This window comes from Vulpes vulpes, chromosome 2, assembly GCF_048418805.1.
Source record: "Vulpes vulpes isolate BD-2025 chromosome 2, VulVul3, whole genome shotgun sequence".
NCBI classification, from domain to species: domain Eukaryota; kingdom Metazoa; phylum Chordata; class Mammalia; order Carnivora; family Canidae; genus Vulpes; species Vulpes vulpes.
Genome location: NC_132781.1, coordinates 144,318,543 through 144,369,711, shown reverse-complemented (window position 1 = coordinate 144,369,711; position 51,169 = coordinate 144,318,543). Strand labels below are relative to the sequence as shown.

The following is a 51,169-nucleotide window of genomic DNA, read 5'->3' as shown; positions in this document are numbered from 1 at the left end:
TCCATGAAATAGAGATAGTAACAATACCTCACTCCTCGGGGTGAGGATGCCATTATAGTTAATGCACTGCAACCACAGGGGTGAGGGGGGCTCTGTTCAACACGCAGTCAGCACCCAGTGTCAGGTGTTGTTATTTCAGTCCCAGTTGAGGGAGCAATGCACAGAGAAGGGTTGAGCGTGGCTCCTACTTGGATGTGAATGCCTTGCCCCAGCACAGGTGGAAATTCTGTTTTAATGAAGAGAGTAGCCCCTAAGCCCAGCGCTTGCCACCAGCCGTGGCCTAACCAGCTGGAATCTAATGACAGCACTTGGCTTTCCTCACATTTACTCTAACGATGACCTTCTCTTTATGCTATGAGATACTGGTTTCCCCTCAAAAGATACTTATTTCATGTTTTTAAAAGGTGATCTGATTTAAAGAAAAATAGGCTAATGATTATTATCTATCATTATGTTAAATATGTAATTATTAATAATATCAGTGATTGGTGGTATCAACTATTGTGTTGAAGGGACACATAGATGGCTAGTTCTGGATGACATGGAATTCATCTGGGTTAGTTCCTTCTCAGGATTAGGGACCGTGACTCACACATCTCTGATTGCCAGTACTTCACACAATGCCCAGTGCAAAATCTTGCTTTTTGAAGCCTGTCTCTGTTAGAACTCTGTGGGTCCAAGGGCGTTGGGCCCATGTCACAGTGGGGAAGGCTGAGGCTCCACCGACTCGCCCAGGGTTGGGAGGGAGGTGGTGCAAGGCACACCATCCCCGCCTGATCTTACCACAAACTTGGAGACTTTTCTCTCCTCGATGCGGGCGGATGCGACCTCGAAGAGCAGCTTGACGCGCCTCCAGCAGCGCTTCTCCTTTCGCCAATACTCCTGCAGCTCCCCGGTGGTCATGCTGGAGTTGGGGCTGGGGCTGCTGTGGGCATCTGCAGAGGACAGCACCCTTTAGGCACTTGCACCAGGTCAGTGCATTTTGGGGACTGGGATGGGGGTGTCCAAATCTGGAAGAGCCATCCTACCCCCTCCCCCACCCCGTCCCTGCCTGCCCAGACTACTGCGCCCACCCAGCTGCAGCACAACCTGATAGCCCATCCTCTCCCCCCCCCTGGATTCTCCATTGAGAGATGCGGTACGTTTCTTTTGCACCATCCACTTCCGGCCTGCAGATTGGCCCCCCGTGAGACCCACGCTCCGACACCCAACACCCAAGGATGGAGGTTTGTTGCTTTCCGTCGGCTCTGCTCCCTATGACACTGACACGGTGTGGCCAGTGTGGCCGCTGGACTCCTGAGCACACATCAGCGACCAGTGGAGGGAGCTAGTGAGGATGATGGGCTCCAGTCCCACCCCCCCACCCCACCCCCAACTCCCAACTCCCAGTGGGATCCTCCCTACTCTCCTTACCTTCTCGCCACCCCATGCTGTGCTCTTGCTTGCACCTGCTACTCCTTCTGCCTTTAATGCAACCTTCCTATTTGCTGACCTGGAAAACTGTGTTCCTTAGACCTCACTTGGCCATGTGCCACTCTGATCATCTTGGGAAAGATTAGAGTCCTTCCCCAGCGAAATGCACAGATCATTGTGCATTTTATTTTCAGGGAAATGGGGCCCAGGGGCCCTTCTCCACTGTGTCCTTCAAAACACAGCCCTATGTCACTTTAACCCCTCGCTTCAGAGTCAGGGCCTCCCACCTTGTCCCTACAACCGGTTTTGTGACATCTCTAATCATTTCTCACAGAGCTGTTTCCCCACCACACCGAAGGGCAGCAGCATTGGATTTGTTTCCGTTTCCCCAGGGCCAAGGACAGAGCAGGTGTTCCGCAGGCACCTACTGAAGGGCTGCATGAATGAGTACATCAATCTGCTCCAGGAGATGACGCTACTGTGGACACTGTCAGCGCTGGGCCATGCTGCTTGGCACTCACTGCTCTGAAATGTCCCACTGGCTTCCTTCCATAACTCTCACTCAGAGGGCCTTCTCCAGCCAAAGCAGCCTGTTCTGGAGCTTCCCTTGGAGGATGAAGGATGGGACTGGTGGGTAGTAGTAGTCTGGCCTCCTTGCCTCTTGGATGGGACACCCTGAGATATGTTTCACACGTCTTGCAAAGGACCCCTGTGGGGACTGAGTCCAGTCACCCCACAGCAGTAATCAACACCTTGTCCTGGCCTCCTCCCCTTCTTTTCCTCAATTTACCACTCCCCTGCTATGATGCCTGGGACCATCTCCCAGAAAAATAATTGGCACCGAATTCTCGTGTCGTTAAGAAAGCTGCTCCCTCACCTGTGGCACCTCTCAAAATGCCCACATTTGTATTTCAAACATCTTCAAACCTCTATCTCTGACCAAGCCCCGAGCCTCAAGCCCACCTAAGTGCCCTTCAGGTCCTGGACACGGGAGGTCTTGGCCAGTGGCTGATGCTTCCTGCTTGGCCCCCACAGTGCACTTGGCTATGGGTCCTGTCCGTTCAGGGCTCCCGGGGTGCTCAGGACTTGCCATGCTCCAAGGCTGCCAGGGGGACAAGAGACAACAGTGAGTTCCCAGTCACGTTGGGGTTCCTGGGGGGCCCTGGGGTGCTAGGGTCTGTATCATAGTCCCTACTACCAAGCCCTCCACTGCCACACTTAGCAGTCCACTCAGCTGCCACACACGAGGCCTGGGTCTGCCCCTATGCTGGACTGATTAGCCCAAGGCATTCTCTTCTTGTTACGATGCTTCTATCATCAAGTTTTCTGAATCTTAAATGTGGTGATTTCAAGCAAAGGTAGTGGCTTTAGGGATTACTCGGGAGAAAGCTGCCAGCTTGTCCTGAAGAGCATCCCAACACTCCATTTTATGTTCAGGTGTAGATAAAATCTCAGTGCCCATAGCAATGGTACCAGGATGTATCCTTCTCATCTCCCTCTCCCTCTCTAAGCACACCCTTTCTGACGGCTTGTTGCACACACTTCATATTTGCACCCAGGTTCTTCATATCCACTTATTTCACACCCACAAAAATCTGTCGTGACTCCTAATCACAGAAGAGGAAACTGAGGTTTAGTTGGCCCCAGGTGACACTGCTGATGAGCGTGTCCCACAAGCAGAGCCGAATGTCTGTGATGTGTCAGCTCATGCGCTCAGCACTCAACACCCACTCTCTCACTTAACTGACTCTGTGTGCAGAAGGACTTTTATCTCCATCTTATGATAAAGTAACGGAGACTTGGAGCCACCCACGATCCGACAGCTAGGAGGTGGTGGGCAGGACGCAGAGGGAACCGTCCTCGGGGTCAGGGGGAGGGCAGCCAGCAGGAGTGCTGGGGCTAGTTTATGCAGGAGCTCTGTCTGTGACCCAGATCCGTGAACGGGATGACCTGGTGCTTGCACTTGAGTGTGCCTCAGTTTTCTATTAAGGTGGGTACAAGAACGGAACCTGCCTTCACGGGGCTGGCATGAGGGCTAAGTCGGGGAGACCACGCAAAGTAGCAGCAGCTCAGCGCTCCGCACGTCCCAGGCGTGGTACAGTAGCCCCTGCTATTCATGCCTGACACAGGACAGTACTTTGAGAAATATTGGAAAAGGCAATGACTCCTCATGAGGGTGTGAGTTGGAATAGAATTTACACGTCTGAGACAAATTGGAAACCGGGATGCTGGGAGCGCCCGGGTGGCTCAGGCGGTTGGTTCACCTGCCTTTCAGCTCAGGTTGTGATCCTGAAATCCTGGGATCGAGGCCCACATGGGGGGTTCCCTGCTTAGTGGGGAGTCTGCTTCTCCCTCTGCCCCTTGCTCCTCTCTCGCTCACTCTCAAATAAATCTTAAACATACACACACACACAACAGGACGATGGAAATACTAGCTCAGGTGGAGTGAAGAGCTGGGGCACTGCTTTGGGACAGAAGTTCAAGATTAGAAGGGTGCATGTGACCTTAACCCCCCTTTTTCACGAGATCCGAGGGAGCCGCACAGGGCACATGGGGCTGAGCTGGGACTTGAACCCTGGTCACCTCTGTCTGCTGCATTCCCACCCCTGTCTGAATCCGTCTGCTGACTGTGGCCTAGAGGGGCAGGACTACTGCTGCTGTAAGAGAGCCCCAGCCCTGTTCCTGAGCTGAGGGCCTCCTGGATAGGCCTGGCCTGGGGAGAGCTGAGGTCATCTGGGAGCTCGGGTGAAGGGAACCCAGGGCCATTCTCTAGGTGGCTCTGTGCAGCTGCCCAGTGCATGTCTCTCCTCCATCAAACCTTACTTTATACAGATGGGAAACTGAGGCACAGAGTAGAGGCATGGCCGGCCCCGGGCTGCACACACTTGAGTCTGCTAGAGCCTACACACCTCATTTGCTGCTTCTCCCCTTAAAGAGCCAGGCCTTCCATCCTGACCAGTGGTGAGTCTGTCTGCAAGTTATTTAGTATCTCCAGGCCTCAGGGTCCCTACCTGGGAAGTAGGGCCATAAGCCCAGTCATGCCAACAAGACTATGGATGATGGGGGACGGTTTCTCTATATCCTGGTAGGTAGGTGCCCAGGAAAGGTGGTGAGCGGTCTACATGCTCTCTTCCCTAATGCGTGCTGGGTGGCCAGGGTTTGTGGAAGCCCAGTGTTTCCTGTGGGCACTCCCATGTACCTGCCTCAGTTAGCTCATCTGTAGAATGGGTGATGGCGAGCCTCAATTGTCCCAGCCCTTCCAGCTCTGCTATCCTGATCAGGCCACACTAGTGCCAGGTCAGTAGCAGGGCACAGTTTACCCAGAGACCCAGTGAGAGCCCAGGAATCATGGTCTTGGCTGGGTGCAACAGCAAAGCTCTAGCAATGCTGAGTATGAACCCAGGGCTTTGGATAAAAATCAAATTCAGCAACCAAAGCCAGTTCCCTTATGTTTTCTCTTCCAGGGTTGGCTGGGAGTCACCATGAGGGCGGGGGTGTGTGTGTGTGTGAAAAGAAGAATGTTAAGCATTGGTGCACGCGTGGAGTCTTGGGCATCTCTAGGCCTCAGTCTCCTCATCTCTGAAATGGGGAAAACAGTCTGTCACTCCAAAAGCTCTTTGGGGACAGCCTGGGTGGCTCAGCGGTTTAGCACCGCCTTCAGCCCAGGGTGTGATCCTGGATACAAGGGATCGAGTCCCACATTGGGCTCCCTGCATGGAGCCTGCTTCTCCCTCTGCCTGTGTCTCTGCCTCTCTCTCTCTCTCTCTCTCTCTCTCATGAATAAATAAAATCTTAAAAAAACAAAAAACAAAAGCTCTGGAACAACCAGACATGAGGTTCTAAGGTTACTTCTCTCCCCTCTCCATACCCTGTATAGCAAAGGTTTCTAGATTTTATAAGAAAATCCTACACATGTTGGTGCTCTGGGGCGGGGGTCCCGTGCATGGCCCGGGAGACAGAGTGGCTTCCCAGCCCCCTCTCAGTCCAGCTGTGTGCAGACATTCTGCCCCTTCCCTCTCAGGCCCTGAGCACCACTCCTCCCTCCGAGACCTGCCTGCAATGGCCAGCCCGCCTTCTGATGGCAACACTGAGCTGCCTTCAGAGCCCATGCTTCCTTCCTGGGAGGGCTCCACAGGACTTTCCATCAGAGTGAGACAGAAGATCCTGGACACTGTGGGTGGGCACACATTTGGGAATCTCCCAGGGGGGTTGGGGTGCCAGGAGCTTGTAACAAGCAGGTATCCTGGCTCTTGACCTCATAGACTCCCCTCTGGCTGGTCTGGGGATGGGTCCTGGATTCCGCATTTTGCACAGGTTCCCCCAGGCTATGCTGACACAGGGGTTCCCTGGCACCACTTTTTGGTGCTGTGATTCATTCCCCAGCCTCAAAAGGAGTTGTAGAAATACCCCAAAAGAACTGAGGTGATGAAGGGTCAGGGAGCTGCTTTCTGCTCTACCCCAATGAGCTAAGGAGAGCTCCACACATCGAGGCTGTCACCTACCCTTCTCTGCCCTGCCCTGCTCCCAACAGGTACTAGGGAGGGCCACAGGAGGAGGGTGCTCAGGCCTCAAAGGGCCGGGGCCCCACCGAGGTTAGGATCAAACACTGACCTGAAGTCTGTGGTCCTGTGTGGGTCCAGGGATCTGAGAGGAGTATCACATGGCTGCCTTCAGCTCCCCTCTCTTCTAGGCTCCGGCAAGGCTACCGCTTCTAAGTTCCCCGTTTGAAAACAGGAAATAGGCTGTGTGACCTGCTCCTGGTGGCCCCAGCCCATTGGCTGGTGACAGATAGTATACTGAGCCCACAGACAGGCGGGCCCCACGGGGCAGGGACAGGGTAGGATGGGGCAAGGCAGGGCCACCCCGAGGGATCCGGTTCTGAGGGATCCCGTTGGGCCTCACACAGCCTTGCAGCTAGCTTGGCTGTCCCTCAGAGTCCCAGATAATCTCTGGCATTCAAACAGCGTCTCCCACTCCTCTTTAACATTCATTATTCTACCCTATGAGCTAGGCCTGATGGGGGCCCTCATGCCCCATGAACAGATGGGGAGACTGAGCTTTGGAAAACAGAGCTGGTGGGATGCAGAGCCAGCATGTGATGTGGAAGAAAAATAGGGTAAACTCACAATTCCATTTGGTGCCTTTCTCTGGGCAAAGCTGCATTCAACACTCCCAACAGAAAGTACCAGGGAAGGACGCCAGGGTGGCTCAATGGTTGAGTGTCTGCCTTTGGCTCAGATCGTGATCCTGGGGTCCTGGGATCGAGTCCCAAATCAGGTTCCCTCTGCCTGTGTCTCTGCCTCTTTCTTGGTGTTTTTCATGAATAAATAAATCTTAAAGAAAAAGAAAAAGAAAGTACCAGGGAAGTCAGCCCAGAGGTCTGTGATGTGATTCACAGCCACTAGGTGTGTATGGCGTGAGGGCAGGAGACTGGGACAAAAAAAAAAAAAAAAAAAAAATAGAGCCTTTCCAGCCCCCAAGAAGGCCATCATGTGTTTCTTCTGATCTATGACCCCTTCTTCCCCATTAGAGACAGTCACACTCCTAATTCTGATGGGGGTCACTTCTTTGCTTTTCCTTGTAAATTTATGACCTATGAACAGGACAACAGAAACAACAGAACTTAATTTTAATGATTTTGGAATTTTAGGTAAATTGAGCCTTGCATAGTGTTTGTATGCTTTGGTGTCTTGCTTCCTTCATTCAACATTTCTGTGTATAAGATTCATCAATTTGTGTGTGTGTGTGTGTGTGTGTGTGTGTGGGTGTGTAGCTGGAGGTTTTTTTTTTTTTCGTTGTTGTGTTGCTACATTATTTGAATACATCATTATTTCTCCTTTTTTGGGGTGTATGTGGGGGTCTGTGAATACACATTCGGGTTGTTTCTAGCTAGAGCCATTGTGATTGAGGCTGCTGGGAACATTCTTACACATTTATCCAAGTGCACATGTTCATGGAAGGTGAAATCCCTAGGTTTTAGAGTATGATGAACTGAAGAGCTTTCAAGTATGCTGGATTATAAAAAATGTTTCCCCCAGTGACCGTGTCTCTTCGTGCTTCCACCCACCGCAGCGCCTGGGTGTTCTAGGCACTCTATGTCCCCACCTACACTTGATGAGGTCAGTATATTTTTTTTATTATTGTAGCAATTCCAGTGGGTGTGTAAGTGGTGTCTCATCATGATTTTAAGTTGCATTTCCCTAATAAGAAATGATGTAGAGCATCTTTCCATAGTCTTATTTTCTGTTCTTATATCCTCTGTTCAAGTCCATTGCTTATTTTTTTAAAAACAGATTTAATTAATTAATTTAGTAGAGGAGGGGCAGAGGGAGAGGGAGAGGGAATCTCAAGCAGATTCCACATTGAGCACAGAGCCTGATGTGGGACTCGATTTCATGACCCTGAGATCGTGATCTGAGCTGAATTCAAGAGTCGGATGCTTAACTGACTGAGCCACCCGCGTGCTCCCCATTGCTTGTTGTTTGATTGGCTGATTTTCTTCCTGGTTTGTAGGTGTTTTTCATACTTTCATTTGGGTCAATGTGGTCTCCAGTATTCTTTCCCAACCTGTGTGGCTCCCATTGTACTCTAAATAGGGTCTTTGCATGAATAGAAGTTGCCAACTTTAAAGAATTCAACTGTATCAGTCTTGGCTTTCACAGCCCATGTCCTACCTTAAAACCACGGAGATTTCTCTCCCATTGTTCTTTCTCGTTGCTTCTGCAACAACTTTGCAAGCCACTGAGAGGCTTAAGCTGAGTCACTACATGCAAAGCACTTAGAACAGTGCTGGTCCCTAGCACCACATGAGTGCTGGGAATTCCTGGTGTTCTCAACGCCTTTCCAGTTTGCCTTTCTCTAATTTTTTTTTTTTTTTATGATAGTCACACAGAGAGAGAGAGAGAGAGAGAGAGGCAGAGACACAGGCAGAGGGAGAAGCAGGCTCCATGCACCGGGAGCCTGATGTGGGATTCGATCCCGGGTCTCCAGGATCGCGCCCTGGGCCAAAGGCAGGCGCCAAACCGCTGTGCCACCCAGGGTTCCCGAGTTTGCCTTTCTCATTTGGGGTTCTCTGATGCCTTAGAGTAGATTTTCATGTATGGTGTGAGGTAGGAGGCTTAATATTTTTCCCTCCATGGTTACCCCCTGGCCTTGTTTGTTGAAATGGCCATCCAATTGCATGGCTCGGTAGTACCATCACTGTTAAAAGGGCATCCACGTATGTAAGGGTCTGGGGTGTGCCAGGGGAGTAGTCTGAGCAGTGTCCCTCTGGTCTGCTGGCCCGTGAGCTGGAGAGCAGGGGCCCTACCTCACTGACCCCTGCTCTGCCCCTCCCCGCAGATGGCCTGGCATGGCTGTGGGACGCTGCGTCTGTGTTGAGTGAGAATGGAAGTCCTTCTCCCATCTCCCCCGGCCTGGAGTCTTCAAGCCTCTCACCCAGCAGCCAGCGAATGGGGGGAGGGGTGTGTGGAAGCTACTGCTTCCTCTTCTACGGGCAGGAGGTGTTCTTTGGAAACCCCCGAACATGTTGGGGTGTCTGGCTGGCGTGGGAAGGACCTAGCTGGACCAGAGTGACCGTGGCTGGCCACTTTCCAGGTGTCAGCTCCTCTGCCCGGCGCAGAACTGTGTATGGTAGAGAACAGGCAAGGGCGAGGGGGGCCCCACTGACATGAGTGGGGGGGCACAGACTGGGCTATGCCAGAATGTAAGGAGGGGCACCACAGGGAAATGCTGGCATCTCAGGGTCTGGGTGTCTCTTCCAGAATTCAAAGGCCTTGGACTTTTCGGTGATGTCCTCCGGACTCCCTCTGGAGGCCTCCTGACCTGCCACTTGCTCGCTTCCTGACCTCTGTCTGTGCCACTCCCAGCATTGCCACACGCCAGCCAGCCCGGACTGCTCTCTCTACCTCAGCCTGCCCTGCCCTGGCCTGTCCTCGCAGTTCCTCCAGCCAGCAACACCGCTCTCCTGGTTCTTGCCACAGCTGGCTCTTTCTCATCCTGCAGCTCAGCGTGCCTCCTTGGTGCAGCCCCTGACCCCTCTGTTAAGATCTACCATTGTTTTGGCTTCTTTGTTTACTTGTTTATTGCCAGTCTCAAGTGCCATGGTGACGAGGACTTGCCTGTGTCAGCATTCTGGCCCCAGTGCCTACCGTAATACCTGCCACACAGAGGGCGCCTGGCAATTGTGCGATGCACGAGTGAGTGGCTTGTGCCAGAGAAGGGGTGATTCGACCCATGACTCACCGTGTGACCTCAGCAGGCCACCACCCCTCTCTGAATCTGGTTTTCCTAATTGCACCATGAGATGAAATTCAGCATCCTCCTAGCACCACCGGGGCAAGTATCTTTTGAAGAGTGGCAAGTACTGCTCACCACTGCACTGGGTGTCTGATAAGCTTGAGAATCCAACACCAACCTACCCCCTTGGATAAAGTCAAGAAGTGATCACTCACGGGGGTGTCGCCACAAGTGTGGCAAAGAAAACCTAGGAGGTGTTTGCTCATAGATGATGCCAAATCTGGTCATGTCAATCTTGTTTTTCCACAGCTGAGTGTACACACATAAACCCTTAAAAAACACTCAAAGGTCCTGGGGCACCTGGGTGGCTCAGTCAGTTGAGTATCTACCTCTTGGTTTTGGCTCAGGTTGTAATCTCAGGATCGTGAGATTGAGCCTCGAGTCCAGCTCTGCGCTCAGTGCAGAATCTGCTTGAGATTCTCTCCCTCCTTCTGCCCTTCCCCCCCATTTGTAGGTGTGGTCTATGAATGAATGAATGAATGAATAAATAAATAAATAAAAATCTTAAAAAAGAAAACCCAAACAACTCTCAAAGGTTCTGCTACCATACGATCCAGCAATTCCATTTCTGGGTATTTATCTGAAGACAATTAAAACACTAACTTGAGGGGATCCCTGAGTGGCTCAATGGTTTAGCGCCTGCCTTCAGCCCAGGGCATGATCCTGGAGTCCTGGGATTGGGCTCCTTGCAGGGAACCTGCTTTTCTCTCTGCCTGTGTCTCTGCCTCTCTCTCTCTCTGTCTCTCATGAATAAATAAATAAAATCTTAATAAAAATAAAAAATAAAACACTAGCTTGAAAAAAGATCTGCGTCTCCATGTTCCCTGCAGCATTATTTACAACAGCCAAGACATGGAAACAACCTAAGTATCTGTGGATGGATGAATAGATAAAGAAAATGTGGTATCTACATACAGTACAATATTATTCAGTCACAAAAAAGAATGAAATCTTGCCATTTGCAGCAACATGAGTGGATCCTTCACACGCAACGTGGAATAGCTCAGCCAAGCACTGCACGATCTCTCTTATATGTGGAATTATCGAGAAAAAAAAGCTCATAGATACAGAGAATGAACTGGTGGTCACCAGAACCAGAAATTGGGTGGGTGAAATGGGTGAAGGGGGTCAAAAGGTACTAACTTCCAGTTATAAAAGAAATATATCATGAAGATATAAAGCACAGCATGGTGACTTCTGTTGATAATACTGTATTATATATTGGAAAGTTGTTAAAAGAGTATATCTTAAAAGTTCTCATCACAAGAAAAACAAATCTTTGGCCATTTTTCATGACTAGATTTATCCCAGTGATCATTTCACAATATATATACAAACACTGAATCATTATATTGTGCACTTGAACCTAATATTGTCATAAAAATTATTTTAAAAAATCCTTGAAGGTTAATACTGTGGGATTTTAAAGTTTGTTTGTCTATTTACTTACTTATGTAATCTCTACACTCAACATGGGGCTAGAAGTCACCACCAGGAGATCAAGAGTCACATGCTCCTCTGACTGAGCCAGCTAGACACCCCAATATTGTGGGATTTTAAAATTGGGGCTACAGACAGAATGCATCAGGGAGGCACTGCTGTGGTTGTCTTGAGACATAACAGGTCATAAAGATCCACACCTATACTTTCAAGAGTTTTCTATTTTAGCTCTTACATTTAGGTCTTTGATCCACTTTGAATTAATTTTTGTATAGATGAGGTGGGGGACCAAATTCATTCTCATGCATGTGGCTGTCCAATTTTCCCAGCACCATTTGTTGAAAAGACTACTTTCCTCCCTTAACCTGTCTTGGCATTCTTGTGGAAAAGCAACTTACTTTTAAAATTTAGCCATATATTATGGTGTCTTGCCATGCTGAAAAGCATACCTCTGTAGCATCCTTTAAAAATAAATTTCTATTGAAATATAACAAGCGTAAAGGAAAATGCAAATGTCATAAGTGTTTAGCTTGATCAGTTTTCACAAGGTAGTCACATTCATGTAACTGCCACTCAGATAAAAAAAAAAAAAAAAGAACATTTACTAGCACCGCAGAAATCCCCTTTGTCCCCTTTCCTGGTCACTACCTCCAACCTCTTCCTTAGTTGTAACCTCTGTCCTGGCTCCTACCACTGTAACTTAGTTTTTCCTGCTTTTGAACTTTATATAAATGATATTCGACAGTATAATACTTCCGTATCTAGATCCTTTCACCCAACATGATGTTTATGAGGCTGCAGCTCTTGTGGTCTACAGTAGTTCAATCACTTTCCTTGGTTATTAGATTATAGCATTATTTTTGCTACATTCACTTAACAGATATTTACTGCACACCAGGTCCTATTCTAGACCCTGGGACAAGACAGGAACCAAGACAGAAAGGTTTCTGTTACCTTGCAGTTTATATTCTTTTGGGTGAGAGACTAATAGCAAAGACAATAAATAAGGAAATATATTCCATAGGTTGTATACAGATAAGTGTGCTGGAGAAAAATACAAAATAAAGCAGGGAAAAGGATTTGGGGGGAGGGGTTGCCACTGTGCATAAGACTGGCAGGGAAGGCCTCACTGAGAAAGTTACATTTAAGCAAAGGCCTGAAAGAGGTGAAGAAAGGAGCTATGTAGATTTCTAGAAGAAAAGCATTCCAGGCAGAAGGGACAGCAAACAAGAAGGCCCGGCAGTGGCAGCAGGCCTGACATGTTCCAGGAATAGCCAGGAGACAAGTGTGGCTGGAGCAGAATGAATGAGGGGGTAGTTCAATTAGGGCTCTCGGTGCAAACATCAACTGTAAGGACCTCCACTGGGCTTTTACTTTGAGATAGGTCTCATCAGACAGGTTTCAGCAGAGGAGGAGTAATACAATCTCACTTTTTTTTTTTTTTTAAACAGACCCACTGCAGCTGCTGTGTTGAAGAAAGACTGTAGCTGGAATCATGGAGAATGCCTGGAAACTCTTGCCATAACCCAGGTGAGAGATGATTGTGATTTGCACCCAGGTGGTCATGGTGGATATAGTAAGAAGTGACTGCATTCTGGATCTGTATTGAAGGTCAAGCTGGAAAATGTGCTCCCAGGTTGGATATAGGGTGTAAGAGAAGAGGAGTCAGTTCACTTCCAGGTTTAGTTACTCTGGCAATGTTCCTAAGTAATCTGCTATTAGCTGGCATTAGGCTCCCAGCTTTTCACTCTTACAGATAAGATAGTGGTGAACAGTCCTGTAGATAGATCTGTGCACCACCTGGAATGATCTCCCCGGGGTAGATACAGTTCTTTTAACTCAGCATTCCCCAACCTAGGCTACTGTGCACCATCTGTGCAGGTATTTACCTGGAGGCAAGGGGGGTAGTGGTGAGAGCCAGAACTTTGGTGCCGGATGCCTGAGGGCAAATCCTGGCTCTGCTGTCACTAGATAGATAACTTTTTCTGTGCCTCAGTTTCATCTATAAATTTTAAATAATGATAGCCAAAGCCCTGTAGCTGAGATTAATGGGGCAAATGTAGGTAAAACCTGGCACATAATAAGCATCATGTAAAAATGTCAGTTATTTTCCTTTACATGAAAAAATTTCCAAATACCAGAGTTTTAGAAGGAACATTTCTATTAATACCTTCAGTGGAAAACCGGTGTCACTTGCTCAGGAGAATTGGAAACCATAAAATAAAATAAATTTAGCTTAATGGAAACAAAACAGTGCTGTTAGATTCTGGTTAGACACTGCGGCAGAGCCAAGTAGACCCGGCAGTGTTAGAGAGAGGCTCAAGGCCCATTAGTTCCACACAGAGAGGGCTTGCTTCAACTTAAACAGAAAGCTTGCAAGAAAAAGGAAAAAAAGAGGAACTTTAAACGCCCTGTCCACTCTCACCAAATATGAAACCCATCACACTCTGGAAAACACTGTTCTGGGACTTCACAGTATTAAGGCCTTAGATGACTATGGACTTACTGCTGTCAAAGGGCCCAGGGTTAATACCTGCTCCCACAGCTTTCTTAGCTTTTCCTTCCACAGGATGTCTGGGGCGTGTGTGTCTCCAGCGGGGGTCTTGCCCTGAGAGACTCTCTGCTTCCCTCCACTAGAAAGGTGGCTCATTAAAAGTGGGACACACTTGGCCCAGGTCCTATTAGCGGGCCTCCCAGGCCTGTTCCTGCCTGTCCTAACCAGGCTCATCGGCTGCCCAGATGCGGGCGAGGGCAGGGCGCCCTGACCCGGGGCGTGAGGCCCGCTGCGCAGGGGCGGGGCGCCCGGGCCGGAGGGGCGTGGCCTGCCAGGCGGTGGGGGGGGCGGGCACAGCTCGGGGCGCCCGGGCCGAGGGTTTGGGGCCCACTGGGTGGGCAGAGCGCGGGGCTAGGGCGCCCGGACCGGAGCAGTGTGGCCCGCCGGGCAGGGTGGGTGGGCGCAGTGCGGGGGCGGGGCTGAGCCGCTGGGCGGGGTGCGGGGGCCGGAGGGGTGTGGCCCGCCGGGCAGGGTGGGTGGGCAGAGCGCGGGGGCGGGGCGCCCGGACAGGAGGGGCGGGGTCTGAGCGGATTCTGAGTGGGAGTCGGAGCCAGGATATTTGGGGCCAGACCGAGCGGAGGAATTGGGGCGCAATTGACTGTGCGGTGAGTGCCCTCCTGTACCCAGCACGGGGGCCGGGGAGGGCCTAGGCGCCGAGGGGAGCTGTCCCCACCCCCCCTCCCAGTCCCAGACACTTGGCTTTGGACCCGTCCCGGGCGCCGGGCTTGGGGGAGGGGATCCCCTGGTTTTCCCTTTGGGAGTCCCGGGGTCTAAATAGAAGGTAGTAGGAAAGGGGGGGGGGAGCCGCGAGGTAGCGGACTCCCTCCTCCCGCGGGCAGGGGCTACAGAGGAGATTGAGGGGTGTGAGCAGAACTTCCTGCCCTCTGCCCCCCAGCCTTTGAGGTTTGGAGAGAGGTGATCCCGCCGGGTTTGGAGGGAGAGCCTGAAGGATGAGAAGTCCTGAGGCACGGGGCTGGCCTGGGAATGAGAATTCAGTTCTTAGAGGAGGCTGCACTCAGTCGAGGCTCCTCCTCTCTCTGGGCCTTAGTTTCCCCGTCTTCATCATGCCTGCAAATGGGGGGGAATAGGCGAGAGAGTGCGTGGATGATCTCTAACCCTGTTAAGTCTTAGGGGAGCCTCCTGCGTCCTTCCCTCCCTTGGTGGGTATGGAGACCCCTGCTCATCCCCGTCCCTTCCCACACTGGCCAACATCAGGGCCTGCCCAGCCGCGCATCCGCTGTGCCTTCTTCCCTCTCCTTTGGTCCTCCTGCTGAGGAGCAGCCATCTGGTCCTATTTGCTTTCTAGAAAACTAAAAAGCCTGCCCGAATCTTCCTCTCCCACGGGAGGACTCCTGGGTGTATGTCTGCTCTTGCTTCTCCCTTGTGTGGCATCAGTCTCCCTCTGGGCTGTTCTTGTCTCCATGTCCCCTGTCCCCTTGGTGAAGACCAGAGTGACACTCCCATTGCCTCTGTTCTCCTGTCCCAATCTCTCTGCCTCTAAGTTTGTTCGTTGCTCAGATCCCCTTTGCCGGTCAGGGATCTGAGGCTGGAGGGGACCCTATCCAATCCACCCACCTCCCACCTGGTGCAGGATCCCTCTGCTGCATATATATGCTCAGTGATGGTGACTTACGGGGTGTACCTGTTCATTGTCCTGCAGCTCGTCACATTTGGCTAAAATCAGCAGCTTGCAGATTTCCACTGCTCTGTTTCACTGCTCTGTTCTGCCTTCTGGCAGAAATTTATTTATTCTTTTATTCTTTTATTCTTTTATTCATTCAAATGATCTTTATTGATACACTAGGTGAGAGACATCAGGCTATAGTAATAAATAATTAGACAAAACTTCCTGCCTTAATGGAGTTCATATGCTAGGCAGGAATAGGACAGCAATCAAATTGAAAGTATACACATGATCTCTCAGGCAGTGAGAAATTCTGTGGAGAAGAACAAAGCAGGAAAGGAGGGTGAGGGCTGGGGTTGGGTATTGCAGTTTTATATAGCATAGTCAGGGAGGGCCTCTTGGAGGTGGTGACAACTGAACAAAGCCTTGGAGGAGGTGAAAAGTAAGTTATGTGAATATCTGAGGGGAAGGACAGTGCATCCCTAGAGGGAAGAGCACAGAGCATGTACAAAGGCCCTCAGGCAGGGGCATGCCTGGTGGGAGCAGGTCCAGCTTGTTCTGGGAACAAGGAGGAGGTCTGTGTAGCTGGAGCAGGGTGGGTGAGGAGCCCATGGGGGGTTAGTAGGAGATGAGTGTAGAGAGGTAAGGGGTGGGAAGGTGGGGATCCATTGCATGGGGCCTTGAAGGTGGCTGTGAGGACTTGGCTTTGTACTCTGAGTGCAGTGAGAGCCACTGAGGAGTTTGAAGAGAGGAGTCACCTGCTCTGACTCAGGAGTTAGCTGACCTAAGTCACATTGTAGGGAGGTCAGGGCAGAAGGTGGCGGGGGGCAGAGATGGGGTCACTGTTGTCATTCTGAGGAGGGACCCTGGGAGCTTGCACCCATGGCATAGAGGCCATGGATTTTCCGATTTGGGGTGTAATTTGAAGGTAGGGTTGGGAGGATTTGGATATGAGAGGTGGAGTCAGGGATGACTTGAAGGTTTTTGGCCTGAGACTCCGAAAGTTTGGAGCTGGCCTCTCCTGAAATGGGAGCTGTTGGGGGAAGATCTGAACTGCTGGTTTATACTTGTTATGTTTGAGCTGCCCATTAGGTGTCCACAGGAAAATGCCTAGTAAGCAGTTGGGAAAGTTTAGTGGGGAGGTTGGAACAGGAAGTAAAATTTGGGGCTGGCATTTAGAGCCGTAAGAGCAGGTGGACTCCCTCAGGGGAGAGGGTGGTATGGAGGAGAGAGACCCAACCCGGGAGCTCTGCGGCTCCCAGCATCAGGAACCAGCCAAGGAGACAGAAGGAGAAGCCCTGGGATGGGCAGAGGAATCAGAGTTGGGGTGCCCCCTACGGCAGTGAGGGGAGTGGTTCAAGGGTGGGGGGAGCCGTTCTGAGAGAAGTTTTTGGCAGACCCAGCTAGTCCTGGGCTGAGAACCCAGCTGAGATAAGAGCAGTATGGGGGACCCCCCAGGGGGACACGCCTAGAGGGGATGGCAGGGAGGAATTGAGGAGTCCTGCCATGAAGGCAGTCAGAGAATTGGGGTTGGAGCCACCAGAGGAAGAGAGGGCTCTGCTCTCCTGATGGAGACAGTCCAGTCTGTGTGCTGGTGGGAAACGGTCTCCCAGAGAGAAGCTCAGGGAAGGAGGGGGAATGGAAGAGGCACAGGGATGGATCCAGTGCCTGGGCTCTGGAGTAAGGGAGGGCCCATGTGGGTTGCCCCCTTCCACTTGACTCTGTTTCATGCTTCATTCTTGGCATAGGCTTCACCTTCCTCAAGGAGAGAAGGCTGTGTGGACTCCAAAGTTGTAACTCAAGTAGAGAAAAAAAGACAGTAGATATGGACTGATTTAGTCAATCTGAAGAGGGAAGATCTGAACAGGTGATAAGGGGGCAGGAAGCAGGATTTTAGTGACAACATTTATGAAATAGGGGATGATTGGTCATCTGTTTTCTCTCATTCCCAATTGAAGCTATAGCAGGAGAAACTTAAGTTAGATATGATGAAGGACTTCCCAAGCTGTTTGTTTGAAGACCGCAGCGAGGCCAGGTTCTCCCCCTGGGTGTTTAGACTAAGAAAGGATAATGCCAGCTCAGAGACAGGGGTCAGACCAACTTTGTCGTTGAGGATTTTTTCCTGCTCTGAGGTTTCTGGAAGGAGGCCAGGGGAATAGCTGGGACTTTCCAGCTGCTGGTAGGGGGACAGAGCACCAACCCTTAAGGCTCCACAGATCCTTGATGTCACTTGTTGGGTGTGTGTGGCTCGAGCATGTGTTGGCTACTCTAGACTCTGTGTTTGGGAAGGGCCCCTCCTTACTCACAGCGTGGCCTCTTGTGGGTGAGCACAGCTGAGGGCATGTCTTAGGTCCAGGGCGTCTCTTGGTGCAGGTCACGGTGATGCACCAGGCTTTGCACCAGAACTGATGAAAATTTCCTAGTTCTGCACAGTAGCTTGGCCAACTCTGGCTTCCAGACCATCCTTTGGGGACTTCCCCGGAAGGTGGAGCCTGTGGGCAAACCAAACACCTGCCAGTCCCGTGCCTCTCAGCCTTTGCCTTCCTGCTCAAGGCCTGCCCACAGGTGACTTGGCTGTGCCTCCCCGACTCCAGCCTAATGATCTTTGCGGGGGAGAGGGTGGTCTAGGTTCTCCCTAGAGATGGGGCAGTGGTCCATCCTCAGGCATCCTCTGGGTGAGAGGTGTAGGTGTTGTGTAGTCTCATGCTAACTTCGGCCACACACATGCCCTCCAGGCTTTGGGTCAGAGGGAGAGCGCCCACCTCATATCTGGGCTGTTCCCAGAGGGAGGGGGTGGTGGCTCTTTTCCCCAGGTCCTGGGTGGGGGTGGCAGGGGGGCTGGGGTTTCCAGAGCCAAGAGCCATGCCAGGGCCAAGTCCAGAGCTTTCCTACCTGTTCTCTCCTCTCCCCCTCCCCATATCTACTCTCCTGACTCCTCTGCCTGACAGTGGGCACAGGGCAGAAGCCTGCTTGGCCAGAGAGAACTGCCTTAGAGCAGCCTCTGCATCGGGGATGCCCTCATAAGCTGCCTGACATTCAGGCGACCTTGCCTTGCCTTTCTTTGTCTCCTCACCTGGCCAGCCCAAGGCTTCCATCCTGAGTGCTGGCAGCAGTCTGAGTCGGAGATGTCTCCTTTCACTTCCTTTGGCTGGCATATGAGGGCAGGCACAGAATGTTCTAGCCCCTCCCTTTCCTCGGTGGATTTTTGATTCATGAGCATTCCCACCATGCCTCCCTGAGGCTCAGCCCTGTGCCAAGCTTAGGGATGCCAGGATGAGTAAGACCCAGGCTTCTACTTGGGCCAAGAAGGGGGAGAGACACATAAACAGCAAATAGGAGAGATGCAAAATCTCTAAGCGCCTTGGCATCTGCTCCCTTGAGTATTTCAGTGTGTCCGTATTTTATAAAAAGAAGGAGGTGTTCCTCTTTTTTTTTTTTTTTCCTTTTTGCTTTCACTTTCTCTGGGCACTGCACTTGTTCACCTCCCTGGGTCCTGTGACAGTTGCAGAAGGGACTCTGCTGAGAGATTTTCTGTCCTGCTTGGGGACCCTCCTGGGGCTTTGAGCTTGCAGAAATCCCTTCCCCTCAAACTCCCAGAGCCCAGAGTCTGAAAGCTGAGCCTAGAGCAAGCCAATGACAGAGGTGACAGCATGTAAGCCATAGTGGTGAGGGAGTGGGAGGGAAGTAAGGGCCTGGGGGCTGTTGGAAGGAGGTGGTGACAATTGGGGTCTGTACTCCCTTGAGCTTTGAAATGACTTAGGGTGCACTCTGATTTTTGCTTCACCTGGGTTGACATCTTTATAGCAATGATCTGGTCTGCCCTTGGGGGTCGCAGGGGGTTACCCTAGCAGGCATGGGCTTGGGGCCCCTGTGGGGGAACCCAAATATGGGGGAATTACGAGCATGCATTCTGGAATCGCACTGCTTGGGCTCAAACCCCGGCTCCACCTCATCTGGCTGAGAACCCTTGTACAAGTCACTTGGCCTCTCTGTGCCTTGGTTTCTTCATCTGTAAAATGGGACTGATCTAGTACCTATTTCAGAGTGGTTGGGAGGGTTGAATGAATTCTCATGTGGAAGCACTTAGAATGGGGCCAGCACGTTGCAGATGCTTCAGCTGTTACAGGAAAGCACATGGCCATCAGCCTGAATCTAACCAGCAGTGGGGAGCCCTCTCATGAGGTCCCAAAGAGAGTTAGTTTCCAGATCCCTTGGGAGACACTGCCCCGACTATCAGCTCAAGCCTTACTAAGCCTTTGTAAGGCAGGGATGAAGTGCGGATGTGGAAACCAGGAGCCTTGATTGAATTCCTGGCCACTTCAAACTCTCTGTGGGACCTCGAGCCAATTTCTTTCTTTCTTTCTTTCTTTCTTTCTTTCTTTCTTTCTTTCTTTCTTTCTTTCTTTCTTTCTTTCTTCTTTCTTTCTTTCTTTCTTTCTTTCTTTCTTTCTTCTTTCTTTTTTTTTTTTTTTTAAGATTTTATTTATTTATTGAGACACAGAGAGAGGCAGAGACACAGGCAGAGGGAGAAGCAGGCTCCATGCAGGAAGCCTGACGCAGGACTCGATCCTGAGTCCCCAGGATCACGCCCGGGCTGCAGGCGGCGCTAAACCGCTGCACCACCGGGGCTGTCCCCGAGCCAATTTCTTGCCTTCTGTGGGCCTCAGTCTGAACATCATACAATGAGGAGCTTGGACTGGGGAATGTCCCAGTAGATCCATGGCCTCTTCAGACTTGGGGTGGGGCTGACTTGTTACTCACCCCCCTCCACTGCCCCTGCCTGCTTTCACTTTCTCTGGGCACTGCACTCATCTACCTCCCTGGGTCCTCCCTGGGTCCGGCACTGACCACACTCTCCTCCCCAGGTTATGAAATGTGCACACAGGAGGCTTTCCAAACTCAGAGAAGCCAGCTGGTGGGGCTCCTGGTTTCGGGGTCCCTGGAGGGCTTCGAGAGCATCCTGGACTGGCTGCTTTCCTGGGAAGTCCTCTCCTGGGAAGACTACGAGGGCCTCAGCCTCCTGGGGCAGCCCCTCTCCTACTTGGCCAGGCGCCTCCTGGACACTGTCTGGAATAAGGGCACTTGGGGCTGTGAACAGCTGGTCGCAGCTGTCCGGGAGGCCCAGACTGACTGCCAGGCTCTAGAGCTTTCCAGCTGCTGGGACCCCCACTCACCCCACCCAGCCCGTGACCTGCAGAGTCACCGGCCAGCCATCGTCAGGAGACTCTACAGCCACGTGGAGGACGTGCTGAATCTGGCGTGGGAGCAGGGTTTCATCAGCCAGTACGAACGTGATGAAATCAGGTTGCCCATCTTCACATCCTCCCAGCGGGTAAGGCACTTCTGTCTTGGGTAATCAGAATTCATGGGAAAAAGGTGCTTAGTCACCAAGACTGGTTTGTTTTTGGGGAGTCAGCCCCATGGGGAGACAGAGGTGATGGCATTCCCCCTAACAAGATAACTGGCAGATACAAGTTGTCCAGGGCCTGCTCTCTGTGACTTTGGGGCTTCTCTATGGAAAATCTCCCTCCTTAATGTCCCCTGTCTCTTTTTCTCATCTGTGAAACATCAGTAAGGTTCTCGGGAGGAGTCAGGGGGTTGATTCACGTAAAACAACAGTGTCTAGCACAGAGGAACCACTCGTTCACATTCCCATTGGCCACCATCAGTTGTGTTATCAGTGGTATTCTGTATTTGTATGCTTTTTGGCATCTTAAATTAACAGCTCAACAGATTAAATTAAATTGTATTTGTATTCCATAAATAATTATTACATTGTTTTTATTTTTATTATTTTTTCTTTTTTAAAAGATTTTATTTATTTATTAGAACACACACACACAGAGAGAGAGAGAGAGAGAGAGAGAGAGAGAGAGAGGCAGAGGGAGAAGCAGGCTCCATGCAGGGAGCCTGACGAAGGACTCCATCCCAAGTCTCCAGGATCACACCCTGGGCTGAAGGCGGCGCTAAACCGCTGAGCCACCAGGGCTGCCCTATTACATTGTTTTTAATAGATAACTTAACATTGATTTATTAATCATTAATAATTAGTATATCGTGGACTAATGTTTAAATGTATGTTTTGGATTTCTGATACGAACTTGCATTGGCTCATAGACATTTCAGAGTTGGGGTATAACTCCCTCTAAAAATGCCATTCCATGAGACCAGGAAAGTGTCTATTGGGTGGTTTTGAAACTCTTTATTCATTTTACCCCAAACAGCCATCCACAGGGCTCTTGTGATAAGATGAAACAGTCACTGACATCCCACTTTATATATTGGAGAACTGGTGCCCAGAAAAGTGGTTTGATGGCATGAAAGTGCCCTGTTGGACCCAGCACCTCGACTATTCACTGATAATTTATTCATTCATTTATTCAGTCAGAATCTATTTATTTATTTTCATGTTTTTAAAAGAGTATTTATTTGAGAGAGAGAGAGAGAGAGAGAGTAAACAAATGCAGAGCAGGGGGCAGAGGGAGAGGGAGAAGCAGACTCCCTGCTGAGCAGGGAGCCTGATGTGGGGCTTGATCCCAGGTCCCTGAGATCATGACCTGAGCTGAAGGCAGATGCTTGACCGACTGAGCCACCCAGGTGCCTGTAGGTCAGAATCTATTGAGATACCTACCGTGTACCAAGCTCTTAAAGTTTCTTGTGCTCAATAAATAGGCACTCAATGAATACTTGTTTTTTGTTTTTTTTTAAGTTAATAAATACTTGTTAATGAAACACATCAGTTATTGAATGAATGACTGAGTGAGTGAGTGAATGAATTGGAATTAAATGGCAGTGTTAGGATGGGCTGGACTTGGGGACTTTCTAGTTTTTATTTGTCTATTAAAAAATGTATTTGGTGTTTAGGTGAGTCTACCTTGAGACAGATAGAATAAGCTAGTGTATCCTCAAGGCTGTTTTAAAGCTGACTCGAGGTGGTTGGGTATTTATAGAGCACACGTGATGTGGTCCCCTTTGTTACTCATTAGTGCACAGGAAGCTTACAGTTCTACCTTGAGCACCAGCTCCTTGAGCCTGGCCCTGTGGGGATTACAGAAAACATACTAGTTGTTACACCTACCCTGATGTCTTTTGTGATCTGTTGTGGAGATCAAATCAGCCCATATGGGAAGGTTAAGGATTGTGTCTTGTCATCTTTGATCAAGTGCTCAACAGTGTGGTCTGGTCTGGATGCTCTGAGCAGTTTAGGGAAGGCAGCCTCGGGCCTAAGGGCGATAGGGCATGCACAGAAGAGGTATTTGGATTAATGAAACAAGAAAACAGAGTAACTCATAGGCCAAAGAAGAAATCATAAAGGAAATCAGAAAATATTCAGAACCAAACAGTAATGAGAATCTGATTTATAAGAATTTATGGCATACAACTAGAATAGGGAACATAGAGGAAAATTTGTAACCTTAAATGCTTATATTAGGAAAGAAGAAAGGCTGCATTTCCATGAGATAAGACTCCATCTTAAGAAAGGGCTGGGTGGGGGCACCTGCGTGGCTCAGTGGTTGAGCATCTGCCTTCAGCTCAGGGTATGATCCTGGGTTCCTGGGATCAAGTCCCACATCGGGCTCCCCACGTGGAGCCTGCTTCTCCCTCTGCTTGTATCTCTGCCTCTCTGTGTCTCTCATGAATATATAAATAAAATCTTAAAAAAAAAAAAGGTCCAGTGGACAGCAGAAGTGCCAATGCCTGGGGCTGAGCAGAGCATGTGGTGGGCAGTAGATCTGAAGGTTGCAGGGGTTTACAAAGGGACTGGGCTGGCTGAGGTTTACGTTTTTGGAATCCAGCTGTCTCTGAGCCTTTTTTGAGGTATTGTATGCTTCTCTGGCATCCTGTGGTTCTCTAACTTGATGGCTTTCCTTCAGTGGCTGAATTTCTGATTTAGTGTGGGTGGCCCTTGTGGTATGTCCAACTAACATAGCCCCCCAACCCGGAACTGCTTTGTTTGCTCTCATAAACTGACCTTGTCATCTCCTATAAAGAGGTGGTTGTCATGGATTGGAAATTGGGGATTTAAAAATGCTGTGGAATGCAACAAAATGCAAGTTGAAGAACTATATCCCTAAAATCCCCACTGAGGATTGTGCCTGCCACATGCCAGGCACTGCCTGTAGCCCTTTACAGTTATCTCTAAGCCATACCACGACCTTCTAAGGGTGTAGTGTTGGCTATCCTGTTTCTTAACAATGAACAAACCACCCATCTGGGAGGTGGCCCAGCTAGAGTTTGAATCCAGGCCTGATTGTCTCCAGAGTGAATGATCTTCTCTTTCTGACATGAAATGTGGGGATTCATGTGGTGAACTCTCACAGGTGGTGTAAGGGTTGCTAGCAAACCTCAGGCTAATAAAACCAGCTGCCCTTCTGTTTCCTGCACCTGCTGAAGTTGTTAGGGCTAGGTATCAGACTGAATTGCTTGACTCTTCCAATATTCCCTCTAACACCTTTAACTTGGGAAGTGTAGCATGCCTGCAGAAAAATTAAAATTTCCTATGTTGTGGTATAAACATGTTCCCATAACCCACACGAACACATAGAATGTTACTAGTACTTTTCTCCATTGCCACCACTAGCCTGACCTTTGTGTTCAGTCATTTCTTTGCTTCTCATCATAGTTTTAACACCTTATGCAATAATTTTCCAAACAATGTGTTTTGTTTTGAAAAGCTTCTTGCAAGCAGAAGCATAATGGTGGCAGGAAAGGGTGGTCCTACCAATCTTTCTTGGATGCAGGCTCTGGGGAGCAGGGAAGCTGAACAGGGCCTCAGGGAGTTGGTTTTGGCTCTACCTTTTGGAGGCTTTATAAGGGCTCATGCTGGGAAGTCAGTGGGCAGGGTTATTGAGTGAGTCCTGAGAAATAGAGTATTCACTATAGCTGGAGGATCTGGTACGGTGAGTATGAGTCAGGGGCCGGATGTCCAGCAGGAATACAGTCAGAGGAAACGGGCTGCTCTGTATATTCAGTTGTAAGCTTGTCAAAGGCTCTCCAAACTCCCAGGAATAGGGCAAGGTCAAACACTTCTGTGGGATGAAATGGGTGTCCTTAGCTGACCTAGGCCACGGGGATTGAGAGAAAGAATGATACTAACTTGTGGTACAGACAAGCCAAATATAGATGAATATTAGAGCTAGGTCTACCTGGATATCTAGGAAATATTTGCCCTTGTCTGAGTCTTGAGTCACTTTGCTCCAATCCACCTCGACTGGCAGCCCTCTTATAATAGAGCAAACATACTGAGATTTCCCTTCATAGTCCTTTTTTTTTTTTTTACAAGATTTTATTTATTTGACAGAGAGAACAAGCAGGAGGAGTGGCAGGGAGAGGGAGAAATGGGCTCCCTGCTAAGGAGAGAGCCTGATGTTGGGCTTAATCCCAGGAGCCTGGGATCAAGACCTGAGCCGAAGGCAGATGCTTAACCAACTGAGCCAACCAGGTGCCCCTCCCTTCATAGTTCTCTTACATTGGTTTTCCTCTATCCTGAGTGATACGTCTTCCTTTTTCTTGATTTGTTGTTCTATTCTGGAAGATAATATCTCCCTCATACTGTAAAATGAGTATGTTGGAGCTAAAATTTTAAGCTAAAAGTTTCCTCATATTTGATCAGTTGTTTGGCTGGGTATAAAATTCTAGGTTGGTCATCATTTTCCTTCAGAATTTTGAGATGATTACTCCCTTAACTGCCCTCTTCCATGGAAGAATTGCTAGAATTCCAAAACTCTTTTTATAACTCTTTCTGGAAACTTGTGAAATTTTCTTCTGGCCCCCTAACATTCTGAAATGTCACAGTGATGTGCTTTAATGTTTTTCCATTGTACTGGGCACTTGAGGGGTGCTTTCAATCTGAAAAATCAGATTCTCTTGTGTTCTGGAAATTTTTGATTACTTTATTGGTGATTTCTTTCTCTTTTCTCTTTTTTCTCTTTATGAAATAACTATTTGAATTTTAGGACTCCTGGACTGGTTCCCTAATTTTCTTCTTTCTCGTCCATTTTTTATCTCTGTTGTCTTTTTGCATTACTTCATCTATAACATCTTCAACGTAATCTTTAAACCCTTGCATTTTTCATATTTGCTATCACTTTTAATTTCTAATAACTATTTTTAGAAAGGATTTTATGTTTTTATTCATAAGAGACACACAGAGAGGCAGAGACACAGGCAGGGAAAGAAGCAGGCTCTCTATGAGGAGCCAATGTGGGACTCAATTCTAGAACCCTAGGATCACACCCTGAGCAAAGTCAGACTTTCAACCACTGAGCCACCCAGATGTCCCACCAAGAGCTGTTTTTAAATGTTTCTTATTATAGCATTCTGTTCTTGTTTTATGGATGCAATTTGTTTTCTTACTTAAGGACCACAATGATACAGTATTGTTTGTTTGTAAGTGGAGGGCAGATTTTTTTTCTACCTTGCATAACCTTTTTATCCTATAAGTTGCTTTCCCCTTCCTCACTTATTTGTCCTCAGTTTTCCATATAGATGCTTTCTTTGGGCATATGACCATCCTTAGTTGGCTGCTCATGACTGAAATAGACTCTCTGAAACTTACTGGAACTCAGAGCCTCAGGTAAAACTTGTCTACCTTGAGTTTGAATGTATACATTTTGGGAAGTAAGGGTATTTGTCTCCTAGGTCGGTCAAGTGACCAGTGCAGACTTCACAGACCTCCAGCCTGGAGGTAAAGGTCTGATTGCCAAAGTTGCAGGAGCCCAGTGAGTAAGAGGGCTGGGTGGTGGTAGTGGTGGGGAGAGGTCTCTGTGTTCAGCACTCATTTTGCACATGGTCATTTAAACCTTCTTTTGGGGAATGACACCCACTTCTTTTACTGTGCTTGGTGCCTCCCAGTCCAGGGACCCTGTTTTAGCCTTTCCGGGATATAAATCTCCACACTTTGCCATGGCAGCACAGGGACAGTTGCTGTTGGCTTGGAGTGGGTAAAGGGAACCAGAGATCTGTTTTACAAACCACTCTGACTCAGCCCTCCTTAATTTAACATCCCCTTTGGTTCTGGAGGTACCTGATGCTCTTAATTCCAAAGATCTTTATAGATTATGAGATTATATTATGTGGTTTTCAGCCTGCCCATTTGTTGGTTTAGGATTTGGTTTTCTGGGCTCTTCTATTACTATTCATTCATTTATAAGTCCTTGAATGCATGCTCTGTGCCATGCAGTCTTCTAGGTGTTGAGGGTATATCAGTGAACAAAACAGACAAATATCCTTGTCCTGAAGGTGGACAATAAGCAAAAGGAAGCAAATGACAGAGTACATTGGAAGGTGACAACATGTGCTGTAGAAAATAAGTAGAGTGGGTTTGGGGGTTGAAAGTTATAGGAGGTAGAGGTAGCGATCACAATTTTAAGTAGAGTAGTCATGGAGTTCTCAAGTAGGTGATATTTAAGCAAAGGCTTAAAGGAGGTGAGGGAATGGGTCATGTGGATAGCTGGAGGAAGGGCATTCCAGGCGGCCTTGAGGAGGGGACAGCCCCAGCAAAGGCCCAGAGGTGGGAGCATGCTTGATATTTCCAGAGAACCCAAGGCTGGTGTTCTGAGTAGAATGAGTTGGGGAAGAGCAATAGGATGTGAGGGCAGAGAAGCTAAGCAGAATCCTGATGGTCACAGATAGTACTTTTGTCTGTTTGGAGCCTTACTGTTGAACTTGGCTTTTTGCTCTGAGAAAATAAGGGAGGTGTTGGGCCATTTGTACACAGGGGAGGTATGATCTGGCTTTTATTTTTGAAGAATAACACTCTGCCTGCAGTGTTGAGAATAGATTATGGGGACAGAGACAGAAGCAGGGACACCAGTTAGGCAGCCTTTGCTATTTTCCAGGTGAGCAATGATACTGGCTTGGATGGTGGCATAGAGGAGGTGACAAGAAGTGGCAGGGCTCCCTAGCTGTGCATTGAGTATGGTAGACACTGGCCTCATGTGGCTCTTCAGCACTTGAAATGTGGCTGGTCCACATGGGATTCTCTCCCAAAGACTTAATATGAAAGAAATAATGTAAAATATCTCATCTTTTAATACTGGTTACCTGTTGAAATGGTCATATTCTGGCTTTATTGGGCTAAATAAAGTATATGATTAAAATTGATTTCATTAATTTTTTACTTTAAAAATATGGCTACTAGAAGACTCAAAATTACAAATACATCTCTGGTATTTGTGTCTTGCATTATCCTTCTATTGTGCTGTTCTGAAAATGCATTCAAGCCAACAGGATTTGTTGGTGGATCGCAGAGGAGAGACTTCAAGGGTCATTCTGAGCAAGTGGAAGGGTGGAGGGTGGAGTTGACATTAACTGGAAGGAGGAAGGCTGCAAGTTGAGGGGTGGGTGTAGATTATGAGTTTGGTTTTGGGTACGTTAAGTGGGAGGTGATTAGGGGACATCTAAGTAGCGATGGTGGGTAGGCAGTTTTAGATGTGTATGTCCAAGTTTCAGGGCAGCTGTTCAGATTGGAGATGAAACTGTGAAAATGTGAGACTCGTGCTGGTATTTTAAGCCTTAGGGTTCCATGAAATCATCTCTCTTCCAAACGATTTCTAGCATCCAGCATTGTTTTTTCTATCCTTGCAGGTTTATAGATATATGTCTTTTTTTCTTCCTGTTTCAGTGGGAGCCAGACCAGGTAGGTGTGTACCATGCAACACCATGGTGACTTCTTCAAACTCATCTTGCTGTTTGGGTGTTTTTCTGTCCTTTTGTTGTGGTGGAAAGGAGATGAAATTGTAGTAATCGGTAGAAACCTTCCCACTTCATCTCCACCAGCCTTTCTGGAAAGATACTGACTCTTGATCTCCCCATAGGCAAGGAGGCTCCTCGATCTTGCCACGGTGAAGGCAAATGGGTTGGCTGCCTTCCTTCTACGACATGTTCAGGAATTGCCAGTCCCGTTGGCCCTGCCTTCTGAAGGTACATATATATGCATATATATGTTCTCAGTTCATCAGAAAGGGGAAGAAAGGCTATAGGGATTCACAGTGAAGAGCAAAACTCCAGAGCAAGATGCATCCATTAGAATTCCACTTACGGGCTGTGCAAGCCTCCCTAAGACTTAGTTTCCTGATTTCAAGGATAACAGCACCACTGACTCACTGGGCTATTGGGAGGATTGAAAGGATTATCATGTGTAATATTAGGGTTAGCTTTTATGACTTCCTGAGCTGCACAGTGATAACTGGAGCCAACTGCGCACTGAAGCTAATACAGCTGTTCCTCGCTAGCCAAACTCTTATTATCTGTCCTGAAAAGGATCCACTTTTGAGATAGGGTTGTTATCTCTTGATTTCTGTAATTTAGCTACTCACTATCAGAAACTCCAGGACCAAATGGATTTAGATAATGTGGTATCTCTCATTGCACATGGTCAGCAACCCAACCCAGGAATCGTGTGGGGTGGTGGTGGTGGGGGCTTGGATACCACAGCTAGAACATCACAGGCATCCTGCCAGGTGCTTTATTCACAATATCTGTCCTTTGTGGCAACCTTGACAAATCGGTGTCATTTTTTTCCACTTTACGGTGGAAACTGGGGCAAGGAGGGTGGGCAACGAGGTGGGAGGATGGATCTGGTTTTATACTGTCTCCACTGATGCTTTCCTTTTCTTGGGAGAAGAGATTGTCAGTTGTAAAGAGAAGGCGCAAGCCTGGCATATCTCACTCCTACATCTCTGTAGGGATTGCTTATTGGCAGTGGGCACCCCCCGCCCCGAGTTGTGGGTGGTGCTGGCAGGTAGATTTACCATCCTGGGCTCTACCCTCTGGGCAGCAAGCATGCCTGTGGGAAGGATGGCCAGAAGCCAGTGCTTGGCACTTTGGTGTGTACCACCTCCCTGAGAATAGAGCACAGACGTCAGTGTCCCAGCAGGGGCTCCGCAGCACAGAGCACAGTGCTTGGGTTGGCCCTTGGTTAAAGTTTGCTGTTGACATCATCAAGCACAGCCAGCTTTCATGTGTTGTAACTCTATGACACGGTGTCAGATTCCCCAGGGTGACCATTCCAAAATTGACAATTGACGTATGCCTGTTTTAAAATGAGACAGATTTTTTTTTTTTGGATAATTTTATATTGGTGGTGGTGTCTGGAAAACCTGCATTAGAACTCAGGGTATTAGAAAGGAAAGTGTATATTTTATGGTATCCATTCAGGGCTCCTGGTATCTCCAGAGGGCATTAAGAGCAGTGATAATCATCAGCTCTGAGAACAGAAGATGGAACACAAACACAGGGCAGGTGCTTTGGATGACCATAAATATAGCTTTGGGATATTGTGTGCTCTGTGAGAATTACTTGTTAGCTTTGAATATTTGTTTGGAAACAGTGAGGCCGGGATCCCTGGGTGGCGCAGCGGTTTGGCGCCTGCCTTTGGCCCGGGGCGCGATCCTGGAGACCCGGGATCGAATCCCACGTCGGGCTCCCGGTGCATGGAGCCTGCTTCTCCCTCTGCCTATGTCTCTGCTTCTCTCTCTCTCACTGTGTGCCTATCATAAATAAATAAAATTAAAAAAAAAAAAAAAAAAAGGAAACAGTGAGGCCATGATGCTCTAAGGTCCCCCCCACCCTGGGGGCTCTGGACTACTACTTCCCCATTCCCTAAAAGGGGAACTGAGCCCTGACACAGAAAGTGGTTTGCTCACATTGGTTATTAGGATGGTAAAGAAAAAACAGCAGCCCTGTGGACACACCCTGCGCGCAAGAAGGTTGCCGAGGGTTACATGAAGGAGATGGGGAAGTGAATCTGGATGCAGGACTCTTGTCCAAGTGCTTGACCCTGGCACCCTGGTGACCCTGAGACCAAACAGGGCTAGGTCGACCTGGATCATCCAGGATAATGTCCCTGTCTCTTTAGTTTAATCACGTCTATCTAGTCCCTTTTTTTGCAAGTAAGGTAACATATTCACAGATCCTGAGGATTAAGACATGGTGCTGCTGTTGTGCCTACCAAACATGTTAGTAATCATGATAATAAATACCATCTTTTTTTTTTTTTTATAAATACCATCTTTTGAGAGTTTACCACATGTCAGACATTCTTCTAAATTCTATTTTATCTCATGTCTTTCTGTAACAGTCTTTTCAAGGTATGGATTGTCCCCAATTTTGGAGCTAAGTAAGTAGGAAGGAAAGGAAAGGAGTGACTTGTGCAGGCTAATGACAGAGCCAGCTTTTAAACCCAGGCATATCTGACTTCAGAAACTGGGCTGCTAGGCTTTCACACCTGTTTTTCTTTAGAAAGACACAGCTGCTGCCGTGCCTCAGTGTCTGCAAGGCTCTTTAGTGAGTGTTGCAGGGCAGTGCTGGCGGGGTGTGGTAGGCAGGCCGGCACTGAGGTGCGTGGTGGGAGCACGGTGCTGGGTTCCCAGGGTCTCGGCCTGGAGCCAGCCCCGCTGCCACCCCTTCCCTGGTCTGGGCCTTAGCTTCATGGCCACAGCGACAGCCAGGTTTATTGAGTGTCCTGTGTGTCCTGTGTTTGAGGTTGAGTGGTGAAGTGGCTTATCTAAGGCCATCTAACCAGTATGGTGAGATGGGCATTGGCATGCAGGTCTTCTGATCCTAGCCTGGTGCTCCTTCTAATTTACAGCTGTTCTTGATGTCAGTAGTAATAATAATACCACTAGTTAACATTTAATCTAAATGCCTAAACACTGAATGAAGCACTTGACATGAATTATCTTAATTGATCCGTGTAAACCCTATAAGGTAGAGACCACCATTTTTCCACTTCACAGTGGGGAATCCCAGGCTTAGGAATGTTATAGCTTATAAGTGGAGAGCCATAACTCCCAAGCACTGGCTCTTCTCTCCATGCCTAAGATCACATTTCCCTATGCAGCCCCCTCAGGTCCCGTCTTGCTCACCATCCTACCTCATTGGCCTCTTCTTCGGTCTTCCAGATGCCGCATGTAAGAAGTACATGTCCAAGCTGAGGACCACGATATCTGCTCAGTCTCGCTTTCTGAGCACCTATGATGGGGCAGAGAATCTTTGCCTGGAGGAAATATATACAGAGAATGTTCTGGAGATCCGAACAGAAATGGGTCTGGCCAGATCCCCGCAGAAGAGCCCTGCTACCCTAAGCCTGGAGGAACTCTTCAGTACCTGTGGCCACCTCAATGAAGATGCAGACACTGTGCTGGTGGTGGGTGAGGCGGGCAGTGGTAAGAGCACATTGCTGCAGCGAATGCACCTGCTGTGGGCTGCAGGGCGTGACTTCCAGGAATTTCTCTTTGTCTTCCCATTCAGCTGTCGGCAGCTGCAGTGCGTGGCAAAGCCGCTCTCTGTGCAGATGCTGCTCTTTGAACACTGCTGTTGGCCTGACTTTGGCCAACAGGATGTCTTTCAGTTCCTCCTTGACCACCCCAACCGTGTCCTCTTAACCTTCGATGGCTTTGATGAGTTCAGGTTCAGGTTCTCAGATCATGAGCGTCACTGCTCTCCGACCGACCCCACATCTGTCCAGAATCTGCTGTTCAACCTTCTGCAGGGCAACTTGCTAAAGAATGCCCGCAAGGTGTTGACCAGCCGTCCTGATGCAGTGTCGGCATTACTCAGGAAGTACCTGCGCTTGGAAATCAACCTGAAGGGCTTCTCGGAAGAGGGCATTGAGCTGTACCTGAGGAAGTGCCACCGTGAGCCAGGGGTGGCCGACCGCCTCATCCGCCTGCTCAAAACGACCTCAGCCCTGCATGGTTTGTGCCACCTTCCTGTTGTCTCATGGATGGTGTCCAAATGCCACCAGGAGCTGTTGTTGCATGGCGGGGGGTCCCCAAAGACCTCCACGGACATATACCTGCTGATCCTGCAGCATTTTCTGCTGCATGCCTCCCCGCCAGACTCCGTCCCCCACAGTCTGGGATCCCGCTTGCTTCGAGGCAGGCTCCCCACCCTCCTGCACCTGGGCCGGCTGGCTCTCTGGGGTCTGGGCATGTGCTGCTACGTGTTCTCCGCCAAGCAGCTCCAGGCAGCACACATTGATGATGAGGACATTTCTCTTGGCTTCCTGGTGCATGCCAAGAGCGTGGGGCCTGGGAGCACCACCCCCCTGGAATTCCTGCACATCACCTTCCAGTGTTTTTTTGCAGCCTTGTACCTTGTGCTCAGCACTGACGTGTCACCGTCCTTGCTTAGACAACTCTTCAGTTGTCACGGGCCACGCAGCTCGCTGCTGGCCAGGCTTCTGCCCACAACGTGCGTGCCGCGCTCAGAGCGCAAGGAGGGCAGCTTGGCAGCTTTGCTGCAGGAGGCTGAGCCGCACAACCTCCAGATAACGGCAGCCTTCCTGGCAGGGCTGCTGTCCCGGGAGCACCGGGGCCTGCTGGCCGAGTGCCAGGCCAATGAGGAGGCCCTGCTGCGGCTCCAGGGCCGGGCCCAGGGCTGTCTGTCCCGCAGCCTCCACCAGCACTTCCGCTCCATCCCACCAGCTGTGCCAGGGGAGGCCAAGAGCATGCACGCCATGCCCGGCTTCCTCTGGCTCATCCGGAGCCTGTACGAGATGCAGGAGGAGCGGCTGGCCCGGGAGGCGGTGCGTGGGCTAACGGTGGGGCACCTGAAGCTGACGTTCTGCGGCGTGGGCCCCCCCGAGTGCGCTGCCCTGGCCTTCGTGCTGCGGCACCTCCGGCGGCCTGTGGCCCTGCAGCTGGACCACAACTCTGTTGGTGACATTGGCGTGGAGCAGCTGCTGCCGTGCCTCAGTGTCTGCAAGGCTCTTTAGTGAGTGTCGCAGGGCAGTGCTGGCGGGGTGTGGTAGGCAGGCCGGCACTGAGGTGCGTGGTGGGAGCACGGTGCTGGGTTCCCAGGGTCTCGGCCTGGAGCCAGCCCCGCTGCCACCCCTTCCCTGGTCTGGGCCTTAGCTTCATGGCCACAGCGACAGCCAGGTTTATTGAGTGTCCTGTGTGTCAGGTGCTGTGTAACACACTTCCTGGAATTAATCCCTTTATTTTTTTATTTTTAAAAAAAATTTAAAAAAAATATTTGTTCATGGGGGGGGGCGGGGAGGCAGAGATGGAGCAGGGAGCCTGATGTGGGACTCCATACCAGGACCCTGGGATCACAACCTGAGCCCAAGGTAGTTGCTTAACCGACTGAGTCACCCAGGCACCTGAAATTAATCCCTTTAATCTCTGCACACGCCCTGGGCCATTGGCAGGGACATTATTCTCCCCGTGATCCTCGTTTGAGGCCCAGAGAAACAAAGTGACTGGTTTAGAGTGACACAGGAAATGGCAGACCTGGGATTAATATATCATATCTTTCTGGTGCCAGGTCCTTGTTCCCACCAGCAACCTGCCTGTGGCTAGGTTTCAAGCTCGATGAGGGCCTTGAAGTGACATGCAGAGTTTTGTGCAAACATGTGTGTGCGTGTTAGGAACCACCCCAAATTTAAAGGTGACTTGTGTCCCATGAGAGATTTTAAAATCCCAATGAGATGAGAATGTCAGGATGCAAGAGCTAGAAAGCAGCTGCAGACTTGCACCTACCCTTTCATCCCTTGTGCAGTGTGGCATCCACATGAGGTTTTGCTGTCACCTGTACTGCTTCTAGCACTGCATCTGAAGGTGTGAGGTTCCCCTCTTTGGAACATTTGTTCCAGCATCTGTGGAGGTCTCTCCACGTCTTGGGCCAGATGAGAACAGAGGGTTTAGCAGCCAGCATGTTTCAGGCTCCTCAGCTTCCCTTCCTGCCTTGAAAGGGGGATGTCCTCCTCCCCATTTAAAACCTCAGAAAGCAGAAGGGGTCACTTAAAGTTAAAATCTACTCCCAGCCTTCTGGGGCTTTTGGTTTATCCCTTACTTGGCCCTCAACAAGAAACAAGCCTCTCCTTGAATATATTAGGATGGTATATCTTCTTGGGGCAGAGCAGCAAGGTTTCTTTTTCTCTTTGGAACAAACATATGCATATTTTTTTTTTAAGATTTTATTTATTTATTCATGAGAGACAGAGAGAGAGAGGCAGAGACGTAGGCGGAGGGAGAAGCAGGCTCCATGCAGGGAGCCCAATGCGGGACTTGATCCCAGGAACCCGGGATCATGACCTGAGCCATGCTCAGGTCAGCTGCTCCACGCCAATGTCACCAACAGAGTTGTGGTCCAGCTGCAGGGCCACAGGCAGATGCTCAACCACTGAGCCACCTAGATGCCCCAAACATATGCGTATCTATTAGAAACTGTGATGGCCTGTGTTATCCCTTTTGTAAGGCCCATGGCTGTAAGTTTATAGATATAATGTAATAATAACATGTAGCATACATCACATAGTTAATGTGGATATTATAAATAATATATGTTATGAAAATATCCAGAGGAAATAGTTGACACATTTAAGTTGGGTGATTTGCAGAGAGTTTAGTAAAAGGACTGTTTACAGAGGCTTGAGCAGTAGTAAGGACGAGCGAGAAGGGACAGTGCAGGGTCCTGGGGCCAGTGACTGTGGCGTGGGGGTGGGAAGAGGGCTGTCTCTCCTTAGACCTAGAGGGGCAGAGCTGGGGGGCAGGTGTGGAGAAGGTTGCCTGATAGGAACTGAGGCTGCAGAGGGCTGGGAGAGTGTGGGAATAAACCCTGGTCCTGCCTCCCCTTCCTGCTCTTGCCTTGACCACCTAACAGGGGGCCAGGGCAGGATGCCTGCTGCTGTAGTCCATGGGCATCACCCGCTCAGGACAGAGATCCAGGTAGAGAGGGGAAAGTGGATCTGGCCCGGCAAACAGAAGATGGCCTGCACCATACTCTATTTCCCCAGGAAGGACAAAACACCATATTTTCACTCAGGAAGCCTGAGACCTGTCTGTGAGACATTTTCCTGACATTAATATGAACATGGGTTTCTCTGAATAGTGGACCTGTTGTTCCCAAAGGGGTCCTCGAGCCCCAAGAGGTCAGGAACCACTGGCCTGGGTGATCCTTACAGACCAGTCCATCCCTAGAATGAATGGACCCCCTCTCCTCAGAAAAGCCCAGGTCACTCCCAGGATGTGGCTGAGGGCTGTTTGGGGGAGGGGCTCGAGGTCTGTCTCTATTTTCAGAGGATGGTCTGCTTCCTGTGCTTGGCCTATAGGTGCAAAGGAGCTTGTGGAAATGCAGATTCTAGGGCCTGTCCCCAGGGATCCTCAGTCCCTGGGTCTCGGGAGGTTTGTGGGAACCAGCTTGATTTTCCATGAGCCATAGAAGGCCTTGAGCTCTCTATACCGAAATTGCCAGCAGTGGGAGGGAGGGGAAATGACTCGTAGGTTGCTGCTTGGGCATTTCCTGTGTGTGTGTGTGTAAGAGAGAGAAAGAGAGAGAGACAGAGACTGGCAAGGGGGGCTCCTCTGCCCTAGAGCCATACTGCCTCTCCCACTTGAAATGTTTCCATGCCAACAGAAACCCTCAGCCCCCAGGAAACCTGTCTACAAAGTGCCCCCATACAGGTTTCTTCAGGCCCTGGCTCTGACTCTAGGGTGCTGGCTTTCAGAATGTTTTGACTGTGACCCAGCGTGAGAGAGAAGGTACAAGCAGGCACACAGGCATCTAAAACTGAAACAGAAGCTTCACAGAATGACTTTGCTGCGTAAACCGTGATGCATTATGCCATCCACTGTTCTTTTTCCCTTCTAAAAATGCTGCTAGCACCTTCAGAGTCGGTTTCCTGACCTGCCTACTGGTCGCTGACCTGCAGCCTGAAAATCACAGCTCTCGAAGCCTGTAGAAGGCCTTGGGGGAGAGGCATCAGATGTGCCATGCTTCGGGGTGGGCTTTGGAGCCAGACCTCCCGGGCCAGATGCTTTAGGCGCTGTGCAACCTTGGTGCGGCCACTTCACTTGTCTGTGCCTCAATTTCCTCCCTTTGATAGACATCATAATAGTACCTATGTGATGGGCTTTTGTGAGGACTAAATACCTTTACTATCGAGAAGTCCCTAAGTCTAGTGTCCACACAGCAGGTGCTCCATGCATGCGAGCAGTCGAGCAGTCGTGATTCCAGGTAGCTTTTACCTTTGCCAGGTGCTCTCAGGGCTTTCTATGCACTGGCTCTTTAAATTTTACTCTCCAGAGCCAGGTAGGGTTGGAAAGACCATCCCCTCCTTTCTACAGATGAAGGGAGCAGCAAATAGCTGGGAAGGGGCTGCTAAGGACCAGAATTTCCACTGAGGGATTCCAGAGCCCATGTTGTTAAGCTTTAAGTTAGGGTCTTCCCGGTGTCCTGAAAATGAGGAATCCGGGGCACAGCTGGTAATATACACAGATCCCTGGGCCCCGCCCCACACATACAGAATTGCCAGCTCCAGGGCAGAGGCCTGAGAATCTGTATTTTTAAAAAATCTTTTAAAAAGATTTTTATTTATTTATTCATGAGAGACAGAGAGAGAGAGAGAGAGAGAGAGAGAGACAGGCAGAGGGAGAAGCAGGCTCCATGCAGGGAGCCTGACGTGGGACTCGATCCTGGGACTCCAGGATCACAACCTGGGCTGAAGGCAGCACTAAACCACTGAGTCACCCAGGCTGCCCGAGAATCTGTATTTTAGAGATGCTTTCTGAAGATCTTGTGATCAGGTGTGTCTGGGAGAAGAGTGCTGGGCAGGGTCTGCCTGTGGGAGTGACGTCACTGGGGTGAAGTGCTGGACAGCAGGACGTCATTAACCACAGCCCACATGCTGGTTTTCCAGAGTCTTGGCCACTCTTATCTAACTGGTCTACCATCAGGTACCCACCATCCCCGCCCAAGGGGGCGGGCGTACTGGCTACTTCCCAACACACCATCCCACCTCGGAACCTTCTGTGAGGCTGCTATGGTGATCCACTCTATGTTACAAAATTGGAAACAGTGCCTCAGAGTAGGTCAGTGACCCCCGAGGATGCCAGTGTTCTCTAGCAGGAGCTCTCGGCCCCTGCTGGCTGAGCTGTCCCCCACCTAGGGCATGACATCAGCTTTCTGACCAGGAATGGGGGTGTCTCCTCTTTTTCTGAGGTGCTCAATCCTTGAGGTGTTTTCCAAACACACAGATGCTGGCACTTAGGGCATGAATGAAAGTCTCTTTGGGGGGCCTTGTTTATTTGATTTTTCTCCCATCAGCTCCACTTTCAGATTGATTTATTTTGTCTTTTTTCAGCTTGCGAGATAACAATATCTCAGACCGAGGCATCTGTAAACTCATCGAGCATGCTTTGCACTGCGAGCAGCTGCAGAAGTTAGCGTAAGTCGGGCTGGGGCTGCAGACATTGGGCCTCGCGTCCCCGCAGCCACTCTCCAGGTCATGGTACTTGGGCAGCAGCTTTGAGCTGGGCTGGGGATGTTTGCAGGGTCGGAGGTACGGGCAGTTCCTGTGCTGAGGGACCCGGCTACCCTGGGCTCGGGTGGTCACTGACTGACGGCTCCTCTCTTTTGGAACTTTCCAGGCTGTTCAACAACAAATTGACTGATGGCTGTGCACACTCCATGGCGAGGCTCCTTGCGTGCAAGCAGAACTTCCTGGCGTTGAGGTGAGCCCGGGGCTTTCCTTTTCCCTGGAAGCTGTCTTCTGTGCAGCTGAGGCAGCTTGGTCTGGTCTGGGCCCTGGCTTGGCCTCTACTGGACTCGCCATCTCCTGGCTGCATATGGGGCCGGCATCTCCCTGGAGCAGGGTTGTGCCAGTGCTCTGACATCCCAGCAGACTCCGGACTGGCTCTGCTGAGGGCTGCCTGCCCTTTGGGCTTTAGCCCCCAGGGCTGACGAGGGTCTCCAGGACCTTTTCCTTCCCGGTGTCTGAGTGTCACAAGCTCTCTGGGGTTACTGAGCTCCCTGATGTACACTGAGCGGGTGCTGTGGGCGGAGGCATGCAGCAGTCACCTGCCACCGCAGCAGTGGCAGCCAGTCCCTGAAAAGCTCTCAGACGGTCCTTTCACTGCTTGGTGGGTGCCAGCTTTGTACTCCAGTCTGCCCAGACTGCGTTTCTGCTGCTCCTGGTCCTCCTGGCTCAACTGGAGTCTCTCTCCTATCTGACACCATTACGGCACTTCTCCTGCTGGCCCCTGGCTTGGCGTGGCCTCACTCTGTCTCTCTCTCTGTGTCTCTCTAACCCTGGGATCATCTTGTCTCCTGGATTTATGTGGCAGTGAGAGAAGGCAAAGCGAACACTTGCTTTCATCCATTCTTCCTACCTGCTGGGCTGGGTTTGGGGATAGGAGCTGCCATTTTTGCATTGCTAACCACATAGCACATCTCAGGCAGAGCTGCTGCAGCCAACCCCAGAGGTGCAACGCTGTACGAAGGACCCGCTTCTGCTGTGCCCAGAGAGGACTGTGTGGTAGTGAGAAGGTGCCACACTCAGAACTTGAGGCCTGCGTTTTGGACGAGCATAGCAGGATCGTTGAGAGCATGGGGCTCTGGGGCCAGACCAATCGAGGTTTGGGTCCAAGGTCCCTGAGATTCATTTGCTGTGTGACCGTGGGTCAGCCCAGTGTCTGTGACTCTGTTTCCCCTCTGCAAAATGCAGATAGTAATTACAGCGTCCTCATAGGTTGTTGTGATGATTAAATGAGTTAATAACCTGCATAGAAAGCTGGCACAATGGAGTCAGTGCTTTATGTCGGGAGCGCAGTGGCTAAAAGATGGTGGATAATCAAGCAAGTTCTCAGTATGTTTGTCCAACAGGAGTTCAGGCCTCTGAAGAGGGATTAGATGCGCAAGAAATTTGTTGGGGGGAGATGGTTATGAGGGGCACTGGGGGAGGGCGCTGGGGGAGGCTGGGAGCGTCAGCGGGCTGCTGGGCAGGTTTCACCCTAAGTGAGGGGGAGAGGGAAGCAGGGATGGCTGGGAGGAAGCATCGTGGCCTTCAGTACAGTTCTGAGAGCACGGATGGTGGCAAGTTCCAGACAAGTTGGCCCAGCAGCATCTTGAGTCTCCCTGTCGCTGGCTGGAGCCACCTGTGGGAAGCCGGCCTCCAGACAGACCTTGTGTTTCCCAGCACGGCAGCAGGGGCCCTTGGTTACATGGCCTGTGTGGTCAGAGGTATGAGAGGCCACCACATTCCTTCTCGAAGGGGATAATGGGACCTGCCCTACAACATTGTGAGTTAGAGTAGCTTCAAGGCTTCAAGGATCTGAAAGTTCTCTAAAAAGAGGAAAGTGTGTTATCCATTCCAGGAAGCCTGGGGCTGTGAGTAAGAGTTCTGGGGAGCTCTCTGAAACTCTCTGAGGTATCTGGATGTGGTTGGAGCCTCCTGCCTCCAGCTCTGGCTCAGCAGGATCCCCTCCCCTCTCCCAGTGGTCGGTCTGCCCTCTTTTGGAACAGGAGAATGCTCCTTGCACCAGTGGGGGGCCCAGGAAAGCTGCAGGGGAGCTAGAGCCTAGCACTAGCTGGTGGCTGACACAGGAGGAAAAGGTGTGCGAGTGACTCACCCTCCATCCCCTGGGGAAACCACCTCCTGAGACACCTGCCTATTTGCCTCCTGCCTGTACCTGTCACGCAGCTTTGCAAAATAGATTTCCCCACTTCTTTCCCTTTGCAACCGGGAAATGAAGTAGCGGGAGCAGGAATCATTACTGAGGAGGTTCCCCCAAGCAGGACTAGAAGAGCACACACTGAGCCTCTTGGGCGGGCAGGAGGGAGAGAATAGGCATCTGCATCCTACAGAGAGGTCCTCAAAGCTTTTCTCCGTGTTTCTGTGTCTGGGACATGCTTTCCCACCATCACCAGCCCCGGGCTCTCTGGGTACTCACATCTCCCTGTGCCTCACTAACTTGGTCTCCTGCCTTCCCTTCCAGGCTGGGGAATAACCATATCACTGCCGCAGGAGCCCAGGCGCTGGCCAAGGGGCTCAGAGCCAACACCTCCTTGCAGTTCTTGGGGTAGGTTGGATTCTGGGGCAGAGAGACCCGCATGGGGAGGTTGGGGGATGTAGAGGTGGGTGAAATGTTTCAGCTGGAAGTTCCCCAGAGTCAGGGGCAGAGAGTGGGTGGCCCTTGGCTGCTTCGTGATTGCCTTTCACTCAACAAACAGGAAGTTCAGGATGTGGGGGGTTGGGGGGCAGTGCCCATGAGGTAAAAGGAAGCCCTCCAGTCCTTGCTGGTGCTAGGGCTATGCTTCTCCCCTTGGTGTGCACATTGGAACTACTTGGGAGCTTCTGAAGAATGCCATTGCCTGGGCCCCACTCTGAGGTGTGGGGCTTAGGAATCAGGCATTTTAAGAAGTCCCCCCAGAGGATACGCAGCGGCAGCCGAGGACGAGAAGCCAGAGAGGAGATGCAGGTGGCCCCGGGAGGGAAGGGGGCTTCACCAGGTCTTTCAGAGTGCTTGTTGCTGCAGGACTGCCAGGCCTTTCAGGGAGGGCAGCGATTCAGACACAGGGTGGAGGACAGTCCCACAGACCACAGATCCCCAGAGAGTGTTGGAGTGGGGGTGGAGGGGCGTCCTCTGGTTGCTGGGCTGAGTGACCATCCCCACAGTGGCAGCTGCCTCTCCTGTCCCTTCTCACCTGGTGTGAAGTATGGTCCCTTTGATGAGAAATGGGAGTTTGAGAACCCAAGACTGTAGGAAGACAGACTAACCTTAAGACTCAACCCATTTCACTGGCAGGCAAGCTGCCCTCAAGCTCCGTGTGAACCAGAGTGGGACCATGTTGCTTGAAAGGTCAGCACCTTTTCCAGGCTGCATTATCAGCAGCATGGAGTCCAGCACCAGGGTGGCCCAGCCCCCCTAAGCTTTCTCCTGCTCGATTCACAACTGGTATATGCGGGGTGTTCTCTTTCAACACATGTTTATTAAGGCACCTTTCTAGACCAGGCACTGTGCTAAAACCTCCAGTTACTATTGTCTGATCCAAACTGTTCTGAGTATTGTTTTTTTCCTTCTTGCCTAACAATATATCTTTCGTACCATAATGACTTCATTTTTCAGAGACAAGCTGCTTAGTATTCCACTGGCTGGCTGGCGGTCATCTATTTGAAGGGCCTCATGTTGAGGCACACTTAGGGTTCAGGTTTTTTTGCTGTTACATGGTTTTTTGCTCTCTCCCTGGGGCACAGAGCCATGTTGGTACATAGCCAGAACCCCATAAACATTTACCTAATGAATGAAAGTGCAGTGAACCTCATATCTCGACCAGCTTTGCTCACTTGTACACATACAGGTCCAGGCGAACTTCTTATGTGTAAACCAGCCCAGCCGCAAGGTATGAGCTGGGTGCCACCTTTGCAAAGGGAAACATCCATCCAAACTGCAAGTGGGTCTGAGGGAGATGACCCTGGAAGTGAAGGAGTTTGATGCCATGAAGGAATAGGGGATATTAGGGAGGAGCAAGAGAGAATGCTGGCTTGTAGAAAAAGAGTGACACTTGTTTCAGGTGGTCCCCAAGGGTAGCAGTTTCCCAGGAAGCAGATCTGACCAGATCTGGTCAGGAAAAATGTCACAACTGTGTGAATTGCCATTGAGAGTGAGTTCCCTGAGCCTGAGGTCATGTGCTAGGTGGGCCTCTACTATTCTGTAAACCTGACTGAAAAATATGAGTGCAGTTTGGCTGTTCCTCCAAAAAGGGGGAGGCAGGTTCACTTTGCTGGGACCTAGGAGACCCACTGAGACCTTTCTGGAATTGGGTGGTCCTGCCCCCCTGGTCTGGGACACAGAGAGGAAGGGCACTGTTAACACATGTCTAGGACATATAGCAGTAACTTACTGACTGACCCAATTTGTTGGCCTTTTTAGGTTCTGGGGCAACAAGGTGGGTGATGAGGGGGCCCAGGCCTTGGCTGAAGCCTTGGGTGATCACCAGAGCTTGAGGTGGCTCAGGTAAGCTTCTGGGTCTGTTTGGCCACAGGGAGCCAGCAGGAGGGAGGAGCCTGGGTCAGTTTGGGAAGTCCTTCATTTGCTTGAACTTTGTTTTTACCCTGCTGTGTTAGGCAGTGGGGTGAAAGAGAGAGCCTTAGCTTTGGAGTCAGGACATTTGAGTCTTTCTGGGTCACTTTGGAGTGTCTCTTCTTCCTCTCGAGGATCTTGATTCCCAAGGGTGCCTAGGTGGCTCAGTCAGTGAAGCATCTGACTCTTGATTTCAACTCAGGTCACGATCTCAGGGTCCTGGGATCCAGCACCACATCAGGTTCCATGCACAGGGAGGAGTCTGCTTGAGATTCTCTCTCTCTCTCTCTCTCTCTCTCTCCCTTTTCCTCTACCCTCCCCTTTCTTTCCCCTCCTTCCCTCTCAACTCTCACTAAAAAAATAAAACCAAAAAAATTCATAAAAAAGGTCTTGATTCCTATCTGTAAATTGAAGATTTGTGGCTGGATCAGATATATTTTATCTCCAGGACCAACAGCAATCCATGAATAGTGGCTGCCCCTATTCATCATGCCAAGAAGGAGTTGAAGGCTGCTTCTGGGCTGAATGAAAAAGAGCACTGTGGTCAATTAGTAATGTCTGAAATGACACCCACGGTGTAGTTGGGCTCTAGGTGTTGTGCCTTTTGCCTTCCTTGGGTTAACTTATCTCTGAGGACCCTCTGTGCCTTGACATGTTTTTGTTCCTTGATTCCATTCAGCCTGGTGGGAAACGACATTGGCAGTGTCGGGGCTCGAGCCTTAGCATTAATGTTGGAAAAGAACGTGGCACTGGAAGAACTCTGGTGAGTTGGGGGGATTTACAGCTCTTTCTTTATTCCCGGGCCTCATCTGTGGAAGCAGATAAAACAGGAGTGGATAATTGAGCGGTTGGCCTTTGAGTTTGTCTTTCTGTGTCCCAAGTGGCATGAAGCCTATCGAGCCTGGCGTGAAGGTCCTAATTCTTTTTGGGTAATTGTATTTGTGGGTTTGTATACTGCCTCCATACGGCATGATGGTTGAGAGCAGAGAGTCTGGAATCAAGCTGGCTGAGCTTCAAGGCCTGCTGTGATCTCTGGCAAGTCATATAATACTCTGTGAATCCTGGGTTTCTTACCCATAAAATGAGGGATGACTGCTTCCAACTGTAAAGCATACGTTACTCTATCAGAATGTTTTATTTCTAAGTCAAGTTGAGTGCCCAAGAACACCAGAGAGTAGAGTGAGGGTCACCCTGGAAGGTGGAGTGGGGTTTGGAGGAACTGTAAAGGGGAACCATAAATTGTGCTTACGTTGTTGACCTGAAACTGATTCTCAGTTTCCCGTCCTTTAGATGCCTCTAGTCTGGTCTCCGTATGACATGTTCTGGGCAGTCCCTGATTCTGTCAGGGAGATAAAATGTTGAAACCCCTGATCATTGTCACAAAATGGATATTGTGGTGGCCTTGGCTGTCAGCAGGGCCCCCTGGCTCTGCCAGTGTCCCATTGATTATGTCCTGCTTGGGCTTTACCACTTGGAAATTCTTGTTAGAGACATGTCTCCCCCGTGGGTCTATTGGTTATAAATACATTAGGCTGCAGATGATGGCGGGGGAACCCCCCATGTCCCGTGGCTCAAACCAGTAAAGGATTTATTTTCTTCCCGTCCAGCCGGTCTGCCGGCAGGCCGCATGGGGTAGTGTAATGGCTCCATGAGGCCAGCAGGGGTCTGATACTGTCTCTGTCCCTTCACATGTCTGTGGCTTCACTGTCCTGGTTGGGTGCCTCCTGGTCCCAGATGGCCGCTGTACCTGCAGTATTTCTGTGTCCCCACATTCAGTCTGTATATCCAGGAAGGGCAGGAGGTACAGGCCAGCGAGGCCTCTCTCTTTTAAAGAGCATTTCCAGGGCCCCCATCTGCCAATTTCCCCTTATGGGTTCACAGCTGAGTAGATGTTACTGGCCAACCCCGGCCAGAGTGGAGGGTGAGAAATGCAGCTTTATTCCCCCCACCCAAGCCCATGGTTGCCCAAATGGAATGAGACTTCCAATAGTAAGAAAGGGAACATGGATATTCAGTCCCTGGGACAGGAGGAAACCTCTCATGTAGAGGAGGCCTGGGGTGAATTCTCTCCCAAAGACACCCCTGGAATTAAAAACCCTCATACCCTACTCTTCCAGTTCTCACTTTATCTGTAACTGTAGATTTTCATTTCAGATTTTCAGATGTTGGATTTTTCTAACTGGGGGAGCAAGCAGGTACATTCTTAGAATAATAAATGTTACCTCTTCTATAATAAATGTTACCACATCAACTGGATTTTCTCTCTTGTTCTTGCCAGCCTGGAGGAGAACCATCTCCGGGATGAAGGTGTGTGTTCTCTGGCCAAAGGACTTGAGAGGAATTCAAGTTTGAAAGTTCTGAAGTAAGGAGCCTGGCAGGAACCAGGACGATAATGATGGGCCCGGTGGGGGTGGGGCAGGGAGGGGCGAGGGGGTGTATGTGGGCAGCTTCCTGCCTGGCTAACTCCCATAGGGTGACTTGGCAGTAGTGTCAGGGTTTCCTCCCAAGCACAGACGGAGATTCCAGGGCAAGCTTTTTACTCAGGAGGTGGTCCCAGCACACAGTGGTGAGAGGTCACGGAAATGATGTAGGGGAAGACAGGGACCCAGTATCAGGTGTGGGGACAGTAACAGGTGTGTCATCAAGCAGTTATCACCCGGGGTATCACCCAAGGCAGCTGGGGCTCAGACCTGCTGGGAGGCTCCAGGAGCCCCTAACCAACTGGGGAGCGAGGCAGCAGGGGTATTTATCCACTAACTGCCTGTCCTCACTGGTGTGCCTGTGGGGATATGAATCTTCCAGCACTTCCAGTTTGCCCTGCACACAGCTGAGCACGCTCCTGGGGTCTGTAGCAGAGAGCAGAGGTTTTCCCAATGAGCAGCCCTCAGAGGTAGACGGGGGAACCTGAGCACATGCGTAGGGGGTTGCTGATGGCATCTACTAATGGGGCTTCTGGGACATGTCCGCCCCCTTTCCAGGGGGCCATCTCTGGCTCCAGCAGACCTCTTCTGCCAATCATCTTTAGTTTCTCTCGTGTTATGCAGGCAGGCGTGCTTGCATTTATTCACGTGTGCATTCATTCATTTCTTTGTTGTGCATCCATGCGTGCATTCATCCATTTATGTATTGATGCAAGAAATATTTCTGGAGCACTCACTATGCCAGGCATTGTTGGATGCCCCGAGGATAGAGTGGTGGAAAGAACAAAACAGGCCTCAGCCCCCTAGCTCTTAGATTCTAGGGGGAGAGGCAGATAATGAACAAGTAAGCAGATATACAAGATTATTTATAATAAAGGCTCCAAAGAAAATTCAAGAGGGAGATGTGTCAGGGAGTGTCTGGAGGGGCAGGGTTGCAGGTGTTTGGGCAAGGCATCTCCAAAAAGGTGGCATTGAAATTGAAACCTGAATAACAGGAAAGGTACTGTTCTTGTAATGTCGAGGTCTCAGGACCGCGCACTCCAGGTGGACCGAACTGCAAGTGCAAAAGCCCTGAGACAGAAGCAAGCTTGGGGGTTTTGGGAACAGTGGGCAGGGCCTGCGTGGTTAGACTGTAGGTAGGGAAGGGTAGAGGGAGAAAGAGGCAGGGTAAGGAGGCCACATAGGCCGCAGAGCCATGGGAAGGATTTGGGGCTTTTTTCTAGGGGCATTGAGAAGCCTCTGGAGGATTTTAATCAGGGCAGTAACATAATCTGATTTACATCATAAAAAGATCATGCTTGCAGCTTTGTGCAGAACAGATGCGAGAGGGGTAAGATGGAAGTGGGGAGACCAGTCAGGAGCTCCTGCTGTCTTCCAGGCAGGAGATGAAGGAGACTTGGATCAGGCTGGTGGCAGTGGAGAAGGCTGGTGAAGGTGGGCAGGTGCTGGCTGGAGGTTCTGTGGAGGGTCCAGGAGCTGGAGGGCTGGATGGTGGCAGTGTTGGGTGGAAGTTGTGGTGACCACTGCTGGCGGGCTCAGTGGGCTCAGTGGGCAGGTTCCCAGGCCACAGGGTCAGGGAGGGACAGCAGATGTGAGGAAGAGCCCAGCTAGTGATCATCATGGGCTTGTGTCTGGGCTCCCCAAGGCTGGTGCCACACCTGCCAGGGTGCCAGAGGTCTCACTTGAGAGGGATGTCAGGGCATCATCAGATGGTTCCTTGTGCTACAGGAAGGGTGGCATCTGCCCTGACAAATGTGGCCCCAGGGAAAACACTTGCCTTCAGAGGCAGGCAGACAGCTGCCTCTAGGAGAGTGTCTGCTTTGCTGCCAGCCCGCCATCCACTCTGGCAACACTTGTTTGTGTTGCTTTGCAGGGGCGAGGAAGTTGCCAAATGTTTGGGGAAAACACTTCCACTCGTCATTTGGGTGAAATGGGGCTGGGAGGCCTGGGTGATGCCTGGATTGTCTAAGCTGGGATGCCAGGCTTTGCACACCGGGGCCTTTGGCAGTACCTGGTTTAGTATTAACCGAGTGTGGACATGGCACGTTTGTCCTCCCTCGCCGTTGCAGACTTACCCCAGTTGACCCCAAGGGCTGCCAGGTAATAGCAGCAGGGGCTGTCCCACGCTGCCTAGCCTCGAGTCTTATAATTAAGCACTACTGAACTCTAGCATCCCTCACTGTTTCCCCATGAAAACCAAGCTTGTTGGGGTGCCTGGGTGGCTCAGTTAAGCATCTGCCTTTAGCTCAGGTCATGATCCCAGGGTCCTGGGATGGAGCCTCAAGTTGGGCTCCCTGCTCAGTGGGGAGTCTGCTTGTCCCTCCCCTTTCCCCTGCTTATACTCTTTCTCTCTCAAATAAATGAATAAGATTTTTTTAAACCAAGCTTCATATATATATATATATATATGAATTCATATATATATTCATATATATTCATATATATATATATCCCCCCACATCTTTCTTTTTCCAGGCAGAGTGACTGCCAAACATTGCTTAAATGTGTGGGCTCTGAGGGATTGGGTTTGGACCCCAGCTCCACAATTACCCACCATTTCTCCTTGGATTTGTGCTCAAATAACCTTGAGTGTAAACAGGGGTAAAAAGGACCCTGCTTTTAGGGTTGCAAGCACCACTGAAATGATAGAGGTATCAAGCTGGCACGTAGTAGGATTTTAGCTAATATTGGCTGTTGTTATTATTAGTACTAGCTTAGGGTCAGCTTCCTGGATGTTCCTGAAATCATGGAGGGCAGACATGTACGTAGTGGAGCTGTCTCAAGAGCCAGGCTATGAGCTAAAGGACAGCATGGGGTGATGGCTCTTCCCCTGCTGTCCCTGACCAGGTGCTTCTCCCCGCCCAATTGCCAACCTCGTATTTTCTCAAATCCATATCCCTGTTCTCCCCTATCTCCCCCCAGATGAAAATATTACTCTTCATTGATTATTTCCTTTCAGTTGAGTATGGTGCCCAGTGTACCACAGAATATGCCATCCTTTTGTTTAATTCTTAGACTACGTGAGGTAGGTACTTTCGTAGGTCTGTCTTACAGAGGAGGCAATTGGGACTAATTTGCCTGAGATCAAAAAGGAAATGGAATACATTGGATTGGAACCCAGGAAGTAAAATGCACATACTTAACCCCCGTGCCATAGCAACTTCCTAAGGCAGTAGCTACTTAATTAGATACATGACTGTGGATAGCGGAGGGGACAAGGGTGAATTTCCCTTAAGGCCTTGAGCCTTTGTGGATGAGCTCGTTGGGAATCACAGACAGGAGAGGGACATGTCAAGGGGACAGGTGGGCTTCTGTAGGCTGGCCAACTCCCAGAGCCTCCTTTAATGGGACAGGCCCAAGAGGAGAATCAAGCATCCTTGAAGCTCACCTGTCCATCTTACTCTCTAGGCTGTCCAACAACTGCATCACCTACCTTGGGGCAGAAAGCCTCCTGCAGGCCCTGGAAAAGAATGATACCATCCTGGAAGTCTGGTAAGGCCCCTGGGCAGGCCTCTTTACCTCTCTGAGCCTCACTTTTCCAATCTGTAAAATGGAGCCAGGAGAGAGGGATACCTGGGCATTTTCCCTCTGGGCCCTGACATTCAGTAGCATTCTGCATGCAATGGATCTAATCTCTCTCTGGGAAAGATGTTTTTATATCTCCAAGCATGGACCAAGTGGGTTTTTTTTTTTTTTAAGTGATTTGTTTTTAAGTCCTGAGTATTCAGGAATACTTCAGTTCCAGGTAACAGTGTAGGAGGGGGTGTGGCGGATGAGTGACAGGGCCACAAGAACTCGGGGCCATTACACCTGCCTTCCTAGATCAAGGCTGTTGTATCAGAGCCTTTGGATGGAGGTGACATCGGCAGTGGGAGGCAGGTACTGTTGCACAGTGTTTCTAGATCTTTATAATTAAAAGCCATGTTCCTTCATGCATTTGAAAAAAGCAGTGAGTCACAACTTGAGAGATTGATCCTCCTTCTTTCCAGGGATGTATTTATCACTCACAGAGTTAGTAAAAAGATTTCCTCTGGCTTAACATGTTAAGAGTGAATGTCCCGCTATACCCATTTCAGGCTCTGGGCTGGAAGCCAGCCTTTTAAAAGTAGGAGATTTCCCCATGGAAATCTGTTTTTTTGAGGTTTCTCCTAAAAGCTTCCAACTCTGGGTTCCTACACGGAAAATGCTGGTAAGTAAGCAGAGTAGAGAAGGACTGATCCCACTCAGCTGGGCAGACTGGCTCATGCTGACCATAGCACAGCCACCAAGCCTGTCGTCTTGGACCGGCTACTTGGACTGCTACATATTACCTGTCTCATCCCTGCGAGCTTGTGACCCTTGCTTTGCATATGCAGACTGACTGCTCTCTCCCTCAAAAATCCTATCAAGGCAGCAGCAACAATACATATCGCAGGATGAAGTTAAAAATAAAGACTTGTAGGAGTCTGTCCTGGGAAGAGATTTTTTCCTTTCTGGATGATTGTGTAATCCCTGTAGGCCATGAGGTCCTCAGGGCCTGGGCAGTGTGTGGGTTTTTGTTTTTGCATTTGTTTTAAACCATCGCATGGTTATAGGAAATGTCACATTCTATGTCCCCGGGGGAAGGAAGCCAAGATCAGGTTGATATTTTAAGGGTTCTGATGTTATTTGCTGCCTGTTGGCAGAGCATGGGAGGGCATCACGGCTTGCTCACTGCATTCTTGATGGATTCTGCTGTTGCCTTAAAAAGAATCGCTGGCCTTGGGGAGTCGGGGCCGGCTGGGTCTGGTGTGGATTTTCTCTGCAGAGTCACGGAGGCTTGCTTCATCACATACAGTGATTCACGAGCCACCTGGTGGACCGGTGGACTGAGCTAACACCCACATGGGAAGGCTGCGGCTGGGCTCAAGGGGCCAGGCCATTAAGGCCTGGGGCTTAGAAAGTAGCGGCTTCTAATGAAAAGCACCCCTCTGGCTCAGTGCTCATTGAAACCCCTCTTTGCTTTACCCCCTTTAGGCTCCGAGGCAACACTTTCTCCTTGGAGGAAATGGAGAGGCTCAGCCAGAGGGACACCAGACTGTTGCTCTGAAGCCGGGGGGCCAGCATTTATCTCAGTTTGTTTGCGAACAGGCTGTGGGTGTGGGTCCTAGAAGCTGGATTACATCTGGCAGCAGCCCATTCACGCAGAGCTGCATCCTGCCCAGGGCAGGGCTGGCACAGTGGGTCATCTTTGTTCTGGCAGAAGAAGGAGCGACAGTGCCCCTCAGAATGGACATTTCTGCAGCCTACTTCTACATCCAGTTGTTCCCAAGATTCCGTCCATGGAATGCAGAAGAGGGCCAGCTCCTCTCCACCTGCAGCTGGTCTGACGTGGGTCAGTGGGGCCCATGGGTGTTACTGCATCACTGTGTGCCTGTTGCTGTAGAGACCTAGATCCATATGAGAGGCCCCTTTCCACCTGCTTCACAATGAGGAGAGGGAGTCAGGAAGCAGCTTTCTGCTGTCTTAACTCGTGGGTCGTCATCTATTCAGGCTGTTCCCCACCTCTTGTCCCTCCACCCATCCTGGACCCCTGCACCTGGCACTTCCTTTGTGAGTAAGGATTCAGAATACCTGTGTCGTCAGCTTTGATATTTTGAGCCTCCCTCCACCACACCCCTACCCCCACCCCTACACCTGCGCAGAGTGGGAAGGGCTCTAATTTACCTGCCGTCCTTCCTAACACTTAAGACATTATTAAAAGGGGACACACGATAGCCATTTGTTCCCCAAGACATTTTGGATTGTCAAGAAAAATAAGACCACGCTACACTGATATCACACACACACACTTCCATTTCCAGTGAAGTCAATTAGTCTTCATTCAGTTAAGCCTTTGGAAACTACTCCCCTCCAGAATGTAGTTTTTAGATTAGTCTGGGCCAGAGTTTTGAGCAGTCCCACCAGGTCTCCCGTTGATGCCTGGGAGCTGGACTCTGACAGCCGACTTCCAAAAGACATGCATAAGAGACGGTCCAGTGTTATGTGACTTAAAGTTATGGATTAAACGTATACAGGGGCAAAATCAAAGCCTTTTCCTTACAAGGCACGTGTTTTTCTGCATTTTCTCCAAATGATGCGTGAGGCTTCAACCTCTGTAAACTCAGGTGCTCTGCAAGTGTTATTATTTAAACACTATTATTTGTGAAAACTGGTTAATATTTATAAACCGCTTTGTTATATTCACTCTGTTTTTTTTTTTTTTGTAAAAAACACAACCATGAATGTTATGCTGTAAATAGTCACAGAGAAGAAATCTGTGGAGTCCCCAAAGCTGTCTTCATTGTGACCAAACATTAAAAAACAAAAAAAAACGAACATTCCTGAATGTTGTCAAATATAAAGCACAATTTTCTACTTAGAGGGGGAAGAATGCTGTTTTGAGCAGAAAATGTATTGTTTGGGGCAAAGGCAATTCTTAGAAATGGGCTTGCAAACAAAACCCTTTGGGCTTCGGCTCAGGAAGGTTTAACCCTGCGTGAAATTTGAGGCTGTGCAGGGAGGAGCCTTGTGGTGCCCCACATGGCTGAATGGCAAGTGTGAGGAGGTCCTTGGGCCTCCTTTGATTCTCTCCCAGTGATTCCAAGAGTCTTTA

At 50.0% G+C, this 51,169-nt stretch overlaps 2 protein-coding genes across 6 annotated transcripts in view; one reads left to right on the top strand and one right to left on the bottom strand.

Moving 5' to 3' along the window:
• The window catches only part of SNX20 (sorting nexin 20), a 9,491-nt gene extending 3,346 nt beyond the window's left edge, over positions 1–6,145 (bottom strand). The window contains exons 1-3 of the mRNA XM_026011710.2: positions 6,025–6,145; positions 2,377–2,515; positions 784–935 (exon numbers count right to left, since the gene is read on the bottom strand). Of these exons, the coding sequence (XP_025867495.1) occupies positions 784–935; positions 2,377–2,506 (282 nt within the window). The 5' untranslated portion in view covers positions 2,507–2,515; positions 6,025–6,145. The remainder of the gene's footprint in view (positions 1–783; positions 936–2,376; positions 2,516–6,024) is intronic.
• Positions 6,146–14,172: 8,027 nt separating this feature from the next.
• NOD2 (nucleotide binding oligomerization domain containing 2) lies at positions 14,173–50,844 on the top strand. 5 transcript variants are annotated; one of them, XM_072750259.1, is made up of 12 exons: positions 14,173–14,310; positions 20,195–20,661; positions 28,148–28,253; positions 31,235–33,050; positions 37,420–37,503; positions 37,706–37,789; positions 40,052–40,135; positions 41,987–42,070; positions 42,816–42,899; positions 44,415–44,498; positions 47,965–48,048; positions 49,552–50,844. In XM_072750259.1, the coding sequence occupies exons 2-12, from the start codon at positions 20,203–20,205 to the stop codon at positions 49,622–49,624; spliced, it is 3,042 nt and encodes a 1,013-aa protein (XP_072606360.1). In that variant the 5' UTR covers positions 14,173–14,310; positions 20,195–20,202; the 3' UTR covers positions 49,625–50,844. The 5 variants fall into 5 exon arrangements, with proteins under 5 accessions (XP_072606360.1, XP_072606361.1, XP_072606363.1 ...); XM_072750258.1 differs by lacking the exon at positions 14,173–14,310 and adding an exon at positions 18,830–18,981; XM_072750260.1 differs by lacking the exon at positions 28,148–28,253.
• The last annotated feature ends 325 nt before the right edge of the window (positions 50,845–51,169 follow it).

Coding starts and splice junctions, on each gene's coding strand:
- NOD2 (XM_072750258.1), top strand. Junction 42,900..44,414: donor GTGGCACTGGAAGAACTCTG/GTGAGTTGGGGG, acceptor TGTTCTTGCCAG/CCTGGAGGAGAACCATCTCC. Junction 48,049..49,551: donor GATACCATCCTGGAAGTCTG/GTAAGGCCCCTG, acceptor TACCCCCTTTAG/GCTCCGAGGCAACACTTTCT.